Genomic DNA, 72,089 nt, shown 5'->3' with positions numbered 1-72,089 from the left:
CTGTGTACTCCCCCAGCCCCCCCTTATCCACTGAAGCACTGCCGGGTTCCCCCCTCCCCTATCTTGCCGGCTGCTGCAGGGGATCTGTCAAGATGGAGAGCGAAGAAGGGGCCGGTAAATGTGTCATTTACCAGCCCCTTCCTTTGTCTTAATGAATAGAACTAGTGATCCGTACTGATCACTGACTGTTCATTCATAACTGAAGCATAGTAAACTGTGTTTGCTATGCTTGCAATTTTGAATGAACAGGAAGTTCTGTACAGAGCTCTTCCTGCCCATTCATTCTGTGCTGCTGAGGCTGCAGAGGGGATTGAGATCTGTGTCCTATTTTCTCTGTCTCAAAGGTGGAACATCAGAGGTCTGTTTAGACTTCTGATATTTCACCAAAGCCCCCCAACGGGGTTCCTAAGAAATTGTAAAAAATAATATTGTTAAAAAATAATAAAATAAAATCACAAAAATTATAAACTACTGGCACTAGTTGCAGAAATACCAGGGTCACAAAAAGGTTGCATGTGTGACCATGCCCAGGAGTTCTGCCACCACGAGGGGGCCCTGGCTGGGGGTCAGGGGGTCCCTTCATGGTTTCTTGCACCGGGGCCATGAAGTTTCTAATCACGCCTCTGCTGCAGACCATCTGACAGGATGCTCAACTGGAAGTGGTGATCACACATACCTACTTTTCCTTTTACTGCAAAAACGCTAATAAAACGCTTACGCTCCTAAACGTTCCTAAAACGCTGCTAAGACGCTACTATAAAAAGCTAATACCAGTGTTTTTTATCCAGTGCTTTTTCCCATTGTTAATTTAGCTTTAAAAAAACGCTAGTGTGCATGGAGCCTTACCCTTTTTGTAGATATAAATGTATGTTAATCTTAATTATCAGCTCATGCTTCCTTATTGGCCAGTCTTTTAGGCAAAGCTGTCAATTGCTTACCCATCAGCAGCTTTGTGCTCACTTTAGTTGCCTGCGCCAGACCACAGCTGCAGTTGGTAAAAACGCAGCTCAACCAACTGTTTTTACTGCCCTCAGACTGCAAGTGTAGATGAGCCTTAAAGCAGAGTTCCACCCGAAAATGGAACTTCCGCTTTAAGTGATGGTGACCCCCTGGCATGTCATTCTTTTGGGGGGGGGGGTACCCAGTTTTTAAGGTGCACCAAGCTCCTACTTCCTTCCCACTTTTTGTAGCTGCTGACTTTTAAATAGGTGGAGCTCCGCTTTAAGAGCCTGGATAACATGAGGTGCTGTAAAATAGTTTTGGTTTAGGAAAGGATTTAGGTTTGCTTTCTGAATGTTTGTATGTATACATGAGTGTAGGTTGGTGTTTGTAATATGTCTTCTATTATCCTGAGTCTGGCATTGTAGCCCATCAGTTGGCAGCCTTTGTTCAAGTCCCAGCGTGCTTTGTCAGCTTGCAAGTGGCTTAATCGTTTCCCTCCCGCCCGCCCCGGCGTTCCTTTAACTAGTTAAGGACCGGAAGAATTTGCCCCCTTAATGACCAGGCCATTTTTTGCGATACGGCACTGAATCGCTTTAACTGACAATTGCGCGGTTGTGTGACACTGTACCCAAATAAAATTTATGTCCTTTTTTCCCCACAAAGAGAGCTTTCTTTTGGTAGTATTTGATCACCTCTGCAGTTTTTATTTTTTACAACAATTTTGAAAAAAAAAATTTTTTTTTTACTTTTTGCTATAATATATATCCAAAAAAAAAAATTCTTCATCAGTTTAGGCCGATATGTATTCTTTTACATATTTGTGGTAAAAAAAATAGCAATAGGCGTATATTGATTGGTTTGCGCAAAAGTTATCGCGTCGAAAAACTTTGGGATAGATTTCTTTTATTATTACTTTTACTAGTAATGGCAGCGATCTGTGATTTTTAGCAGGACTGCGACATTGCGGCAGACAAATCTGACCCCGAATGACACTTTTTAGGGAGCAATGACATTATTACATTGATTAGTGCTATAAAGATGCACTGATCAATGTAAAAAATGACACTGGCAGGGAAGGGGTTAACACTAGGGGGGCGATCAAAGGGTTAAGTGTGTTCCCTGGGTGTGTTCTAACTGTAGGGGGGATGGGCTCACTGGGACATGACAGAGATCACTGTTCCTGATCACTGGGAACAGTAGATCTCTGACATGTCCCCTGTCAGAATGGAGATCCACTTTGTTTTTTTTTTTTATTTGAAACAAAAGTTTTATTGATTTTTGTGCAAAAGCGTTATACAGGACAATTGTACAATACAATGTTAATAGTAAGGAGAGTCTTTCATCCCAATAGACAAAATATGAGAACTTGCATAGAAAAAGAAAGGTAAACCCTTTCTCGAACCCCCCCCCCCCCCCAAAAAAAAAGGATCCACCTTGTTTACAAAGGCAGATCCCCGTTCTGTCTCTGTACTAGGCGATCGCGGGCTGCAACTGCACCTGCGTGAGCCACCGTACAGCTACGACAATTCACCCAGGAGAGCCAACCTGTCGCCAACCTGCGCAGTCATGCGATGCTGTACCCACACAAAATTGATGTCCTTTTTTCACAAATAGAGCTTTCTTTTAGTGGTATTTGATCACCTCTGCAGTTTTATATTTTTTGCACTATAAACAAAAAAATATTTCTGAAAATATTTGTGCAAATTTTTTGCTATAATAATATCCCAATTTTTTTTTTTTAAATACAAATTTCTTCATTAGTTTAGGCCAAAATGTATTCTGCTACATATGTTTTGTAAAAAAAAAAAAAAAATTTGCAATAAGCGTATATTGATTGGTTTGCGCAAAAGTTATAGCGTCTACAAAATAGGGGATAGATTCATGCCATTTTTTTTTTTTTACTAAAAATGACGGTGATCAGTGATTTTTAGAGGGACTGCGACATTGCAGTGGACAGATCGGACAGTTTTGACACTTTTTTGGGACCAGTGACATTATAAAAATGCACTGATTACTGTATAAATGACGCTGTCAGGGAAGGGGTTAACACTAGGGGGCGATCAAGGGGTTATGTGTGTCCTAGGGAGGTGTTTCTAACTGTGGGGGGAGTGGACTGACTGGGAGTGCACGCGCCCGCTGTATCTATTACACAAAGCGCCGTACCGGTATGGCGATTCACGCAATAGAGCCTCCCTGCCGCAGTATAACTGCGGCGGCTGGCCAGCAAGTGGTTAGGGAGGTTGGCCCAGACACGTAAAGATTTCTCTCATTCAATCCATCTAGAGATTCCCCCATCTATGCTAAACAACCCAGTTCTTCTGAGACAGATCTGTATACAATTTACCAAATATGCCACAAGTGGCACCATTTGTTGCACAACCATGGGACAGATTTATATTGAGCATCTACGACCCCCCACTGGGTCTTTCTCAGTTTTTTTCTTGTTTTTTGTTTTTCTTGTTTTTTTACTGCTGTACTCTTAAGCCCCATACACACGATCGGACTTTCCGACGGGAAATGTTCGATGACAGGCTGTTGGCGGTAAATCTGACCGTTTGTACGCTCCATCGGACAATTATTGTCGGATTTTCCATCAACAAATGTTGGCTAGCAGGTTTTCAAATTTTCCGCGGACAAATGTGTGTTGTCGGATTTTCCGAGTGTGTGTACACAAATGCAAAGTACAAACACGCATGCTCGGAAGCAAGGATGAGACAGAAGCGGTCGGTCTTGTAAACTAGCGTTCGTAATGGAGAATTAACATTCGTGACGTGGCAAATTATGAAATCTCGAAATGCAGCCCACATTCTCTTCTTCTTTATTGAGATAATAATGAAGCTGCTTTGCTGGTGATACTGATGGAGTTATTACAAACAAATTTTCAAAGGCTTTTTTTTTTCTTGTGATATCAAGAATAATATTATTATGCCTTTTTTTTTTTTAATTTGGGCAAGTTATCACAACACCATTATCCTGTAGTTTTTAAGATCAAAGATACAACTATGTTGGTGTCCCTTGTCAATTTTACATTGTATTTTTTACACTTTAACTGCCTACTCCCAAAATGTCATTTGAAGTAAAACACTTAGCATTACACAAGTATTATTTTCCACAATTTTTTTATTGTGCATTAAAAAAATAAAACAAATACAATTAGACATGATATCTGCCAATAGAACTTAACCAAAAAGTGCATTCTGTGCATCCAAAAATATAGAAAATATACCAAATCAAATCATTATTATTCATCCAAAAAAATGTCAAAACAATAACTCCAGCGTCAATAATAAATAACACGTTATCTCCTCCGATTCCGCAACATGTCTGGTTGGCGAACGGAAACAAACTGCAAAGCACGAGCTGAAAAGTGCGAATTGAAAAGTGCAAAATGAAAAATGCGAAATGAAAAGCGCGAATCAACACTCAATAAACTTCTACTAACACGAAAGTAGCAGAAGGAGCCGTTTGTATGCAAGACAAGTTTGGGCCAATGCCCTTCGGACAAAATTCCACGGTTTTGTTGGCGTACAATCCGATTGTGTGTACGAGGCTTTATAGGAAAGGTATGCAAATCCAGGAGGAACACAGAAATGATATGCAGATTCATATCACACAACAAGTACAGTCAGAGCTGTGAAATTTAGCTTTTCCCGATACCTACTGGTTTTATGGGTTCTTATTATGCTGGTGAGCTGCTAATTGCACACATCCTGGCCCAGATCCCACAGCGGATTAGGTAGATATACGCAACACACCCATTGCAAATATGCGGCAACCGAGTCCAAATATAACTCATCATTAAATAAACCACAATAGATTTGTCAGCTTAGCTTTTCTCTTACATTTACATAATGAAGAGAAGGTAGCAGCTAGGGAGCCTGTAAGCTACAATTAGCACTAAAAAATTCAGTGTACTGTATGCATTGTCTAAGCTCTACAAAGTTTAAACTGTACTTTTCAGTGTTTGGCCAACTTGTAGTTCTCCCGCAGCCAACCTAGGCTGCTTTAGAGGGTACTACCCTACTGCTGCTAATGATAATATTACTAATAATAATTTATACAGCACCAAGATTTAAAGTGGTTGTAAACCTCAGACATGAAATATGAACAGAGCATATCCCTCTACACAGTGGCGGCTGGTGCTCCATTTTTTTGAGGGGGGTGGCAAACAAACCCCCCCCCCCCCCCAGTCCCAGTACTACTCACCCCTTGCACATGGCTGCTCTAAGTCTGAAGCCCGGGGCTGATATCGGCTCCACCATGACTCTTGACTCTTCGGGCTGGCTATGGGCTTCCTCATAAGACTGGCAGCAGAACCTCTCACCCCCCAGGGTCCCCGCCATGGCACTGCAGGCTGAAGCTCTTTGGATGTCCTCCTCTGTTCACTCTGGGGGGGGTTCCTGCCTGGTCCATACACCGAGATCCCTCCTGCCGGACCTGAGGCTCAGGGAAAGGATGGCTCTGGGAAAAGAATGGGATATAAGGCTGCCAGGCTCCCCGCACCTTCCTCCAATATGGTCGCTTCTCCTCTCGGCCAATCGGGTCTTATGACCCGCTTCCTGATTGCCCAGGAGAAGAAGCAGGAAGACTATAGGGAATATTAATTTGCTATTGTCACACAAATAGATGGGCTCACTGCGCCATGAGCCTACCCTTTTTTGAAGCCAATTAGAGCCTCTGGCTCTAATCATGTGCTTCAAAAAAAAACCCCATTGAAATCCATGCGCCCAGCGCCCTGCATGTAGATTAGTGGCCGGACGCATGAATTAGGGGGGCGGCGCCTCTAATGGACAGGTCGTCACTGCCTTTATGGTGTGTATTTGTCTCAATTAAGAGCACTAACTGTCACTTTTGTCTGCTGCTTTGCTCCTCATTATGAATGACTTCTGCAAAGTTTTCCTGACACCAAGAGAACAATGGTGACAGGGGAGGGACCTCCAGTTAATTGACAGATTCAGACAAGCTTTATAATTCAGCTCTTTGAACAGATGTAGAGAAGAAGGGGCTGCAGATAACAGGTACAACTTATGTAGGAGGGTTTGTTTAATCTCTGTGTATCACCTGAGGCCAGTCACTTCACTAAGTATATGTAACGCCGTGTACACACGGGCGGACTTTTCAGCATCAAACGTCTGACGGTCTTTCCGGTGGACTTTTGACGGAGTTACGACGGACTTTCAAACGACCGGACTTGCCTACACACTAAAGTCCGTTCAAAAGTCCGTTCCTTTGAACGTGATGACGTACGAAGGGACTAGAATAAGGAAGTTCATAGCCAGTAGCCAATAGCTGCCCTAGCGTCCTTTTTTGTCCGTCGGACTAGCATACAGACGAACTGATTTTTCGACCAGACTCGAGTCCGTCGGATAGATTTGAAACATGTTCCAAATCTAAAGTCCGTCAGATTTTCGACAGAAAAAGTCAGCTGAAGGTCCAATGAAGCCCACACACGGTCGGATTGTCTGACGGCTTTGCTCCGTTGGACCAGTCGAAAGGTCTACCTGTGTTTACACGGCATAAGGGTTTACAAGCACTTTAACTCAGCAAGGCACAACGTGAATAGGACATACAAGGGTTTAAAGCAGAGCTTCACCCAAAAGGGGAAGCTCCACTTATCTGCTTCCCCCCTTCACTGCCACATTTGGCACCTTTTGGGGGGGGAGCGGGTACCTGGTTTTGACAGGTACCCGCTCCCACTTCCAGCTGAGTTCACCCGCCTCCTTCCCTCCTCGCAACCAGCCCATTCACAGAACGCAGTGCGATTTGCGCATGTGCAGTAGGGAACCGGCTGTGGAGCTACAAGGCTTCACTGCCTGTTTCCCTTAGCCGAGATAGCGGCGCCAGCACCCAAGAGCTGATTCAAAAATCGGCTCGGGTGAGGACACCGCGGGATCCCTGGACAGGTAAGGGTCCTTATAGTAAAGGTCAGCAGCTACAGTATTTGTAGCTACTGACTTTTAATCTTTGGAGGGGGGGAACTCTGCTTTAAAGTAAATCTCTCACATTGAAATCTCTCTCACAAAGGGACAGGTTCTCCTGCTGGCCCTATGAACCTTTCTCTCTTCTGATACTTATCTTCCTTGCCAAAAAGGTATATTAACATCAAAGCTCCTAATCTTCATACTTGTTCAGGCAGAGTGATTTAGGCCTCGTTTAATCTTGCGGTTGAGGGACAGTAAAAACACACAGTTGAGCCTAATTTTTACCTCTCTCCCTAAGCTGCAAAGGCTGTGGTTGGGGGTATACATATGCCACAGCCATGATGCTTTGCACAGTGAGCACTACTGCCCACCAAACACGACCTATTCAGCTGAACTGGGCCGCAGGCCCGCAAACCATGTGTAATGCAATGGTGCAGGTTTTTGGTGTTTAAAAAAAAAGTGGCGAGCAGATGACATATCGTCTCCTCACTGCCTGTCAATGCCCTCTGAAGAGCGATCCATCATGGATTACTCTTCAGAGGGCACAGCAAGTGTAAAATGATCCCTAACAGTACTGAAGCCAATGGTCCTTTGATTATTCTAAGTATAGGTTCCCTTTACAACCTGACACACAAGATTTATAAATGCTCTCTTGCTGATTAATGGAGGTAATTAGATTCAGCCAGTGCATGACCTGTGTTTACTCAACTATAGAAATTGTGTGAGTCACATGTGTCAGGATATAAAGGGATGAAGGGTCAACGCTAAGCTTGCCCTTGCTGGAGCATCATAACGAGCTATCAGATCTGGGTGGGTTCAGGCTTCCTTATTTATGGCAAGCCTTATCACACTAATAGCTACAGTACCTCTTGTATGGATAATATTATAGGAAAATGGTCATTGAACAAAGCCTGCAATCTCTTGTGCAAGAAAATGAGCACAAAACTAGAGCCGTTTTCCTGGTTCTTTCAGCTGGTCCTCAGTGACATTCCTGGTGTATGCACAGTGCGATAGAGTTTATGCATGCGCGTGTAGGTGGGGAGCAGTGTGGTTGGGGGCAATAATTCACATAGTTGGGTGCAATAGAAGAATTGTATTGAAGTCATGCAATAACAGTTCACAACAAACCCGGTGGGAAGGCTACCCAGCCGGGTGCACTCACAGTTTCCAGCCACGTAGAAGAAGCAGATTACAGCCAGATTGACAGGGTCTGTTGAATGGGGAAAGAATGAGGTCTGACTATCTAGTGCCCAATCGGGAAGGTGTCTAGTAGAGATGCGACCCTACGCTTTCCCTCCGCATCAGGAACCTCTCCCTAATGCTGCTGCTGTCCCTAACTGATGGGGCACCTTTCCCTTTTCTGCCAACTCACAAAAATGCGCACCAAGCCTGGGAGCCAGGGCCTTAAATAGGCTCTGCCTGACCCAAGATGGCTGCTAGATTCACATGGGGTGGCAGCATCCAATTGGATCACTTCTCCAGTGACCCAGGAAGCCATAGAGGAACCATGTTCCTCCTGAATTCCTCTCCAGCTGCAGTACTGCTACAGAATAGCACCACCTGCAGGGGAGAAAATAGACTGCACCTGCCTACACTCACTTCAGCACCTGGGATATGTAATTTTAGTATCTCAGGAGGCCTATGGCCAGGGGTGGGCATCATTCTCACTGTGCATGGATGGGAACTGTTGAAAAAAGTACTTTACCCCTTCCCCCTAATAATAAGGCTTCAGGTTTTATAAGAGCACTGTGCACAGCATGGGTGCACACAATCTGTGGCCCTCCAGCTGTTGCGGAACTACAAATCCCATCATGCCTCTTCCTTTGGGAATCATGCTTGTAAAGCTGCACGATTAGGGCTAAAATGAGAATCAAGATTTTTTTGCTTTGAATAAAGATCACGATTCTCTCACGATTGTCGCGGCGTAACATCATGAAAATTGTAAATGGAGATGGGAGGGCATTATAGCGGTGCCAATAGATAAAGGTATAAAACAGTTACATAAAATAACAATATACTTTATTTACAGATATAGAAAAAAGACACAGACATTTGGTATATAGGTATACAAGGATATGAACCGTTGCGATACATGTATTTGATTTAAGAAAAATAGGAGAGAACAGGCCTGGGTATTAGAAGATCGCTATAATCCCCCCCCCCATCTCCATTTACAATTTACACCAATTAATTGGGAAGAGGTGCCGTGTCTTTTGAGGATTTCCCAGCCATACACCTATTTTGGCGTAACATCATCTTTCACATTACACAAAAAAACTGGGCTACTTTTACTGTTTCTTTTTTTTTTTAATTCATTAAAGTGTATTTTTTCCCAAAAATTTGCTTTTGAAAGACCACTGCGTAAATACAGTGTGACATAATATATTGCAACAGCTGCCATTTTATTCTCTAGGGCCTCTGCTAAAAAATATATGTATAATGTTTGGGGGTTCCAAGTAATTTTCTAGCAAAAAAATACTGATTTTTAACTTGTAAAACAACAAGTGGCAGAAAAAGGTTTAGTCTTTAGGTGGTTAATCTGACATCATTTACAGACCATGTTTCTCCCTATCTCCGATGTTGAGATAAACTTGGCAAGCTGCCTGGACTTTTATTTTTATTTATTTTATATATTTTTTGTCCGCTGTCAGAAGTGAGCAGAGAACTTTACACCTGTTACATAGAATCAGGAAATGCTGTTTTGAGATCGGGAGGGGGGTAGAATTGCGATTTAGATGCCTGGTGTACAGCAAGCTTTTATGAAACTTTCAGTAAGCTTTTGAAAAGCTTTCAGCAGGCTTGGAGCAACTTTCTACTTCTGCCTTTGAAGCACCCTTTACCTCCTGTTTGCAAATGTTATACAGAGATCTTAATGGGAGTGCAGATTGTCACTTTAAACAAGCTGCTAACAGGCTTCTGTAGGCTTTTAATAAGCTTCATAGTGCTGAAGCCAGCTAGCAGCTTGTTTAAAGTGACAATCAGCACTCTCATTAAAGTCCGTGTTCAACAATTACAAACTGGAGTTAAATGATACTTTAAAAGCTTCAACAAAGCTTGCTGAAAGCTTTGGAATTGCTTTGTAGAAGCTTGTTGTTCACACTGCTCTTATATAAGACGAAGCCTGTATGAAACAGGCCATAGAAAAAGGTGTCAACTTCCTATTACAGAGAAGCTTCCAACCTACATTTCATCTGCTTAGGGTCCCTGTCAGGACCAAGGACAGAGCACATCTCCTACTACCCAGAATCACAGAGTTCCTCTCTTGAGGGTAAGCACTGCAACAGCTAAAAAAATTGAAAATCCAACCGTTTGTACGCTCCATTAGACAATTGTTGTCAGACTTTCCGCCGACAAATGTTGGATGGCAGGATTATAAATTTTCCACGGACAACAGTCTGTTGTCGGATTTTCCTATTGTGTGTACGCAAGTGCATCACACAAAAGTCCAAAGTACAAAAACGCTTGCTCAGAATCAATGTTCACCAAACACGACATTAGCAGAAGGTGCCCAAAGGGTGGCGCGCAAGAGCTGAAATTCCACGTAGTATGTCACTACGTTCGTGTTTGTTGGCCGACAATTGTGTACCGTTTATACGCAAGACAACATCACGGTACACGCCCTTCGGACAAAAGTCTGGCGTTTTTTCTGAGGAAAATCTGATCGTGTGTACGTGGCTTAACTCCATCTTTTGCAACATGTTAGCGGGTAACATACCGTGTTTCCTCGAAAATAAGACCTACCCCGAAAATAAGACCTAGCGTTATTCTCCAGTAGAGCTGCAATATAAGCCCTACCCCGAAAATAAGCCCTAGTTAAAAATGCTTGTAGAATCCTATAATCCACTCTATTTCTGGAGCATATAATGTGCAATGTGTGTGTTTCTGTAATATATTAGTGCCAAATACCTTCGGTACAGCCCCCCCCCCCCCCTGCAGTGCAGAGCGGGTTAGAGAGCTCCAGCGAGTCACGAAAGTACCGAGCAGCGCTATAACGAAGGTATTTGGCACACTTTGTGAAACACACACATTGTACATTATATACTACTGTAATAGAGTAGATTATAGGATTTTGCAAGCATTTTAACTCGGTTCACTCTGGGTATTCCTGACCGGCAGGGAGAGAGAGGGGGAGAGAAGACATCACATTACATGGTAAGACCTACCCCGAAAATAAGCCCTACCGTGTCTTTTGTTGCCAAAACATGGTAGTACAATGTAAACCAGTTTTTCTCAATTCCAGTCCTCAAACCCTCCCCACCCCCTGAAAGCCCACCTTGTGACAGCATGCAGGGGATTCTTCTCACCAGCAGCAAAAAAAAAAAAAAAATGCAAATGTTTTTCCTGCAAAAATATGTGCATTTATTTTTATTTTTTTAAAGGTGGATTTAGCCTTTAAGCTGTATCTGTGCTATAATCAGTATGCCTCGGGGTAATAAAGGAATGATCTGCATGGCTCCATGAGGAGCCATGCCTGCTAAGCGCTTTCCTTTTGGTTCTTGGATCCTAAAATCTACTCTGCCTTTCTATGTCACCTTGATGTAAGGACATAAATAAAGACACACCACCACTCTCAGAGGACACGATGGGGGATGTGCTTCGAGGAATAGGAAGAAGGAGGATATATAGTGGGGGATGTGAGACCTCTTAGAAAGGAATAAGACTGAAAAGATAGAAAGGATAAATGGAAGGGAGGGGTATGCATCCTCTACCACAGACAAATGATGGATGAGAATTTTAATATGATTATAGGAACAGAAACCACACTACTTAAAAATGGAGAAATTCAAGTAACCACTCTAACCTCTGCCAGCTATCTGATAGGTTAGAAATCACATGTGACAAAGTAATGTCTTACATAGTATTTACAAGCTTTTATGAATACATACTGTATATACATTTAAAAAGTAGTGTAAATATCAATTCATAATGTAGTAAATGTAATTAAAGTAGATTTTACACATACAGCTGCGACCAAATGCGGACGTGTTTCTGCACATTTTTCGTACATTCCTATGAATTGCATATAGGCCAGTCCTTTCATTTCGATGGGCTTCCCTACACATGAGAAATGCGGAAAAGAAGACTCAACTGGGGTTGATTTACTAAAGGCAAAAAGACAGTGCACTTTGAAAATTGCAGTTTTGTTCTGCAAGAGCAGTTGCTCCAGAGCTTAGTAAATGAGCAGAAGCTCTGCTGACTTCCATCATCCAATCATGTGCAAGCAAAAATGCTTTTTTAAATTTTTTTTTTTAATTTTCCTTGCATATGATTGGGTATTCTTTTCAAAGTGAAGCTTTAACTCATTTACTAAGCTCTGGAGCAACTTTGCAAAGTGCACAGGCTATTCGCCTTTAGTAAATCGACCCCTCTGCCTCATTTCCAAAAAAACACTCTACGTCGAGCCACATGGTGTTGCGGCACCACGTGGTTTGGCGCCTGCATTTACAGATGTGGGGGGCACCAATAACAATTTTCTGTGCTTGTCAGGAACGTGTGTAATTTTGTGCGTGTTCCCTACATGTAGAGATGTGAACTCAGCCTTAAAGTGGTTGTAAAGGCTAAATGTTTTTTTACCTTCATGCATTCTATGCATGAATGTTACAACCTTCAGTGTGCAGCTCCCCCCTCAGCCCCTCCTAAAATTTACCCAAGCCCAATCCAGCAATGTGTACAAGAGCAGGGTCTCTCCCGGGTCTCTCTTTCCTCATTGGCTGAGCCATGGCAGTGGGAGTCAATAGCTCAAGCTGCTGTCAATCACAGCCAGTAAGCAGGGGACGGGGCTTGTGGACACACAGGGGTGGCTCAGGAGCAAGCACGCATGAGTGCCCCCCAGAGCCAGCAGGAGGGAGGAGCCAAAAGCGCCGGCAGGGACCTGAGAAGCAGAGAATCCATTGCACAGAGCAGGTAAGTGATTTTTAAAAAAATTTTTTTTTAAAGCTGAACTTTTAGTAACAGTTTAATGCTAAAGTTTTGTGTACCATGTAAGAGTCTCTCTGTTTTATGATACTGTTTCCCCCTTTCTTCCCCAGGCTGCAGATTCTTAGATTCATACAAACAAAACGCTAAATTCCAGTCTACCCAAATATTGTATAAATACCAAAGACATGGCTATTTTTACCAGAATCTTGGTGTCATTTGGTCATTTCTTTCAGGTCTGTGCCGTAATCCAGTACAAAATTATTCCATCACGCTATAGCCGCTGGCAATAATCGCATGCTAAAAATCTGATGGATCGACTTGGGTACAATCAGCCTGCCCATACATGTATCGAATATCGGCCGATCCCTGCTGAACCAGCCGAGATTCAAACCATCTATGGCCGTCTTTAGGCACTGTACACATGGGCCGAAAATCAATCGAAATCAGCCGGTAAGTAGAAACCGCCCGACATTCGGCCCGTGTGTACAGATCCTTGTTGGACAGAAGCTGATCTCACAACTGGCTTCTGTTGAACAAGCATTGGCATCCGAGCAGTGGATGGATGTAAATGCTGACTGGTGTGTTCTGGCAGGGGGTGGTGCCCCTGTCAGAACACAATAGCACAGTGGTGAGATCTCTGTACAGTGGAACCTTGGTTAACGAGTAACGCGGTTAACAAGTGTTTTGAAAAACGAGCAACTTTTTTTTTTTTTTAAATTCTGACTCGGTTTGCGAGTGTTGTCTCGCAAAACAAGCAGAATTCAAGCTAATGGGGTGTGCAGTACCGCATTTGGCCAGAGGTGTGGGGGTGCCGGTGACACTCAGGACGGTTCGACGCCGTTCGGAAATACTAGGAATCACTCGGAAATACTCCATTCCCGAGTGTTTCAGAGCCTTTCCGAGGGTTTCCAAGTTCAGCCGAGCTGTCCCCAAGTATTTTCGAGGCTCTACGGCGCCCCCCCCACCTCTTGCCACATGCGGTATTGCATGCAATAGAAGTCAATGGGAAACAAATTATATTAGTTTCCATTGACTTCTATGGGGAAACTCGCTTTGATATGCGATTGCTTTGGATTACAAGCATTCTTCTGGAATGGATTATACTCGTAATCCAAGGTTCCATTGTACAAACATTGAATAGTTAGTACAGTGAGTTAGTATTCCTCCGCTGGGCTGAACGGGAAAAAAAAATCTTACTGTGTGTACCAGGCATTAGACTGAGATCACATTTAGTTAAATGGGTATGGACCTAGAAGGAAACTTCACTTTTGAATAATATAAATTTAATCATGATTGGAATCTCATTTTGTTTGGAATTTTCCCTTGAAAAAGAATATAATGGAGGAATATACATAATCTAGCAGCACTAGGATTGTTGGTCACATGTTCTTCCTGTGCCTGCGTGGGTTTCCTCTGGGTGGGTTTCCTCTGGGTGGGTTTCCTCTGGGTGGGTTTCCTCCCACACTCCAAAGACATGCTGGTAGGTTAATAGGCTCCTGTCTAAATTGGCCCAGTATGTGTATGTATGAATGCGAGTTAGGGACCTTAGATTGTAAGCTGCTTGATGGTAGGAACTGATGTGAATGTACAATATACTGTATATGTAAAGTGCTATGTAAATTGACAGCATTATATAAATACCTGTAATAATAATAATCCTTTTTCAAAAAGGATTTCACCATTATAGTAAACAAGAACAAAAAAGTTAGGGGCAAAAAAGGGGCAAAAATAATAATAATTTTTTTTTAAATTGTTGCTTGAACAGAATTGCCTTGAACTATTTCAAACTCTTTTGAACTATGCTCCTGTATGTTTTTAAAGATAATTTTGTCACATTCTGTTCTTATCATATAACAGTGGTTTGAAATATTCCTTATCATTAGTTTCTTTAAAAGAAATACATGGGTGTAACATGTTATCTACAATTTACATCACATGTGCTCTATGGATAATGAGGTTCAGCAAGCTTTCTCTTATTATTTGTGTGGGAGGAGAAGCAGAATGGTAAAATCAATATCGTGACAAATGGACAAAGCTATTGAGGGATTAGCAGGTGAAAGGGGTCTTGAATTGCAAATTAACTGTAGTATGTTCTGTCACTGGATAACAGCTTGCAAGCTAATGCTATTGCCCTTTTTTTATAAGCAATGATAATCAATATCTATATTACGGTAACCCACAGCAATGGATTGTTTTAAAGTGTAAGTAAACCCTCCTATCGTTTTCAGCCAAGGAAGCTGCCATCCAGGGCTGGTGTAGGGATTTTTGACACCCTAGGCGAAACTTCATTTTGCCGCCCCTGACTTCACTCCCTTTGCCCTGCCCATGTAACCTATCAGACTATTGCACTGACCTACCTGACCCCTACACTGGCCTACCTACACTGACCTACCACTAACCTACCTGACCCCTACACTGACCTACCTGACCCCTACACTGACCTACCTGACCTTTATACTGACCTACCTGACACCGATATTGACCTACTTGACCCCTACACTAACCTACCTGACCATTACACTGACCTACCTGACCCCTACACGGAACTACCTGACCCCCTACACGGAACTACCTGACCATTACACTGACCTACCTGATTCCTAATACAATGTCAGTGTTCTTCACTCACTGGGGCCTTACATGCATCCAACGACTCTGCCAGTGCCAGGAACAAACCCTGCCTTGGTGCCTCCAGGCTTTAGCTGTCACCAGGCCCGGAGCACCCACTACTCCGATCCGATTAGGCTATAGCACACACTGCCACTGTACAGGACAGGCCGGGAGGGAGAGCGGCCTCTATGAATGGCAGTGACCTGGCAGGGGGCGGGGTCAGGGGTCTCACGTGACTTGGTATAGGAATCACGTATGGGCAGAGGCTGAGACTCAGAGAGGGAGAGCCAGACAGGTCACTGATCATAGGGCTGTGACACGCAGGGGATGTGTGCTTCCGTTCCAGTCCTCCAGTGCTGCTCTGCACCTTTGACACTACTTACTTACGGACAGGGTGGCTGCCGCCTGAGTTAGTTACATGCTGTAGACAGCAGACGGAGGCATCCACTGTATACAGTCGCCACCGCACGAAAAACCTACATAGCGTGGAGACCGTCAGAAGACGGAGAGTATGGAAACCAGTGGACCGGCGCCCTAGGCTGCAGTGCGCCCTAGGCGGCTGCCTAGTTTGCCTAGTGGTAGCACCGGCCCTGCTACCATCTTGGCCTCTGTTTAATCTACAACTGCCATGATGCTGCACATGTGATCAGTTATGACACCAGCCATTGGATGGTTTGACAGTTTGGTTGTGAGCACAACCAATGAGAGTGTTACATTTCCGACACGTGCCATAAATTAAACTGTTTTATGGATGGTTTACTTCCGCTTTTCATTAAAATTATGAAATCCAATCTGAACTCTTTGACCTTGCTCAAATTTTTTCTTGTTTGGCTCCAGGCACAAACATTTTCATTTAGCCACAAAGGATATAAGTCCACTTTGTGTGCACCAAATGTCTTTGCAAACTCCTGATATTACCTTGTAAAGTAGCAGTGACATTATCACTGTGCTGTACATAGCCTGTGCAGAGAGCAGAGCCTTGGGAGGGACCCAGCAGGCTCCCGCCCACTACAGTCTGCCTGCAGTGCTCATTATTTTGGGGGGGCGGCAAACAAACCTGCCCCCCCCCCCCCCACTCACACTAATGCCCTGCCCTGTACACACGGTCGGATTTTCCGATGGAAAATGTGTGATAGGACCTTGTTGTCGGAAATTCCAACTGTGTGTAGGCTCCATCACACATTTTCCATCGGAATTTCCGACACACAAAGTTTGAGAGCAGGCTATAAAATTTTCCGACAACAAAATCCGTTGTCGGAAATTCCGATCGTGTGTACACAAATCCGACGCACAAAGTGCCATGCATGCTCAGAATAAATTAAGAGACGAAAGCTATTGGCTACTGCCCCGTTTATAGTCCCGACGTACGTGTTTTACGTCACCGCGTTCAGAACGATCGGATTTTCCAACAACTCTGTGTGACCATGTGTATGCAAGACAAGTTTGAGCCAACTTCCGTCTGAAAAAATCCATGGATTTTGTTGTCGGAATGTCCGATCAATGTCCGACCGTGTGTACAGGGCATAAGGCTCCCCTCACTCACACTAAGTCCTAAGGCTCCCGGCCAATTGGGTCTCAGGACCTGCTTCCTAATTAGCCTGGGAGGAAAAGCAGAAAGACATTAGCGAATATTAATTCTCTATAAGTCACACAACTGGGTGGGCTCAGGGTGCAGTGCTCTGCTCCACGAGCCAACCCTATTTTTTAAGCCAATTAGAGCCTCTGGCTCTAATCACATGTTTCAAAAAAAAAAAAACCTCCATTGAAATCGATGTGTCCGGTGCCCTGCATGTGTGACCGTTTCTTATCTCCGTGGGACTCTTTTGGTGAGAGATGTGAGCTGAGTTACTGGCTCTGCACACATACTAGGGCCATTTTGAGACATCAAACTCTCTCTGTTGGGCTTTTCGTTTATTTTATATTATGGAGAGTGTAACATGAAGAGATGGAAGACACAAAGGTAAGTGGGAACACCCAAAACTCCCAGGACAGGAACAGTCAGGAATTATTGCAGAAGGATCTCGCTGTTGTGATACCCAATATGTGTAAAAAGCTAGTGGCTTACTCTATGTTGGTCCACCTATAATGAAAATATAACTTTACGACAGACTGATCCTTTACCTGTGCTGTATCCATGAACTAAAATCTAAATTGCCAACACCGCCTATGCAATATCTGAAAATTCAGGTCAAGCTGATAGCTAGATTGCTTGAAATGATTGCTGAAATGGGAAAGCAGAAGCAGAGCTGGGCTATTAGATACAAATCAAACTTACAACATTGTATGCTTTGTTGTTGGGAGGGCAAGGTATCTATAGTGGTTCTGTACATACAGTATTTCCTTTCTAATTATAGCTAGAGCTGAAAAATTAAGAAGAAAACATTTTATTATAGTTAATAAAATATAAAATATTGCATAGCAATATTTTATATTCTCCACTTGAGTCAGTAGGTGGAGCTTTGGCTACTTTTGTAACAATCCACCTTGGTCTTTGCCATTTTTTGGTTGTTACTCAGCACCACAACTCATGTCTCTGCAGTGCACACCTGCCTTAATCCGGAGTACCTAAGTAGACTGCTGATATTCATCCCTTGTCTGATCAACATGTGTATCATGCCTTGATTCAAATCTTTCTGATTGTTCATGTCCTGGATCATATCATGATTTTTTTTTTGTATTTAGCTTGTTAGTGCTTATCCTGGTCATAGGCCTGTTACCTCTGCTATTGTCAGTCTATGTTCTTTCCACCTTTCTGGAACCTGGACTGTTTTAGAATCAGTTTGTCTGTTCCTGATATATGCATCAGCCTGTTGACTCTTATTCTGTATTCTAGAAGAGAAAGGTCTGGTACTGCCCGTGACAAACCTCCACCCCTATACAATACAACAAAGCAAAAATAGCCAATGGGACTTTGAGTGAGGCGAGCACGGGGGCCAACTAAAGTAGGAAATAAACATGGTTACAAAATTTATTGAAACCATGAGTAAATACATGGACATAAATGCCAAGCTATTGAGGTAGCATAATGACAAATTGCTTAAAAATATTCACGTGTTGTTGTATTTAATATAAAGAGTTATACAATCATCTCAAACTTGACACATTTCGTGAGCCGCTGCTTGCTTCTTCAGGAGTAGATCTTTGTATGCAATATATCTAAAAAATAAAGTATCAATTAAAAGTATATATCACAAAAAATACATTTTTGCAAATAGAAGCCATAAAAGAGCCCCATACGAACAAACAGCTAGGTTCCAAAAAATGATCTCTCAGGTGGCCACAGGATACGTCCAGCCCAGGAGCTGAAGGGATGGACAGAAAACCACCAGGGGAACATGTGGGGGGCAGGTATGGCTCAGGGATGAAAAGGTGTTTCCATTGATGTACCTCAATGTTCAGGATAGACAACTGCAATGTAGGTATATATATGAATCTAAGTATTCTCATAAAATACTGCTATAGCAGACTGTAAATAGGAATGGATAAATCTACATATTATGCAGAGCAATCCCTCAATACTGTGGACATAAATAGAAGGGGAGTGCTGTGAGTTGCATGGAAAGGTACTTGAATTTAGAGAAGGAATGAAAAAGTGATACCAATAGGAAAACCTGTGGCATAGAAAAAAACAATAAAACATTACCTAAAGTGCAAAGTGTAAAAATGTGCATGGGAGTATCCCAGCAAATGGCATATATAATGCTTACAGTAAGTATGTTCTCCATGTGTGAGATAGACAGGCAGTGTGAAAAGAGGGGAGCCCCATGTCAACCTTCCCACTTAAATCCAGCGGCGTCATGGCATGGCTTTGTCCCTCTCAGTCGGCTAGGAGACGTTCGTGCAGGCATGCACTTCTCCTTTCCAGGTAGTGAGCGCCGTTCGCGCTCACACAATCAGCCACCTCACATGGCGTTAGGGATGTAGCCTGTGGCACCTGCTGAGGGATTTAGGTGGGAGGGTTGACATGGGGTTCCCCTCTTTGCACACTGCCTTTCCATTTTACACATGGAGGACATACTTACTGGTAAGCACTATATATCCCATTTGCTGGGATACTCCCATGCACATTTTTACACTTTGCACTTTAGGTAGGGTTTTATGTTTTTTTTCTATGCCATAGTTTTCCTATTGGTATCACTTTTTCATTCCTTCTCTGCATTCAAGCACCTTTCCTTGCAACTCATAGCACTCCCATTCTATTTATTTTATATATATATATATATATATATATATATATATATATATATATATATATATATATATATATATATATATATATTATATATATATACCTACATTGCAGTTGTCTATCCTGAGCATTGAGGTACATCAATGGACACGCCTTTTCATCCTTGAGCCATACCTGCCCCCCACGTGTTCCCTGGTGGTTTGCTGTCGGCTTCATCCCTTCAGCTCCCAGGCCAGATGTATCCTGTGGCCCCCTCCTGAAAGATCACTTTTTGGCACCTTGGCGTAGCCGATTCGTAAGTATGGGGCTCTTTTAGGGCCTCTATTTGCAAAAAGATATTTTTTGTCATATATACGTTCAATTGATACTTTTTTTTTTAGATATATTGCATACAAAGATCTACTCCTAAAGAAGCGAGCAGTGGCTCGCGAAACGTGTCGAGATTTAGATGCTTGTATAACTCTTTATAATAAATACAACACATGTGAATGTTTTTAAGCAATTTGTCATTATGCTACCTCAATAGCTTGACTTTTATGTCCATGTATTTACTCATGGTTTCAATAAACTATGTAACCATGTTTATTTCTACATTTTTTGGCCACTGTGCTCACGTCATTCCCATGGGCTATTTTTTCTTTGTCTTATTCTGTATTCTGTTTGCTCTGACTATCTGTCTGGGGATCAAAATTTGGCTGATTTAACAGTAACTGGCTGAATTTTGATCTGTATATGGGCAGGCTGGTTGTGCTGAAGTCAATCCAGTACCAGCCTGTCTGTTTTTCTTTTTTGCCCGATTACTGCTAGGGGCTATAACCACCAGCGGTGATCATTGTATTCTGCCAGTAGGGAAGGCTCTCTGCCAGCAGAAAACAACAGTGCTGTGGGAGGGATTCCTGATTGTGTTGATGGGGCAATCAAGTAATTTTCTTTCCTTCAACCCGTGTTTGAAGGAAAGAAAGTTGCATAATATATAGCCTGCCATAGGCCCCTATATCTGCCTGTTAGCTGATAACACAGTGGTTCTGCTGAACTCCGTGACAGCTTTTAACTTTTCCTCATTCTTTTTGTTTCTTTTGAAAAGAACTCAATAGCTCATGCTGACATTTATTGAGCTTTTTCAACAAGAGGATTTTTATACACACGTGGATCACTCATCACAGTGACTTTTCCTTTATTGGTTGGCTCCACTTGCAGTCTCATTCAAACTACACTTTAATGCAAGCACTATCTGTTTGCTGACTCTCTAGCTAACCCATAGGGAGCAAGCGCTCAAGATATTTTTTAGTATCTCAAGCATGCTACTAAAATTGCTAATTATAATCGCTAAGTGTAACAAAATAACAGATAGAACAAATGGCTCTTTATGGTGTTAGATGCAAAAGTAGTATGCTGCAGCAACTAATTGTCCACACCTAGTGTATTGTGCAATTATGGACAATAGTTTTATATTGTTTGTTTGTTACATTGGTGGAGCAATTAGTGCTCTTACTGATTACTGATTGCGATTTTTAAAATGATTTGTGTGCTGCTGAACATGGTGCTCTAGGAATCCTTTATTTTGTAACAGATTAATTTTCCAAGATAAATAATATAAATTAAAAAAAAAATATGAAACAAGTTCAAAAACATATAGCCAAACCAAAATATGTATAAAAAAAGAAAAGAAAATGAAATTGTCCCAGGATCATTATGGCTTTCCTTCTTAAAATAGCATGCAAAGGTTGCAAGCCAGTGGTAAACTCTGGAGGCCAAGCAGGAGGAGCTTGGGGAACACAACCCTATCTTTTATATTTTAACCATAAAATAGGTATTATACTGAGTTTATGTTTGATAAAAGTGATTTTAGTGCATTTTTTTCTGAAAATATGTGTTTGATAATAGGTATAAATATTGTGCGACATAAAAAATACGCCTGCCACCGTTTGATTCTACAGGGTTTCTGTTTCAGAAAATACTGTATATACTTGTTTTAAGGGTTTCAAGTTGTTTATTTTTACTCGCTGTCAGCTTTTTTCTATCTGTTTGTAAAAATGTAATATAATTAGACTCATGAGGGGCCATTTTTGGCACAAGAACAGATCCAGGTTAGTTAAAAGGAGTTTCTGTAACTCTGATGAGCCATTTAAAATCCACTGCACCCTTCAAATTTACCAGAGTCATCTTCATAATAAATTCCCAATTGACTCCAAAGCATTCTGCCAAAATACAGAAGTTCCACTGAATTCTCCTGCTTTCTGACAAAATTTAGGGCAGGGGTAGGCAACCTTAAAGAGTTAAAGATCTACCTGAACAACATGGCAGAAGTCAAAGATCACCAGGCACAGTGTCGCCTCCTCACACCTGATTTAAACCTCTAATTGCTGCACTACCATGTCGCAAACACGTGTATTGCATGGCAATTATGGGTTTAAATCTGGTGGTGAGAAGGCAACATATTGCCTCCTCACCACCTATCAACACACACTCAGATCACTTTTCAGAGGAGCAACATTTGTGCTGCAATTGTGAATGGGCCCTTAGTTGCATTCAGCAGCGGCACCCTTAGGGCTTGTTCACAGGTAAAGTTGAGGGTGGTAAAACAGCAGGATATAATAGAAGCTGCAGGAAAGCAAAGCTGCAGGTACACTGCACTGCACCCATGGTGTGGGTAAATTGCAGCACATCAGTGTGAAAGGAGCCCTATACTATTATTCCCAGTGTATTGCTTCACACTGACCTGAAGATCTCTTCTTTCCTGCTGCTGGCACCACTCTGGAGGCTGCTAGCTGGGATAAGAGGTGGAGTGCAGTTGGTATCACTCCGCATGGGACAAGAGCCAGCACTACAGAGGAGGCTTCAGCTTATACAGCTCTTGCTCCCTACTACAGCTCCAACTTTACAAGTAGAAACGTGCAATTTGTTTCGTAACGAATCGAAATTCGGCCAAATTTTGCATCTTTCGGACATTCGAATGCATCCGAATGTCCGAATAAAAAAATATTGAATTTCAACTAATGAGAAAGAAATTATAGCGAATATAACAAATGAATTCGACATGATTTGGTAATTTGTTAAAGATCTAATGAAACAAAAGGTCAACTCAAAGTAAATCTTACAGTCCAATCAGCTGATTAATTTTGTGCTGGAGGTTGGGTTACTGGCAAAGTGCATTCCTGAGAACTGAGTGAGAAGGGTGTTGTATTGTATTTGAGCAGAGGAGAAGAGATATTGTCATTGTGTGTGTTAATAGATTCAATAAACAAATGACTTTCCAAACTACGAATCATTATCATGAATATATATATACATACATAAATATCGAATTTCAACTAATACGAAAGAAATTATAGCGGATGAATATCGACACTTTACAGAAATAACAAATTATCTGAAAACTAATTAACGTAACATAACGAATATAACAGAACTAAATTATGTATTTTACGAATGACAACGAACCCAAACTAAACAAAATTTTCCGTTGTGCACAACTCTATTTATAAGTAGTCCCTCTGCATTGCACCCTGTTTAAAGCTTTAGATTTGCAAGTCAGCAAGCCCAGACCGAGATCTACTAGCCACCTTACCGCGATCTACAGGTTGCTGACCCCCGATTTAGGCGATGTAAAAAATAAAAATAAAAGTCATTTTGTTTGACTTTCCTGGCTATACAGAAAAGCAAATTACTTACTAGTAAATAGCTCAAAACAGTATTCTGGTTTGTCTTCTAAAAAGTAAACCTGTTGGTGCTTTATAACGAAAGAACACCTTTGGGATGAATTAGAGCGGAGACTGCAAGCCAGGCCTTCTCCAATATATATGGGCACAAACATAGCAAATAAAGAGCCCAGACTTGAAACTGATTGAACATCTCTGGAGAGATCTGAAAATGGCTGTGCAACGATGCTCTTCATACAACCTGATGGAGCTTGAGAGGTCCTGCAAAGAAGAATGCGAGAAACTGCCCAAAAATAGGTGTGCCAAGCTTGTAGCATCATACTCAAAAAAAGACTTGAGGCTGTAATTGGTGCCAAAGGTGTTTCAACAAAGTATTGCGCAAAGGCTGTGAATACTTACAATATCTAACAAAGTGAGTACACCCCTCACATCTTTGTAAATATTTTAATATATCTTTTCATGTGACAACACTAAAGAAATGACACAATGTAAAGTAGTGGGTGTACAGCTTGTATAACAGTGTAAATTTGCTGTCCCCTCAAAATAACTCAACACACAGCTATTAAAGTGTTACTAAACCCAGTAATATGAAAAAAGTTAATCCGCCCCCCCCCCCCCCCCCCCCCCCCAGTGCCCACAGCTTATAAGCCATCCTTTTACATTTAAATACTGCCACTATATACCTTTTTGGATGATCTGTATATCACAGTTTCATGATAAACTGAGTTTCTCCAGTGCTGACAGTTCAGGAAGGAGGAGATTTCCACTGCAGCCTGTATACACGCCCACATGTGTGATGTCAATATCATGTGACCTGGCTAGCTCTGATCAACAAGTAAATGTTCTCTCCAGCATAAAAGACACAACTGAGCATGTTACCCTGCCTGTGTTAGCTGGCCTTCCCCAGATAGACAGTGCAGGGAGGGAAGGATCTGTGCATGATGGATAAAGGAGCCTTTTTACACAATGTAGAGGATTAACCTCTAAAGTTCCACAGTGAGTATAACAAGCATGCTATGCTGCATATACAGACTGATTTTACTGTTGTGGGTTTAGTAACACTTTAATGTCTAAACCGCTGGCAACAAAAGTGAGTAGACCCCTAAGTGAAAATGTCCAAATTTGGAACCCAATTAGCCATTTTCCCTCCCTGTTGTGATGTGACCCGTTAGAAGGTCTCAGGTGTGAATGGGGAGAAGGTGTGTTAAATTTGGTGTTATCGCTGTCACACTCTCATACTGGTCACTGGAAGTTCAACATGGCGCCTCATGGTAAAGAACTCTCCGGGGCTATAAAAAAAGAATTGTTGCTCTACATAAAAATGATCTAGGCTATAAGAAGATTATCAAGACCCTGAAACTGAGCTGCAGCATGGTGGCCAAGACCATACAGCGTTTTAACAGGACAGGTTCCACGCAGAACAGGCCTCGCCATGGTCAACAAAAGAAGTTGAGTTCACATGCTCAGCATCATATCCAGAGGTTGTCTTTGGAAAATAGACGTATAAGTGCTGCCAGCATTGCTGCAGAGGTTGAAGGGGTAGGGGGTCAGCCTGTCAGTGATCAGACCATACGCCACACACTTCATCAAATTGGTCTGCATGGCTGTCGTCCCAGAAGGAAGCCTCTTCTAAAGATGATGCACAAAAAAGCCTGCAAACAGTTTGCTGAGGACAAGCAGACTAAGGCCATGGATTACTGGAACCATGTTCTGTGGTCTGATGAGACCAAGATAAACGTTTTTGGTTCTGATGGTGTCAAGCGTGTGTGGCGGCAACCAGGTGAGGAATACAAGGACAAGTGTGTCTTGCCTACAGTCAAGCATGCTGGTGGGAGTGTCATGGTCTGGGGCTGCATGAGTGCTGCCGGCACTGGGGAGCTACAGTTCATAGAGGGAACCATGAATGCCAACATGTACTGTGACATACTGAAGCAGAGCATGATCCCCTCCCTTCGGAGACTGGGCCGCAAGGCAGTATTCCAACATGATAATGACCCCAAACACACCTCCAAGACAACCACTGCCTTGCTAAAGAAGCTGAGGGTAAAGGTGATGGACTGGCCAAGCATGTCTCCAGAATTAAAACTTATTGAGTATCTGTGGGGCATCCTCAAACGAAAGGTGGAGGAGCGCAAGGTCTCTAACATCCACCAACTCTGTGATGCTATCATGGAGGAGTGGAAGAGGACTCCAGTGGCAACCTGTGAAGCTCTGGTGAACGCCATGCCCCAGAGGGTTAAGGTAGTGCTCAAAAATAATGGTGGCCACACAAAATATTGACACTTTGGGCTCAATCTCCACTTAGGGGTGTATTCACTTTTGTTGCCAGTGGTTTAAACATTAATGGCTGTGTGTTGAGTTATTTTGAGGGGCCAGCAAATTTCCACTGTTATACAAGCTGTACACTCACTACTTTACATTGTAGCAAAGTGTCATTTCTTCAGTGTTGTCACATGAAAAGATATAATAAAATATTTACAAAAATGTGAGGGGCGTACTCAATTCTGTGAGATACTGTGTGTACATGTGATTTTTTTTTTTAAATTTCCAAAGATTTCAAACAAACTTCTTTCACGTTGTCATTATGGGGTATTGTTTGTAGAACTCTGAGGAAAATATTGAATTTAATCCATTTTGGAATAAGGCTGTAACATAACAAAATGTGGAAAAAGTGAAGCACTGTGAGCACTTTCTGGATGCACTGTACACCCATGATGCTGGGAGATGAGAAGGAGCAAGCCCGGGATATATACATTTGTGATACTAATGCCGCGTACACATGAGCGGACTTTACGGCAGACTTTGTCCGGCGTACTTTACGATGGACTTTCCAAATGAACGGACTTGCCTACACACAATCAACCAAAGTCCGACGGATTCGTACGTGATGACGTACGACCGGACTAAAACAAGGAAGTGCATAGCCAATAGCTGCCCTAGCGTCGGTTTTTGTCCGTCGGACTAGCATACAGACGAGCGGACTTTTCGACCGGACTCGAGTCCGTCGGACAGATTTGAAACATGTTTAATTTCTAGGTCCGTCAAACTTTTGAGAAAAAAAGTCCGCTGGAGCCCACACACGATCAAATTGCCCGAGGGACTCCGGTTCGCTGGACCAAGTATGCCGTAAAGTCCGGTCGTGTGTACGCGGCATTAGTGACAGAAAACTAACACTGAAAGGAAACCTGTACTGAGAGAATATAAAGGCTGCTACTGATGACCTACCCTTCTAAGAACACTAGTTGCAGGGCTGCTATGCCTTACAAAGCAACAAGTATGCAGATGATCACACCTCACTATTACTCTCTAATCTACAAGTTTTCTGAGTACAGTACATGTTTAAAAATTTCTAAATCAGCATATTGTATGAAAAGGGCAGAGACCTCTTAAATTACACAATGGTATTAGAGAACAGTGTGAACCTTATCACCGCTCTCCCTCTAGTGGTCTTTTCCAATATATCAGCTTTGGCAATACTTGGTATGCATACATTTTATGAACACTCTGTAATGTAATGAATTGTAGAGTGATATTGTAAGCTATGATATCCCTTCACAATAGGAAAAAGGCGTTGCGATGTCTTTACAAAAAATAATAATAAGTGCATAAAATGTATGGGAAAAAGTGTTATTGGACTGTTTCCAGAACCAGATAAATGTCTCCAAATCCCTGGTGATGAATAAAATGAGAATAGGAGGGAGACGATGCTTCCACTAAGAGAATGGGATCTTTAATGGAAACGTCAACGTCTGTTACCAAGGTAAACACGCAGATAGTAAAGTTTAGTTTAAGAAAGTATTGAATTTATTATCGAATAGCATAAAAAATCACGTAATCATCATTGTATATAGACCATAAGTGATACTTGATACAAGAAATAACAACAAGATGCTTGGATATGCAGAAGTTCCGACATGTTTCGCAGATTCCTGTTTCTTCAAATGCACCGCATGCATCTATAATTTCATCTGGGTTACATAAAACATATCATTAATAACGTAATTTAAGAATCATAGATAATAATCACTTGGTTGCTTAAATGTGCGTGCTTACCCAATTTGAGGCTACAGATGCCTTCATGGACAATCGTGGCATTATTCCATGCACAGGATCCGGCCGTAGAGGCCAGCCAACTACAGCAACTTCCCGGTGGAAGTCAGATCTACCAAGGTTGGATAGGGGGGGTATCGGATCGCGTAATTACCAGGGAATCGGATAGTACCAATAATCTGAGGATTTTAATTTGTATAATATTGCCATTAGGCGATTCAAATTAACTAGTAAGTAGCTAACGTAAACAAATAAAGAAACAGCATATCATAAGATATGTGCTACAAGCTCAGATACTTATGAAGTGGAACATATTAATCAATCTTTGGAAAGAATTCTATACATAGCCCTAAACGAGCCACACTAGATAAAAAGAGGAGAGGGGGGGACCTGGTAAGTCTATACATAATGTAAAGCATGTAAGAATGGAGGGAGGAAAAAGGACTGGAAAATCTCTTTTAAATGGATGTATAGTGCATATACATACCATAACAATAAACATAATAATTAGGTAGGGGTTGCAGCTATAATAATTGTTAGGAGAAAAAGGGGTAGATAGTAATGCATAACTGCAGTCACATGTGAAACAGCAAATATGTTATATATTCGGTACAATTATTGCCCATATTCATCAATTAGTTGTAGGTATGCAGCTCTCTAATACCAAGTAACTAAGGTACCATAGCCCTAACTGGGGGGGGGGGGGGGGAGAGCTTAACGATATACTTGCTGTGACTACAGTCATACCAAGATAACAACAAACAATATGAAAAGATGAGAGGGGGTGATTACCTGTCCGACGCCATCAATACCCTTAATATTCAAAAGTCCCAGTGGGTGTAGGATTATCCACCATGCACTGCGCTGGGTAACAATCTAAGGCATGTGTCGGCAAAAACGCCGTCACTGCCATCTTAAGTATGCTCAATCCCGCCGGAAACAAAGGGTCAAAAAATGACCCCTGACATCACTTCCGGTGCGGGGCCCCTGAGTGTATGCCTGCGCCGTGAGACCGATGGTACGGCCATTAATGCGCAGGCACATGTGATCGAACGCAGTGAGCGTGCAAAGGGAATGAGGGGGAAGAAGAAAGATATCCCTCCTCTCCACCAGGGGCACCCGAATACCGCCACTAAATACCAACAGCCATAGAAGGCTAGTAAACCGAGTCCAGAGCACGGAATGCCACACTGTCCAGCACAGCATCCAAAGTCCCAAATGTAGATGGGCAATTTGTTTGGTATAAACATTAGTTTTATCATATAGAGATTTATCAAAAACATTTTAAAAACAAAAGAACATACATATATAAGTAAACACGTTCTTCTTTGTGCATAGAATACAAAGTGTCAACCCGCAAAAAAAAAATAATAATAATACAAATAATAAAAGGGGGGGGGGGGTAAAAAGGGGGAAGGTAAAGAAAAATTAAAAAAAGTAATTGATAAAAAATGATGAAATAATCAGAAAATAATGATTATACTCTGAACTAACTAATCAGATACAGTACACATAAAAGTATACCATATATAAAGACAACAATAATCTAATTAAATCAGCATCAGAGTGCGGGTACTGGTTACACATCAGTTGTTATGTCATATAGTAAGTATTTCCCACAGAGTAAGCATATCTGTTAATCTCATGTTATATTTAATTCATGTTATTTAAACAGTTTATGCCAGGGGAAACATGACCATGCAGAGTAATAATATACTCTATATAATTAACAAAATTATAAATCCCCAATATACAGGCCTATAGTTACAAGGAGGGTTTGAACGATAAGACTGTATTCAACCCAGGTGGGTAGGTGGCTATTTGATTAAAGATCCATCTAGCCTCTTGCTGGAGAATCCTTTTATTGAAATCTCCTCCCCTCTCTGATTCTGAGATCACCTCCAATGCAAAGAATGAGATGTATGCTGGGTCATAACTATGATTTAATCCCACATGTTTGCATATTGGGGTATATAATAGTCCCGCGTCTAAATAATGAAGATGGTCCTGTATACGTTTGACGAATGGGCGTTTAGTCTTCCCAATGTAAAATGCGCCGCATAGGCACTTTGCGAGGTAGACATTACCAATGGTACAGCAGTCTGCATACGTTTTAGATTTAAGGTAGCCTCCTCTTGGTAAGGGGCAACCTGTACCCTCCCTAATCCGTGGACATTGATTGCAGTGGCCACATTTAAAGTCCACTTTCCACCAACCGCTCCAAGGAGGGGAGCGGCAGGTGCAAAGTGACTGTGCACGAGACTATCTCTTATTGAGCGGGATCTTCTATAGGTAATCTCTGGTCTACCTGCCACATATTTTGACATGACCGGGTCCTCTGATAAAAAATGGCAATTGTTCTCTACCAGTTTGCGAAATATATCCTGGTGTGCACTAAAAGCTGTAACAAGTTTTGTCGTGGAGTTAATCTCATGTGTCTTAGTTTTGAAAATTAGTGACTCACGTGTATTCACTTTGGCCCTTTGATAGTTTTTTTGAGGCCTTTTTTACTATATCCCCTGATGATAAGTCGTGCATATAATGCTTTAGCCTCCCGATCAAAGTCCTCCTCCCTGGCGCAATTACGGCGCAGTCTTAAATACTTGCTGAATGGTATGCTTCGTGCCAGGGAGCGAGGGTGGGCACTAGAGTAGTGCAGGATTGTATTTCCTGCTGTTTCTTTCCTATACAGGTTACTGTATATTGATCCATCACTGTTCAAAAAGAGACGCAAGTCTAAAAAGGGAATACTCGTTGCATCTGACTGAATCGTAAATTTAAGATTAAACTGATTCTGGGATATGTATAACATAAACTCAGAGAGTTCTCTCAGAACCTGTCCAGGCGAGCAACACATCATCGATATACCTCCGCCACATCCTGTGGCGGAGGTATATCGCAGCACCCATCATCTGAGAACAGGGCTCGCTCCCATCCTCCCAGGTACAGGTTGGCGTACATGATGTCCCCATCGCTACCCCCCTGTACCTGGAGGTAGGTGGAGCCGTTAAACAAGAAAATGTTGGCAGTAAGGATATGTTCCAATAGTGTGGTAACAAAATGACACAACTTCCAGTTGTTTCTATCTTGTTCTCTCAGGAAATCAGACACAATCTGCACACCTTTTTTGTGAGGAATACTGGAGTATAAAGCCTCAATATCTATTGCCGCTAAGATCTAAGATGGTCCCTAGAGGTACTGTAAGTCCCTCAATTACTTTTAGAAGTTCTAATGTGTCCTTCAAATATGAGGGTAGTCCCATTACATGCGGGCGCAACTGGCTGTCAACATATTTACTGTCAGTCTCTGAATGGCTTCCAATTGGTTTTACTACGATTTGGTCGTTTTGGATAATGTTGTTAAGGGCTAAATGTTGAGCTTGTGATAAGTTGTCTTCAATTTGTCGTGGGAATGAGAAATTTTCGATTTGTTTCCAAGTCTGCTTGAGAAATGCCCAGACAGGTCTGCAGATTTGGAGCAGTTGGTGGAAAGGGGACTCTGCGATCAATGTCCATGAATTAGGGTGGGTACAGGCTGCCCCTTACCAAGAGGAGGCTACCGTAAATCTAAAACGTATGCAGATTGCTGTACCATTGGTATTGTCTACCTCGCAACGTGCCTATGCGGGAAGACTGAACGCCCATTTGCCAAACGTATACAGGACCATCTTTATTATTTAGACATGGGACTATTATATACCCCAATATGCAAACATGTGGGATTAAATCATAGTTATGACCCAGCATACATCTCATTCTTTGCATTGGAGGTGATCTCAGAATCAGAGAGGGGAGGAGATTTAGATAAAAAGATTCCCCAGCAAGAAGCTAGATGGATCTTTAATCAAAGAGCCACCTACCCACCTGGGTTGAATACAGCCTTATCGTTCAAACCCTTCTTGTAACTATAGACCTGTATATATAGGGGATTTATAATTTTGTTTTTACCATGCAGAGTAATAATATACTCTATATAGTTATGTTTCCCCTGGCGTAAATTGTTTAAATAACATGAACTAAATATAACATGAGATTAACAGGTATGCTTGCTCTGTGGGAAATACTTACTGTATGACATAACAACTGATGTGTAACCAGTACCCGCACTCTGATCCTGATTTAATTCGATTATTGATGTTTATATCTTTATATATGGTATACTTTTATGTGTACTGTATCTGATTAGTTAGTTCAGAGTATAATCATTATTTTCTGATTATTTCATCATTTTTTATCAATTACTTTTTTTTTTTTTTCTTTACCTTCCCCCTTTTTACCCCCCCCCCCCTTTTATTATTTGTATTGATTGTTGTTTTTCCGGTTGACACTTTGTATTCTACGCACAAAGAAGAACGGGTTTACTTATATATATATATATATATATATATATGTTCTTTTGTTTTTGGTACATCTCTATATGATAAAATTAATGTTTATACCAAACAAACTGCCCATCTACATTTGGGACTTTGGATGCTGTGCTGGACAGTGTGGCATTCCGTGCTCTGGACTCGGTTTACTAGCCTTCTATGACTGTTGGTATTTAGTGGCGGTATTCAGGTGCCCCTGGTGGAGAGGAGGGATATCTTTCCTCTTCCCCCCTCATTCCCTTTGCACGCTCACTGCGTGCGATCATGGGCACCTGCACATTAATGGCCGTACCATCAGTCTCATGGCACAGGCGTACACTCAGGGGGCCCTGCACCGGAAGTGATGTCAGGGGTAATTTTTTGAACCCTTTGCTTCCAGCAGGATCGCGCATACTTAAGATGGCAGTGACGGCGTGTTCGCCAACACATGCCTTAAATTGTTACCCAGCGCAGTGCATGATGGATAATCCTACACCCACCTGGACTTTTGAATATTAAGGGTATTGACGGTGTCGGACAGGTAATCACCCCCTCTCATCTTTTCATATTGTTATCTTAGTATGACTGTAGTCACAGCAAGTATATCGTTGAGCTTGCCCCCCCCCCCCCCCCCAATTAGGGCTATGGTACCTTAGTTACTTGGTATTATAGAGCTGCATACCTGCAACTAATTGATGAATATGGGCAATAACATAATAACATCTTTGCTGTTTCACATGTGACTGCAGTTATGCATTACTATCTACCCTTTTTCTCCTAACAATTATTATAGCTGCAACCCCTAATTATTATGTTTTCCAGTCCTTTTTCCTCCCTCCATTCTTACATGCTTTACATTATGTATAGACTTACCAGGTCCCCCCTCTCCTCTTTTTATCTAGTGTGGCTCGTTTAGGGCTATGTATAGAATTCTTTCCAAAGATTGATTAATATGTTCCCTTTCATAAGTATCTGAGCTTGTAGCACATATCTTATGATATGCTGTTTCTTTATTTGTTTACGTTAGCTACTTACTAGTTAATTTGAATTGCCTAATGGCAATATTATACAAATTTAAATCCTCAGATTATTGGTACTATCCGATTCCCTGGTAATTACGCGATCCGATACCCCCACTATCCAACCTTGGTGGATCTGACTTCCACCGGGAAGTTGCTGTAGTTGGCTGGCCTCTACGGCCAGATCCGTGGATGGAATAATGCCACGATTGTCCATGAAGGCATCTGTAGCCTCAAATTGGGTAAGCACGCACATTTAAGCAACCAAGTGATTATTATCTATGATTCTTAAATTACGTTATTAATTATATGTTTTATGTAACCCAGATGAAATTATAGATGCATGTGGTGCCTTTGAAGAAGCAAAAATCTGCGAAACATGTCGGCCCTTCTGCATATCCAAGCATCTTGTTATTTCTTGTATCAAGTATCACTTATGGTCTATATACAATGATGATTATGTAATTTTTTTTTATGCTATTATGCGATAATAAATTCAATACTTTCTTAAACTAAACTTTACTATCTGCGTGTTTACCTTGGTAACAGACGTTGATGCCTCCATTAAAGATCCCATTCTCTTAGAGGAAGCATCGTCTCCCTCCTATTCTCAAGTGCATAAAATGTATCAAACGAATATAATTCATATAATCATGAAGTGCAAAAGGTGCTTTAAAGCCAATAAATCAAAAAAAGTTCATGTAATTAACCGCAATTTAGTTAATGCGATCATGAAGAGAATAGAGTGGAAAGTGCTGCAAACAATATGATCATATATAGTCCCGATAACCAATTAATGAAAAGGTGGTGTTCCCCTCATGTATTCATATGAACATCTGTGCTGTGACTGGTCACCAACGATGTGCTCCACTCCCAAAGGTGAGAATTAGCTCCTTACCTGAAAGATCAGACCCTTGCAGGCCACAAAAGCGCCTTATTGACTCCCTTTTCTCTCTCCTTAGTAAAACATCATATGGCCCAGTGTTGATCTTACAGGTGTAAATGGAGCATAGTGCACTCAAAAAGAGGGAAGGCAAAACCTCATTGCGCAATATCCAGTATAAAAGCAGTTTATTCAAAAAGACTTATACTCACAAAGACAGCAAAGATACAGGCATTAGATGTACACAGGGTCTGGCGCCCCAGTGGGTGTGCTGACGTCAACGCTATTTCCTCCGCCTGACGTGCGTTTCGTCGTATGAGACATCATCACTAGGGCAACTAGATCCCTTCACAATGCATGTGGCAATTAACCAGAAAAAAACAAATTGTTCTGGTCTCTGTATCCGACAGTGATGAGCTGTCAGTCAGCATCTCATGTTGACATTATCATCAGGATTGGCCTGCCTTTTGTATTGTCTCTTACGTCTGATATGTATAAATCTGTAAAAGTTTATTTTTAGAAAAAGCTAACATTTTACTTTAGGAAATTGGTTCTCTGGACTCCTTCAAGGTGTTACAGTATTGGGTGCTAGAACTTGGTCTGCCTTAGGGGAGTCGAGGTCAGCAGAACCAGCCAATTGATGGCTTTGCCTGAACACTGGACCTCCTCAAATCTAGATCATGACATTACTGTCCTATCATGTAATTAGCTTTTCATATGTAGCACCCTCTAGTGTGAGTGTAGGCAAATGTATGTTTTGATTCATAGTTAAAGCGGAGCTCCACCCAAAAGGGAAAGCTTCGCTTGTCTGCCTCCTCCCCTTCTCCAGTGCCACATTTGGTAGTGGCACCTTTTTGGGGGGGTACCTGGTTTTGGGTACTCGCGTCCACTTCCTGCTGGGTTTGCCGCGGTGAACTCAGCCAGAAGTTTGGCCCTCGCCGCAGCCGGCCCATTGAGAAAGCGCAGCGTGACTCATAGGAAAGATGGCAGCGCCAGCACCTGAGAATCAGCTTGGGTAACGACACAGCGGGATCCCTGGACAGGTAAGTGCCCTAATAGTAAAAGTCAGCAGCTATAGTAGTTGTAGATGCTGACTTTTAATTTTTTGGTGGGGGGGGCTGGAGTTCCTCTTTAACTTGTGAGTCTTAATTGGGTCATGGGTTTACTCAAGGTCAGGCTGGATGACTCACAGAGGCAGGTCTCTGGTGCCTCCCCCTGGTTCTGGAAGTTTGGAGACATTTTTAAAAGCTGGAGGGTGGAAGCCAGGAGGGTTGATCTGCATACTTAGGGGAGCTTGGCCAATCCCCAGGCAGCGGGCCTGGCATGGTGGCTGAGCCAGTCCCTAAATATGGATTAGTCATGCCAGCAAGGGGAGTTGGGTGAAAGATGTAGTGCTGATGAGACTGGCCTTGGAGGGGAGCCCCTGGTCGGGGGGGCTCTGCTTCGGGCTGGCTTAAACAAATGTATAAGAAATAAGATAACTCTTCATCTGTACATGCTTCTGTATATTATTAAATTTCTTATGCATTTTGTTTTACTATATACGGTTGTTGGCGTGCTCATCATCATTATATTATATTTTATCTTTAGTGGCGCCCTAAGAAGTTTCCTTAAGTCTTCTGAGAAAGCCGTTGTTTGGCCAAACATGTAAAGCTGGAAAATCCTGCACATGCATTCAGGCCACATGGATATTCTGTGATGATCCAGAAACACCGCCATCCTCTCTGGGCCAAAGCTTATTTAAAATGGTCTGTTGCAAAGAGGAAACTGTTCTGTGGTCAGACAAATCTAAATTTTACATCCTTTTTGGCAACCATGGGCATCACGACTAAAGAGGAGAGGTACCTTACTGCTAGTTATTAGCATTCAGTTCAAAAGCCTGCATCTCTAAAGGTATGGGGGTGCATTAGTGCGAATGGAATGGGCAGCTTGCATATCTGCAAAAGCACCATCAATGCTGAAAGAAAAAAAAACAGGTCTTAGAGCAGCACATGCTCCCATCCAGACAACATCATTTTCAGGGAAGGCCTTGGATATTTCAGCAGGACCATGCTAAATCGCATACTGCGTCTATGACAACAGTATGGCTTTGTAGTAGGAGAGTCCAGGTGCATAACTAGCCTGCCTGCAGTCCAGACCTTTCACCAGTTGCAAATATTTGGCACATCCTAAAACAAAAAAATACGACAAAGAAGACCCAGAACTGTTGAGCAGTTAGAATCCTAAATCAGGCAAGAATAGGACAAAATTCCTTTCCCAAAACTCCAGCAACTGATCGCCTCAGTTCCCAGACGTTTACAGAGCTTTGGTAAAAAGAAGAGGGAATGCTACACCGTGGTAAACATGACCCTGTCCCAACTTTTTTGAGATGTGTTTCAAGTGTGTCCTCTTGCGAGAACAGCTTCCCTGACAGCTTATGCTCTTCACCAATCTGCTTCAGCCTTGAAATATAGGCAGGCCCTCAACCTCCTCTTGTACAATGCAGGACCCCTGTTCCTGCATTGCAATATGATGGTGTTGGCTGCCTTGTGGTGAGTAAGAGTGGTTTTGGAGGACTGGTCATCCATCCTACAATTGACAGGAAAGAAGTCTGCGGAAGCAAGAAATAAGGTTTCATGCCCAGTGTGGATGAGGTCTTCTGCTTTACAAACCCACTGGACTAAACAAGCATTTTTGGGGGGCACACAACATTTATTTTTAAAGACTGACCAAAGTTCAGCTTTAAAACTAAGGTTTACTTGAAGCTTGACTTTTCAGACCTCTAGGGTAGTGGTTCTCAACCTCAGTCCTCAAGTACCCCAACAGGCCATGTTTTGGGAATTTCTCTTAGATAAAATAGCTGTTCAAAATACCAAGCCATTGACTCTGATTTAAAGCACCTGTGCAAGATAAAGCAAAACCTGCAAACATAGCCTGTTGGGGGTACTTGAGGGCAGAGGTTGAGAACCACTGCTCTAGGGTAAGCACCACCAAATACCAAGCCCTTTCCCATTGAGAGTGCCTCAGTGACTACTAAGGATGAGCTCCGGCGAGTTCGCATGCTGCACGTGCCGAGCCCGCCAGGCAATGCGCTGCGCTAATCACAGGCAGTGAGACATTTCCCGATCTCTGCAGCCACTTCTTGTGATTAGCGATGTGCAGTGCCGAGTTCCTGGTGGGCTCGGCCCGTGCAGCATGCGAACACGCCGGAGCTCATCCTTAGTGACTAGTAAGGGCAATCCTACTGGACCAGGGAATGGCACCAACAACTATATAGTGTAAGGTCCTGGCAGCATGAATATAAATTGAATGGATTGTTTAGGCAAGCCCTCACACTACATACATGTTGGTAAAAAAAAAGAAAGATATGCATGCATAGATTCAGACCTCCAGTCAGGTCCTATTTTTTTTTTAAAGTGAAACTAGTTTCAGAAAGGTACACAGGAGAGGGTTTTATGGCAGCCATGGTTATAATAGGCATCTTATGGTGTTTGCTGTTAGGCAGGACTTTTAAGCTTCTAAGTCTAAAATGTCCGACAGCTTGTTTTAACTATAATAATGCTTTTATGAGACATCAAAAAAAAAAGTTATACTAGTGGAATCCTATACCCTAGCTTCCTGAACCGCACAGCTGTAAAGATAGGACACATAATTCAAGCTGACAGCAGCAGATCTGTTCCCTGCGCCACACCTGCTGCCCCTTGACTCTTCACAACATCCCCTTTATATATTTCCTATTCATCCCCCCTTTTCCAGCCCCACCAGACAGCTGTATGATCCTTGACAACTGGCCATAAGTACAGATTGTAACACCACATGCTCAGCTATTCAGTGAACACAACCGGTATGTGCTGCAGGACTGGGTACGCAATGGTTGAATTTCTGCAGGAAAAATTACTTCAACAAGAAAGTGGAACCGTGGGCAAAATAAGAAATGACCTATATGATTCAGTCTGTCATTGACAATAACATCTGGTCAGATGCAAGGCTTTGATTAATGATAGTTTTTGGCCAAATTCCCAGCCTACACACTATAAAGGCTGCTCTTCCAGCAGCCCTATGTCAGTGTGTTGGCATTTAAAAAGAATGAAGGACAGCTGACTGCCGGTTTTGGGGAGTGACAGTTTGCTACTACAGATCTATATAGTGCTGCTATATACAGTATTCAATTCTGTTTTGCCACCGATAAGTTGCAGTGAAATGTGGGGCTAGGGAGAGTGGAGTGTAAGCCCACCTGCATACATGGCGATTTGTTGAGACCCAACAGTCCTTTTACTTTTTTTTTTTGTGCATGTCAGCTGCTGATTTTTTTTTTACTTTGAGGGGATATGCCAGTTTTTTCTTGTTTACACTCATGTCCTTTTTACGTTTATAAAAAAAAAAGGGAGGGCTATTTTTCTTTTAGTGTTGGCTCTGGATTTTTTTTTTAGTTATTTAAACACAAATAAAAAAAGCTCAAGAACCAAAAATGTAATTTTATTAGGGTCTTTCAAATTTGTTTACGGGATCAAGAGCAGCTGTATGAAGATGCCCTTGTATATAAAGGAGCTTTGCATACTATCATGGTGCATTTTAGTCCTCTAAAGCAGTGTTTCTCAACCTTTTTTCAGTCAAGACACCCTTTAAAATTATGCACAATTTCAAGGCACTCCTTAAGAAATCTGCACAATCTCAAGGCATCCCACTCTAAAATGTAATTATTATTTTTAGGTAACGCAGCAGCATTTTTGAAAAAGTGTTTTCATTTTGTGGTGCTCAGATACTGTGTGGTTCTACTTTAACTGAAAAACAAAACAAAAAAAAAAAACAAACACTTTCTTTACACATTGCTCCCCACCAAATCCTTTACTGGGAAACCCAATGATTCCCCCAGACTGGATATGCTCATACTTCCTTATCAGAACCTGGGGTGCTTTGTCTCCTATCACTAGCATGGAGTTTGCATGTTCTCCCTGTGGCAGCGTGGGCTTCCTCCAAGTTCTCCAGTTTACTCCCAAGACACGCCGGTAGGTTAATTGGATCCTGTCTAAACAGGCCGTAGTGCATAAAAGTGAGTTAGGGAACTTAGATTGTAAGCTCCTTGAGAACAGGGACTGATGTGAATATACAATATATATGTAAAGGACTGTATAAATACAATTTGCTTTCAAAACAGTTTTCACTACATCGAGTTGACTTTGTTCAAAGCCTTGGGCTGTAGCTTCTTGGAGGATGAAGTAGAAAAAGCATCCATTCTAACACAAGACCAGTGTAGCGTCCGCAGCCTAGGAAGCGTTATAAAATCTTAACATGCTGGTAGCAATGCCCTCTGCCCTCTAGGATCTTCCCCTCCACTTTGAAAGCCTGCTAGTGATGTGGAAGAGAGAGAGACGCACCATTCTGCAGCTGTGGTGGATATGCCCTTCAATATATGACTTTTAATCGCATGTTGTTCATGCATAGGACACGGTCATGGGCACACTATTGCTGGCATTTCCCCACAATCAACCTGATTTCTATATTGACTGACCCCATCTCTGCAGCTAAAGGCCTGCTTTGCTTTTTTTTCCCCTCCTGGCTACCAGGAACATCATTTCAACACTTTGAAATGTAACCTCCATGCCAATGAGAAAAGAGTGAATCTGAACCGCCTCCCCAACCCAAATATCCAACACCCTTCCTCGGCCATTGTCAAATACCCCTTCTTTTCCGCTGCTTGACTTTTTTACTCCCTAATATTCCTCTATTCTTCCTTCCCCATGACTACACACTGGTAACAGTAAACCTTACAAAAAAAAGTAAATAAAAAAATGTGACTTATTAAGAGCCCCTGCGTACTGGGGCGGGGGGCGGCGTCGGCGGTAAAACACCGCTATTATTAGCGGCGTTTTACCATCGGTATGCGGCCGCTAGCGGGGCGGTTTTACCCCCCGCTAGCGGCCGAGAAAGGGTTAAATACCACCGCAAAGCGCCTCTGCAGAGGCGCATTGCCGGCGGTATAGCCGCGCCGTCCCATTGATTTCAATGGGCAGGAGCGGTAAAGGAGCGGTATACACACCGCTCCTTCACCGCTCCGAAGATGCTGCTGACAGGACTTTTTTTACCGTCCTGCCAGCGCATCGCTCCAGTGTGCAAGCCCTCGGGGCTTTCACACTGGGATGACAGCAGCGGCACTTTCGGGGCGGTTTGCAGGCGCTATTATTAGCGCAATAGCGCCTGCAAACCGCCCCAGTGTGCAAGGGCTCTAAACAAACCCATTGACAATATTCTCAGACATACTCAAACATTAATTATTTATATGGTCCTGGTGGCTTAAATTGCAATAGCAAAGGCATGGAAGAGTCCAGTGATAGATTTATCTTTTATGAAACATAAACTGATGCTTAGGCTGCTTTTAGGAAAGTTTTTCACAGCCTAAAAACGCCTCTATACACAGCATTAAGCCTAGTCCAGCGTTTCTCTGTCAAAAATCAATGGATCCCTATGGGAGCCCATTGAGGTGAATAGAAGTCGCACCAGAAGTCGAATCAAGATGATCCGACTTGTGTGTTAAGAATCTTGAAGGGGAACTCTGCCAAAATATTGCACGAGGTCCCCCCCCCAAGATCCATACCAGACCCTTCCCCTTGCTCGTCCCCCCCTCCCCTTTCCTGACCTGCATGCTCAGATAAGGGTATGGATCTTGGGGGGGGGGACCTCATGCCAAATTTTGGCGTGGTTCCCCTTCAAGATTCATAGCACACAAGTCGGATCATCTTGATGCGACTTCTATTCAAAGCAATGAGCTCCCATAGGGAACCATTGATTTTTGAATAGAGACAGAGAAGCGCGGCTAAACGCGAATTGATGCCAATGCAAACCGCAGATAAAATTGCGTTTTTAACACCGCTTTTTTTCCTGGCGTCGGTACTAGCTTTACAGCTCGTTTTTTTTAAAACGCCCGTGGGCATAAGGCCTTAAAGTGATTCTAAAGGCAGAAGGTTTTTTATCTTATGCATTAAAGTGGAGTTCCACCCGATTTTACTACTTTACATTAACAGCATCTACACACTTCAATGGTTCTAAAATGGAATTTTTTTTTTTTTTAATCCTAAGAGTTACCTTGTTAGGAGGCTTTTCAGTGGCCTTTCCGGTCTCTGCCACCCGTGGGTATGGCCATCATATCCGGCGGCGCACTGTCTCCTGGGAGCTCTGTGTTTCCCTTATTCCCAGGAGTCAGTGCGGATGGCCGCCGCTCATTCGGGCACTTCTGATGCCAACGTGGAAGTTTACGGCCGTACATACTGAGCATGTGAGGGAACATGCAGTGCATGCTGGTAGCTCAGCATCACCGTATCCAGGAACTTTATGGTTGTGGGCTTCACATGCCCACAAGCAAGATAAAAACTGCCAGCAAGACATTTTAAAACTACGTTTTTCATGAGAAACCGGACACCAGGGGATATATTTGACAAAACAAGTGAGTGTTACATTGAAATTATATAAACTTGAGAATTGTTTAAAAAAGTAAAAAAATTCCAATTGTCCTTGGAACTCCGCTTTAAGATAAAAAAAACCTTCATTGTGCAGTAGCCCCCCCAATATTTACCTGAACCCCATCGATATGTACGAGTGCCTCGGCCGTCCAGGACTCTCGCTCCTGATTGGCTGAGACACAGCAGCTACGCCTATGGCTCCCGCTGCTGTCAAAGTCATTAAGCCAATGAAGAGAGAGAGAAGGGGTGGGGCCGAACCGCAGCTCTGTGTGTTTGAAGGACACACAGAGCTGCGGCTTAGCTCAGTTGCCCCTATAGAAGGCTGCTTGCTGTGGGGGCACTCGACAGGCCAGAGTGGCCAGGAGAACCAGCAAGGGACCCGAGAAGAGGAGGATGCGGGCTGCTCTGTGCAAAACCACTGCACAGAGCAGGTAAGTAGAACACGTTTGTTTTTTTCTTTAAAAATAAGAGACTTTAGTATCACTTTAATGAAAAAATGGTTAACGTACTGAAGGATGCACATACAAAGTCTGAGAGGGTGTGGAATCCTTGGATAATTTCCATACAATCTTCTCCCTGAAAACAGAAGTTGAGGTGGCAGTAGAGATAAACACCCAGGAAAGTAATCTCCTCCTCTTTCTCTCTCCTTCCCCCTTCCTACTCTTTCTTTGACTGTTACTCAGGGAAACCCACTTTATTGCACCCAATTACTACAGTTGTCAGAGGACATATATGCAATTTGTATTTCCATGACGTGCAAAGGCTTGATCTTTTTCCCTTTGCCTAATATCATGGAATTCAACCACCCTCCCTCCTAGATTGTAAGCTCTAACGAGCAGGGCCCTCTGATTCCTCCTGTATTGAATTGAATTGTATTGTACTTGTACTGTCTGCCCTAATGTTGTAAAGCGCTGCGTAAACTGTCGGCGCTATATAAATCCTGTATAATAATACTTCTTTAATGTCACATACTGCATAGAATTTAATATAATTTTGCATAATTCTCCCTTGGATACAGTATTATGTACTATGGATTGTATACTGCTAGAGAGAACAAATTATTGGAAAAATGTTCTTTTGTTCATAATATGCTTATATGCCTTTGGGTACTTTTTATAGCTACTCTAAGGCTGTGTTCACACTAGAGCGAATTGGAAGCAGGTTTCTCCATATCCATTTCACATGACAGGAAACTGTGACCGGCTCTCAATGGAGCCAGTTCACATATCTCTGTGGCAGCCAGAGTGGATTTCAGAGGGGTCCTGTGCATCTTTTGCTCCATTTCAGGTCCGAATTCAGTAAAAGGTCAGGCCTGATTCCTCCCTGAAATGGAGAGCAGGGATGCACCAGACCCCTGCTGTGTGCCACATCCGCTCTAAGTGTGAATCTAGTCTTAATGTTTTGTAACGTTTGTTTTATGGAAAAAAAAAGTTTAATGTTCATAGCATCCACATGAGATCCTCCATTAGTTTTGGGGGGGGGGGGGGGGTTGTTAAAGCTAACTGCCCATTCTTACATTAAAGTTTTGGAAACCATCATTGGGTAGCTGTTCCCATTTCTAGTCACAATTCCATTGCTAACCAATTACATTATCACCATTCAGCTTCACAAAAGGATGGTAAAAGCTGCATTATCCCTAGACTTGGCTCTATTCTTCAGAATCTTCAAGCTGCCAAGAGCTTATAGTGAAGATTGCCAATAGGTGTGTAAAACAAAATAAAAAAGGAAACAAGCTTGTTTTCTTTTGTAACTTTCACTCGCTGTAAGAGGATAACAGCCACAAACACATACAGGAAAAAAAAAAAAAAGTCTCAAGTCTCTTAAAGTAGGTGTTGATAAAAGTAAACCAAATAAGGTCACAAATTTTGTATAGAACAATAAAACCAGAAAATGGTTATAAATAAAATGCAGTCTAATTTGCAAATTTATATTCTGAGACACATCGCATACACTCTAGTGTATTCATAAGGCATTAGAGACTGAAAACTTCAAGCATACAAACCTTAGGCCCCTGCTCACACTAGTGCAATTTGTGTGCATCTGCCATGCTCAACAATGGAAATCACATTCTCTATGGTGCATGTTCAGATCAATGCCACATGGTGCAGTACAATTTTTAAAAAGGTGCATTTGCCGCTTTTGGTGATTACCTGGTGTAATTTTTGGCCTCACAGGATGTCAACAGTAGTGGGTGAAAACATACGTATGCATTTCAGTACAGTTTTGTAATAAATTTCTTTCTCTGAACAACAATGATGTTATTGCAGACGCACGATTTTGGGGCAGCACTAGTGTGAACTTAAGCATATTATGTAAAAACAACCGCTTAAAAATCTTAAAAAAAAAAAAAAATTTTGGTTCAGTCCTAAAGAGGGGGAAAAAAAAAAAGAAAAAAAAAAAAAAAAAACATACCTCACACACCACTTTCTGTATTCACTACAGAACCCTCACATTCAGGACATACCTTTTAACTAACCAATTAGTATGTGCAACTGACATAACCATTCAACCATGTATAAATTAATTTGAAAAATAACTTTTAAGAACGACCCTGCTATAAAAATAGTATCCAATTTTCTCAAAATATACAGCATCTCTCATCGCATTCCAAGTATCTGCCGGCTTTTTAGCTGATAGTTCTTCTCCAGCTCACACAGGGCCTGGGCACGCACATTGGCAGCTTGCAGCCGCTGCTTTAACTCTGTACACTTGTCCTGGGTGTTGAGAGGTTTGCCCCCACTACGGTTCTCTTTACTTTCCGTGCCAAAGTGGGCATTTTTCTTACTTCTTATGGAAGATACAAGATCTGGAAAAGCAAGGAAGACATGATGCAGTTTAAATATATACAGGTCAATAAAACAAAAATTAGACATCAGGTTACCTCATGCAGTTCAGATTTTGCATTTATGAATACTTTTTTTTTGTTTTGGTTTATGTACAGTCAAATGTTTTGCTTGAGTTGTGGAAAGTTTAGAACCACTGGCAAAATTTTCCATTGTTGTCCTGGTGACTATTGGCAACAAAGACTTAAACTGATGGAAAATCCAAAATGTAACAGTTGTCAACAGAAGGTTGAAGTTTTAAAAGGGGAATACCCTTCACTTTGTGGAGATTCCCTTTAAGTTTCTATAGCATCACTAGGACAGAGCGTGAAAGGAAATCTTCCCAAGATGATACGAAGTTTAACCAGTCCCCCATTCCATCCAAAACAGTTTTTTCTATACATACACTTTATTAATTGAATGGGGGGGGGGGGGGGGGCAGCACCTGGAGTCCTGTGTGTCTTCTGGTCTGTTTCAGGTCCGAATTCGGACCAAAATTAGACCTAAAATATGGTGAACAGGGACGAACCGGACCAATGATATGAGCCACTCAGTACGGCAGTGTGAACTCAATCTTTAGAGAGAATAAATGAAAGTAACTTTAACCTGTTCCTAAATGATAAATATGAAAAGAGTTTGTTTTTTTTTTTTTTTTACTAGCTACTGCAGTTCAAACCCCCCCCCCCCCCCCCCCGATGTGTGGCCACTCTTGATCTGTAAAAAGACCCACCAAGCGATAGTTTGCAACCCATTCAAAATTGAAGTCTGACACCTTTCGCCTTTTCAGTCAGAGTCAAGGCTCTCTCCCCTTTTCTCCTCACACTCCTTGGTCAGTTTCTAGTGGTTTAGTGCATGACTGCAATAGAAGCCAAGACTCCCAACTGAAGTGACAAAGAAAAGCAAGTGACACGTTGTCTTTGAAAGGACACAGTAGCATCTATATCACCAGGCATTTATAGTCAGATTATCCATCTATTATCCTAACCCCTTAAATGTCAGCCAACAAGCTAGATAGGTGGTGGAATTGTAAACATTTACATTGTCCATATGCAAATATGATGTTTTGAATAAACAAGCCTGGAACACTTACAATTTAGAAATTGAAAAATTCTTTCAACTGAAGCCCAGTGTTAAAATTTCTTCAAAAAGCAAACAAATGAAAATTTTTTTTTTACTGCTATGATGGTGTGCAGATGGTTAAGAACATCGGTCTCTTTTTTTTTTTCTTAGTGCAATCAGTAACCAAATGTCAGGATAACACCAAGCCATAAAAACCCACCACTACATTAACAGTGTTCCTGGTTGGCATGCCAACTACTACTTGAACCCAAAGCAAGAAAGCAAAACAAAAAAAGTCTATTCTCCCTACTTGTTCTGGATTAGTAAATTAGTGCCGACGTCAGAGAGGGGAAAAAAAAAAAGAAAGAAAGAAGGGGTATGTGTTAATGGCAGCCTTCATATGAGGAAAGGTTTCCTTCTATTCTAGGCCAGCGGCATCCATATGCCGATATGCATTGCAAGCTATATCGGCTGCCGAAAATATGGTTATCGGTGTTATGCTGATAGAAGGGGGGGGGGGTTGGTGGAATGGGAAGGAAAGCAAATAGCATGCCTTGTCCCATTGACTTCAATGCAAAAATGGCAGCCACATTGATTGAATAAAAAAAATAAAATAAATAAATAAAAATAAACTGTCCATTTCAGGTTTCAGCCAAGTGCATCCTGAATTCTCAGTTTTAGTGCAGAAAAGCCATGGTTTAATGCAAGACAGAACGGCTATAACTTTGTTAATCACTTTAGCCCAGCTCAAATGTCATAAAATAAACCAAATAAAAGTAATTTATTAATATACACAATCTGAACCATTAAATAAAAAAAAAAAAGTACATGATATAACGTTATAAAAACATTGTTACTACAACTAGTAGTTCTGCCAATCTAATAAAGCTTCCAGAGGCTTCCTGTTGGCTCTCGTACCTATCCCATTTTCGATAGCGGCTCCATAGATACGCTGCTCTTTCAGCAAGTTAAAGTTCTTCATCAAGTTTTCAGCCCTGTAGAGATGGCAAGAGTAGCATCAAAATTCATTACACTGCTGTCATGTCTATCAATTTTTTGGCAACCTGCATTTACATTTTGGAGATTTCCCTTCACTTGTTGCGCTGTAGGCATAACAGGAAACATTAGCATGGCAGCCAGAAAACCTTTCCCTGCCAGTTGAAAATGTATCAGATTTCCCCCCCCCCCCCCAAAAAAAAAAAAAAAAAAAAAAAAAAATCTATTATTGCTTTTAAAAATTAGAAAAAAAAAAAAATTAACAAATTAATAAATATAATGATAAAAATGATAGTGGGCATAAGGGCATAAGGGCATAATCTTAACCTCAGCAGTGATGTGGCTACACCTAACCACAATGCCTGCTCCCAGCATTACAGACAACATACTCTACGCTAGGATATAACAAACATACAGCACCTTACTGGTTCCATTTCAAGCTACCTTACTAAATCTACACAAAGTTTAGATTTTACAAATTTTAGCACATAAACCTACCTTGAAAGTTTATCTTCTGCTAGCCTCTCCCGTACACACAACTCTCTTTCTCGTTCTGAAAGAAATTAAGATTATGAGAGAGCCATTTTGATTAGATAGCATAGAAAGGGTATGCCAACTATATGCTTACACATTATATGTGCTTATATACCCAACATTAGATTTCTTATGCAATTTCTCCAATTGTGCTTCTGTCAAATGGTGAGTGTTTAAAAAGGTTTTTCAGAGTATCCAAGATGGACTGGAAGTTGGGGGTCACTGTATTGCAAAATGATTGACTGGCAGCTCATTCCAGGGCAGATCCAGTATCCATCTTCACCTCTGTTAGAGAGGGACTACCAAAATATTACTGGCTGCCAAGGTTGATCAGTAAAGTGAAAAAAGGAAGAGAGGCTGTAGGGGCATGGCAAAGCTGACAAAAATGTGAAAACTGAAGAGAAGAAAAATGCAATTTGTAGGAAATAAAAAACCAATATGGTGCAGTGAAGAGCGTTAGGAAATTCCATTCAGGTTTATAGCTAGGAGCAGAGTCAGACAATCCTTCCCACCCCAGAAGCAATGGCTGAGGCACAAAATCCACATTGAAAAACTTACAGCAATTAAAATGTTTTTTTATTTTATATTTAATTTTAGGTAAGGATTTACACACCAAATAAAATTAGTGGCGTTTGTAAGTGATCAGACCTTTGACAAAGAAGGAACATGTGGAAAATTTCAAGGGGTATGAATATTTTTGCAAGGCACTGTCTGTACAGCTCACACTGTAAAACTGACAGCAAGTCCCTCAGGTTCACACAACTTGAGGGCGGCTGTCCAGGACTTCTCAAAACTTCATTTCACACAACTTAAGGGTGTAAGGAGACAAACAGATAAAACCAATAAGTTTTATTTTTCAGGAACCATGAACTTACGCTCAAGCCGGTCCTCTCTCTCCTTCAAAGCCTTTTCTCGTGCCAGCAATTGCTGTTCCTTTAGTCTGAGCTCAGACAATGTGGGGTCTGGATGGTGCGCCTGCTCCTGTTCTGCAGATTTCCTGACTCTCCTTTCTGATATTCTGTTTTGTTCTTCCGCCACAATGGGTGATACCAGAGGTGTCTGCAGAACCTCTTCAATGGAAGGTCTTAAATAGTCCTGACAAACCAAATCACCATGTGAAACTTCTAAAAGCTGTCTCTAAGAGCATATGAAAATTATTTTAAGAACTAAAGCAAGCATCAACAAATAAGCTGGTACAAATTAAAGATTCTGCAAGTCTTTAACCACTTGCCGACCTGCTTATGTCAATATACGTCGGCAAAGTGGCACTGGTGCGCAAAAATGACTTACCCGTACGTCACTGTCATCGGAAGCATGCCCACGGACTCTATGTTCACTCATTTTTTGCTTACAGCAAAAAAAAAAAAAAAAAAAAAAAACGTAGAGTTGATCAAATGCCACCAAAAGGAAGTTCTACTTGTGGGAAAAAAAAAAAAAAAACGTCAATTTTGTTTGGGTACAACGTCGCACAATTGTCAGTTAAAGCGACGCAGTGCCGTATCACAAAAAAGGGCTTGGTCAGGAAGGGGGTAAAACCTTTCCGGGGCTGAAGTGGTTAAAATAAGCAAGTGAGTGCCAGGCTGGTCACATCACATTAATGCTACAGTAAAATACAAAAATATATGTAACAATTTTCAGATATAGCATAGGGCTGGACGCTCTACTATATGGCTTTGTTATAAAGGTAAATCAGCACCAGATCTGCCTAATTTTAGCTACTCTCTACAGAGCATTTGCAGTACAGACTATGTATCCATGTATATCATGGTGCTCCTTTTTAGCAATATTAAAATGAGTAAACTGCTACTTGGGTACTTCTGCCAGGTTACAACTTTGTCATTCCCTCACCTAACTGTATGACAGTGATAGATCAATACACCAGACAAGAGGCTCTAGAAGAGAATATACATGCAGGAACCTACTAGTGCACGCAAGCTGCAGTTGTGATGATATAATATACCCGATATACTAATACCAGAGGGTTATATAACAAAAGCCAACATCCTTTTAACCACTTGCCTACTGGACACTTTTAGCCCCTACTTCCCAGGCGAATTTTCAGCTTTCAGCACTGTCACACTTTGAATGACAATTGCGCGGTCATGAAACACTATACCCAAATGAAATTCTTATTCTTTCCACACAAATAGAGTTTTCTTTTGGTTTTATTTAATCAGCACTGGTAGAGCTGCACGATTCTGGAAAAAACAAAAAATGGGCCAACTTTACGGTTTAGTTTTTTTAAATTCATGGAAGTGTATTTTTTCCCAAAAAATTGCATTTGAAAGACTGCTGCGCAAATAAATACAGTGCGACATAAAATTATGCAACGATCGCCATTTTATTCTTTAGGTTCTCCGATTATCTATATATACACACACACACACACACACACAATGTTTGAGGGTCCCAAGTCATTTTCTAGCACAAAATACAGATTTTTTTTACTTTAAGCAACAAGGGTCAGAAAAAGGTTTAGTCTTTAAGGCTTCATGTACACGGAACAATTTTACAACCGCTCCCGAACAATTTAACTTGACAGATAGTAATCCGTTTAGAAGAGTTTTTTTTTTTTTTTTTTTTTTTAACAGCCAAAAATGAAAAAAAGCCTGTAAACGAAAACGTGGCTAAATGCGAGTTACCGCGTTTGGCACTTGAAATGCCTCTAAACTCAGCGTCTGAACCCATTTTTTTTGCGTTAAAAAAAGCCTCTAGACTCAACTGCCTAGAAACGACTATAAACGACCCTGGGTACATGTACTGATAAGATAACAGAGGAGAGTTCAGGAGAAGTTGAAAAAAATGCCCAACTGCTCCTAAGGTGTGGGCATTTTTCTGCTTTTTACATTGGTGACCTTTTGACCTGTACAAAATCGCAGTACTTTCTGCCTGAAAACACTACGCTCAGGTGTAAATCGGGCCTAAACGTTCGTTTAGCAGCAGCAGTGTACATGAGGCCTTAGTGGTTAAACGGCCCTCATTTACAGACACTGAAGTTCATCCCTTTGATCTAAAAAGAACTAAATATTACAATGTTTCCTATTATCTCACTGAGCAAGGTTGATAAACATTTGCTGGATGTTGGATGTTTTTCTTTTTTGATAGCTGTAAGTGAGCAGAGAACGGCTCTGCACTTATTACATGAATGAATTGTGGAAATGCCGGATTAAGATCGTGGGGGGTGGGGGTGGTGTTGAATCAAGATCGCGTTTTTTTTTTACGATTAATCATGCAACTCTAACCACTGGGTTTATTTAAAAAAAAAAACGAAAAAAGACCAAACATTTTAAAAAGGAGAAACCCCCACCCCCCACATTTTTAATAGTTTTTGTTACATAGTTTTTCAAACATGTAATTTTTCTTCTTCACTGATGTGTGCTGATGAGGCTGCACTAATAATCAGGACACCGATAATCAGTGCTTTCGTCATTTAACACTTCCTCCCAGTCTGAATATAGATATCAGATATTCCAACCGCTCACAAGCACAAAACAAGACGATACTTGTTTAGTTGCTGAACATGGACTCTTTATTAGAACCAAAATTACAAGTCCAATATACAGTAAAAGAAGAGGTCCCCCCTCCTGCTCATATTACTCTAACAATACATCTGTAACCAGAAACAGAATTAACATAAGCAAATTAACTAATCCCTTAAAGCAGCCGATGTGACTCCTTGCCCTCCTGAGCATTGTTATGATTAATCAGGATTTCACTACAGGTCAGACTTGTGGTCTCACAATAGCAGGAGCTAATTACAATTAACAATACAAACAGTGACCCCCCCCCCCCTCCTCAGCCTAGTAGGCAACAAACTATAGTAGTAGACTGTCCGGCTCCTACCCAGTTCTAGAGGCCAATGTGATCAGCTCTCTAAACTAACATGTTGAGTTCAGAATCAAACAAACCAAGAATAGTCTTTTCATATATCCTGGGAGATATTGTGGATAAATATTCTTGTCCCATTTTAAGCAATCCAAGACATACCCTCCCAGTCACCATTTCCAATATGGCATACACAGGGTTCCCAGAATCTGTGTCCTGGGGGACAAGGACCCGAATCCAAAGTAACACCACCTCAAGGGTCCCCAGGCATACAGCTCACAAAGTGCACCGTTCCCCCAAATGCCAGGGCCCATAATCGGTAGGCAAGAGGCTAGCATTCAGTCCCCTCCAAAAGCCACTGTCCCGGGTGAGTCTGTCACAATGTCCCTTTAACACAAGCCGGTTATCGGCTCTTTTCTCCTTTCCTCACACTGTCAGCGTGAGGAAAGAAAAGCGGATAACCGGCTTGTGTTTACATCCATGATCAGCTGTCATTGGACACAGCTGATCACATGGTAAAGAGCCGCTGTGATCGGCCCTTTACCCCAACCTCAAATCACAGAGCGCCCCGTCCAACGCGATCATGGGAGGACATCATATAATGGCCTCCAAGCAAAGTAAGCCTGCGCTGTTGGCATCTTTTGGCTAGAACGCAGGTTCAAAGTGGTAAAAAAAAAAAAAAGTGCATTTAGAATAAAATGCTAACAGTTGGGAGTACAGGGTAATTCTAAAGTTGTGATCACCTCCAAATTACATGTCTGAAGATCTGGGCAGATACTGGTTTCATTCTGCTCTAAAGTACTGGTTGTACTGAACTTCTGACACTTTACTAATCTTGCAGTTTATTTCATTAAAAAATGAGCACCACTTCCTATTGAGCTGAAGGCCCAATTGCACCATCAATCCCATGGTGTTACTATATTTGTCTTCATCCTGTGGTTTGTGGTTTCCTGCAAAACTTGACAGAACTCACCTTCAGGTTTAACATCTGTGTAATAATTTGGTTCAGTTCTTCTGAATAGCGGTAAGGAATTCGTCGAAACTTCCCTATTTTGATCTTTTCTGCCAACTCTTTCTGATTATAAGCTGTAAACGGTGGCCTAAGGGGGCAATAAAAAAGGCAGGTTACATTAAGATAAACCTGTCTGCCATTTGAAACTTTCAACGCAAAAGCTTTGTTCTGCCAGAAAATCGTTATATGTTCAGTCCATAGTAACCGATACCCAATGCCACTCCTTGGCAGTACACAGATTTAAAATGTTAAGAATTGTCAGGTTAACAAAGTAAAGAGGTGATCATTGTGTATTCAGAAACTAATACTAATCAAGGAAGCACTGTATAAGTGTACAGCATAAATCTAAGCTTCTCCCAAGTATTACTTACGAAAGAGCACACAGTTCATAGAGAAGACAGCCCAATGACCATATATCAGACTTCTCATTGTAAGACATCCTATTCATCTGCTCCTAGAAAAAAAATAAAAAAAGAAGAGGATACACTTCAATAAATTAAAATTTCACACAGCATGGAGGTAAAGCTTAAAAACAGAACTTCAGCCAAAATGGGGAAGTTCTGCTTTTCTACCTCCTCCCCCACTTCTGGACACTTTTTGGGGAGTGGCTATCTAGTTTTGAAAGGTACCCGATCACCACTTCGAGCAGATGTTTTCCCCTCCACCCCTTTAGGACACATCAAGGGTCCCTGGAGGCTGTGGGAAGCAGGCTGTAAAGCCACATGGGGTAAACATGCCAGTGACGAGAGAGAAAGAGAAAAAAGAAAGAGAAAAAAGAAAGAAAAAAGAAAGAGAAAAAAGAAAGAGAAAAAAGAAAGAGAAAAAAGAAAGAGAAAAAGAAAGAGAAAAAGAAAGAGAGCGCGAGAGAGAGCGAGAGAGAGCGCGAGAGCGAGAGCGAGAGAGAAAGAGAGAGAGAGAGAAAGAGAAAGAAAGAGAGAAAACCAATTAGCTTCTAGGTTTTAGCCCCCATTCACAATAGTGTGACCTGTCGTGTGATTGCGTCACATGAAGCCCCACCTTATTTTTGGCTATGGAGCCATTCATATCGGTGCAACTCAGACTTGCACAGATTTTGAGAAGGTTCTTCAACTATTTTTGGCGCTTTCATGTGCAACTTGCTTGACATCTGTGCATTAAGTTGCACAAATGTCAGCAAGCCACACATGAAATTGCGCTGAAGTAGCAAGATTTCAAAGCCACATTTGGTGTGAAATCGGGACTTATTGTCAAAGCTTAATTGAACAAGCTGAAGTAAGACTTATGTATTTGTAGCCAACTATAAACTGCTAGGGAGCAGCGAGTGTGGTCTGCTTGAGCACAAAATTTACCGACTAAAGTGTCAGACATGAATAGATCTGCAAACTCAAGGATGGAGAGAAGAGATATTGTTGATGTATCACATGATTAATAGACCAGGAGGTCTGGGCTGCCTCATCACTTTTGAATTTTGAATTCCACCTTGTGGGTGGCCCCACCAGCACCCTTCTACCCGACATCCCTCGTTTTAGAAATCAAAAAAGCCGGGTGGTATATGGCGGCCGAACAGCGGCTGTATCCAAATAAAGGGCATGGTTCATGTATTTCGACAGCAACCTGAGTGTCTAAAAACAAAATATAAAATGTCTAATCTTATTTTCTAAAAAAACAACATTACAGAATGTTATTCCATTGAGTGTCTAATTGCCTGTAAGATTCAGGAAGGATTTTCCCCCCTTTTGCCAGAGCAAATGAGACCTAGCTTTAGAATGTTTTTGCATTCCTTGAATGTGTACATATGTCTATGCAACATATGGAATTTTTCGTTTCCGGCACAAGACAAGTTACGACTGGTGCTGTGAAGGTCATGATAAGAATACAAGGCAAGAAATACTCACAGGCGACATGTAGTAAGGAGTACCAACAAAAGTTTTAGCAAAACTGGTATCATGGTGCAATATTCGAGCTAACCCAAAGTCTCCAAGTTTAACATTCCTCTTGGCATCTAGAAATATGTTGGCTGGTTTCAGGTCTCTATGTAGAACAGTGTGACCCCCGTCACTCCTTTTATGGCAGTCTTTTAAGGCCAAGGCAAGTTGAACAAAAACACATAATATAAAGTCTTCTTCTAGGTACTGCCTGTAATATAAAAGACAGCATAAAATTAGAGCAGTTAACACAAGTGTGAATTCATAGAATAGAATTTAGGATTGTAAAACCATACAGTTTAAAAAGAGAAGTATGAACTTAAAATTGGGGACCCAAAAAAACAAAACAAAAACAAAACACTGAATTTAGATGTTATGGGTCTTATTGCCCAGATTAAAGCCCAACTCTAGCTTTGCCATCAGATTAGTTTGTTTTGGCCATGCTGGCCCAAATAAATCATTTCCACTTCTAAGAAACACAGCTGCTCTCAGCGCTACATAAACTAGATGTTGCACCAGTTATATATTGTATAAAGCCCGGCAGCAGTATGGGGGCTTCCCATGCCCTGAACAAAATCGAGTCAGGTCAAGTGCTGCTCAGCCATTCACAAAAAGCCTTCCTTTGACTGAGGTGGACAGATGTCACGATCTCCACCTCAGCCAATAGAAGCCTTGTATTCAAACTTAAAAATTCAAGGCTTCCTAGGAATGGCTGAGCAATGCTCGCCCTAACTTGATTTCTTTCTGGGGAAAGAGACAGGAGCTCCCCGTGACTCTGCGCTATATGTAGCTGACGTTACATACAGTTTATGCAGTGCTGACAAAGGGCACATTTCTTAGTGATTGAAATAGTTTGTTTGGGCCAGCTTGTCCCCAAAGAAGTATTTAAAGTAGGTAACAAAGCTTGAGTTAGGCTTTGAAGACCAACTTTGGGCTCAGTGCCCACTCCTCACTAACCCCTTCCTAGAGGAGTCCTACGCATTTTATTTTAGTTACAGTAGCTCTTTTTCAGATGCCTTCAAAACAGATTTTTTTTTTTTTTTTTTTTACTGGCTGAAGCTTGATGGTTTTATCCTACCACTTCTACAGTCTGATAAATTGCATACAGTTAATACATGCAAGGATACTAGTCAGTATATGACAGCTATAGGGGCGGGGACATAGTATATAGCAGAATGAACAGCACTCCTGTGATACACAGCCAAACGAGCTTTGGCTGTACGTCTCCTTTAAGCTCTGTACTCAAACAGTCAATGTCATAGATGAAGTTAAACATACCTCTCCTTCGTGCATTTGGCAATAAGGCTGGCTAGGTCTCCTCCTTCACAATACTCCATCACAATGTAAAGAGTTGTATTAGTCCGATCAATTATACGGTCGTAGTAACGAACAATATTTGGATGTTTTAATTCCCGTAACAAGTTGACTTCCGAGACCAGCATCTGCTTCTCGGTCTCACTCATTGTGCCATAGTCAAGCTCTTTCCATACCAATACCTGCAGAGGGGGAAAAAAAAAAAAGGAATACAAAGTGGGCCTATTAATAAAGCAGTGTTGACTTGTTAGTTTGGCTTCTGTTGAAAAGACCGGAGTAGACATGGACCAAAATTTGCCCAGTCCCCCCTGAACCAGCCGAATTTCAGTATAAGTGTACCGGACTTAAAGGAGCTGGGACAAGCCATATACCATTGCTGGGAGTACAATGGTCAACTTTTATTAAAGCAGTTCAACTCCCCCCCCCCCCAAAAAAAAAAAAAAAAAAAAAAAAAAAAAAAAAAAAACACATACTCACACGCACAGAAAATTCAGCATTGTACTACTGCAATCTACTGCTTGGGTGCCCAATTAAAACATTTCCACTAACCCCGCTTGGGGAGGGAGTGTTAAAACGAAACAAACTGCCTTTTGGAAGTTACATCCAACTTTCATCCTAAAGTAGAAGTCATGTTGCCCTGCCTCCTGCTGGGCTTTTGCCAAGAAACTGCTTATGCAGGTAAGGGGCGCCTGTAGATAAACTGCCAAGATCCAATTCATGTATTGGCAGGCTGATCGGATCTACTTGGGTAGAACCAGCATGTCAAACTTCTAGCATGTGATTGTCAGCAGCTATAGCCGCTAGCAATAATCACTGCGCTCTCCCAGAAGGGACAGCTCCCCGCTCCCCCTTGCCGTGAGAACACAATAGCTCTGCAGGAGGGATGCCCCTATCAACACTTACTGTGTTGATGGGGAAATCAAGCAATTTTTTTTCCTGCAATCCCTGGTTGCGGTTAAGAAAAAACTACATCTATGGCCTGCCTAACCCTTTCCACAATTGTGTGCATCATGTAATGTGGTATTTGGGCACTAGGGGTCTCCATAGGACATCTGATGTTGTACCATACATGAGCTAACTTGTTCATTCAAGGCTAGAAGACTTGGGGCGGTCCTTACAAATCATGGAGGTCATACAAAAAAACTAGATGGAATTGTTTTTGTTGTGAGCTATATTTGAATGAAACTGAAGATTTTGTAATCCAAGTTATATTATTAACCTTACTTTCATGTAATAAGCTAAACAAATCTTCTATAAAACTCAGTTTGGTAAAAATTTTGGAAATTGTTCTTGTGTTCATTGAGATATTGATGATTAAAATCTTACTTTTCAAAAGGAGTGTACTCATTTATGCTGAGCACTGTACAATGTTTCCTCTCCCCACCCTCCCTGTGACAGTGGGCGAGGAATCCTCTTCCTGCATCCACTGTCATAATTAAAAAAAAAAAAAAAAAAAAAAAAAAGGAAAAACAAAAAAAAAAAAAAACAATGCAGCCGTGCATCCACACAGACACATCACTCTTTCAGGGTTCTGTGAATGAACAAAGTCTACTATCAGCCTCCACAGCTGACACTTGTAGTTCTCAATGATGCACTGGTGAGCAGGAGCCTGACATTGCACCCGCGATCTGCTGATCCCAAGTGCAATGCCATACAGGCTGCAGTGTAAAAAAATAAAAAATTAAAAACGCAGTTATTTTAGCTGCAAAAGATGTGAATTTATTATTTTTGTAAATAAGGTGAACGTCGCCTTTAAGGGCCCAACATAAAAAAAGCCCTCCCTTTTAGTGGGGCTGTGCCTATACTTGCAAGGGTTAACTGCTTGTTTATGTCTAGTGGGCAGAGAAGCAGTTTTACTTACCCAATCCTCCAGTCTGCAAATGGCGCTACCCAATGATCCAGTGGTGGGCCGTTTCTTGAAGGGATCTGGTTCCTTCATCGATCTTGATGATGTAAGGAGGGCAGTAAACTGCCAAAGCATGCAGGAGAAGAGGCTGCAGGGACCACTCTAGAGGTGCGTAAAACTGAGTAAAACTGCTGTACCAAGTACACTAGACAGCAACGAGCAGACTGAAGTCCACTCTGCTGACGTCACAGAAGTCAGTCCAGGCACCACGTCATCACGACAGTGGAAGTCGGGATCTGCCGGGTGCCTGGACTGACACCCCTCTCAGCGAGCCGCTGAGAGTCTGAGCCTGCCACTCCCCACCCCTCCACAGCTCAGCGCTCCAGTGAGCGAGGAGGAAGCAGAGTGGAGAGCTGCTAATTGACAGTCAGCAGCTCTCTGCTCGGGGACCTGTCAGAACCGAGCGATCGGCAATGTTCGATCGCTCGGTTCTCAGTGCAGAGGCGTCAGGGGACCGATGCTGCATCCACATAGGCAAGTATAAATCAGGAGGGGAAAAAAAAACCCAAACCCATACTTCTCTTTTAAGTCCAATTCACTAAAACATGCGATATTAACCACCAGGGTTTCACTCTATTTTTTGACAAATAGCTGGTTGCTAAGGAGTGGGCTGGGAAGCCGGCTGCAGTGTCCTTAATGGATGAATCATCAGCTGTCAGCAGGTTTCCCACTGACAGCTGAATAAAGTGAACCACACAAAACACACAGCGTGGGGTATGGATGGGATGGCTGGGTATGGCTGAGTGTGGATGGGATGGATGAGTATTGGTGAGTATGGATGGATGGATGAGTGTTGCTGAGTATGGATGGCTGAACATGGATGGATGGATGGAGGAGCATTGCTGAGTATGGATGGCTGAACATGGATGGATGGATGGAGGAGCATTGCTGAGTATGGATGGATGAGTATTGCCGAGTATGGATGGCTGAACATGGATGGATGGAGGAGCATTGCTGAGTATGGATGGCTGAACATGGATGGATGGATGGAGGAGCATTGCTGAGTATGGATGGATGAGTATTGCTGAGTATGGATGGCTGAGCATGGATGGATGGATGAGTATTGCTGAGGATGGATGAGTATGGATGGATGAGTATTGCCGGTATGGGCACTACACATCCAGCCCACAGCGCTGCAGCACTTAATCTCTCCCCTCTCTGTACCGATCTGTACAGAGAGGGGAGAGAGGAACTGGACGTGACGCTGGTTTGTTTACAAGTGATCACTCCGTCTTTTGACGGAGCGATCACGTGGTAAACGGCCGCCATCAGTGGCCATTTACTGTGATGCCCCGGCGGTCACGGATATTCCAGGGGGCGCGTGGGAGCAAGATTCTGGGAGGACGTCCATAGACACCCTCCCAGAATAAGCCGACCATGCTGTAACCGTCTTTTGGCTATGGCCCAGTCCGCATGTGGTTAAATACCACAAATAAAAAAAAGAAAAAAAAAAAAAAAAAAGTGAATTTTTTTTTTTTTTTTACAAAGACAGAAAATATAAAAATTTAATTTGGGTACAGTGTTGCATGACTGCGCAATTGTCATTCAAAAGCGTGACAGCTCTGAAAGCTAAAAATTGGCCTGGGCAGGAAGAAGGTAAAAGTGCCCAGTATGCAAGTGGTTAAAACATTAACCACTTGCCTTTTACCCCCTCCCTGCCAGGCCAATTTTCAGCGCCGTCACACTTTAGCCCAGGTTCACATGGACTGAGAATGAAATCATGTGAGTTCAGCTGAACTCACAATTTCATTCCCGCATGTCAGCCCCGACTTTGGGGGCGATTTCAGAGACATCTGTGTGGGTTTCTGCACAGATGTCAATGGAAATCGCACCCCGAAAATCGCCAAAAGTAGTACGGAAACTACTTTTGGGAATCGCAAATGCCATTGCCGCTGATTTGGCATGCAATTTGACATGTCAAATTGCATCAATGTGAAACAGGGCTGAATGACAATTGCGCAGTCATGCAACGCTGTACCCTAATGACATTTTTTAATATATATATATATATATATATATATATATATATATATATATATATATATATATATATATATATATATATATATATAGTTTTTTTTTTTTTTAAATCTTTCTTTTTTTACACAGCTAGACCTTTCTTTTAGTGGTATTTAATTAACACAGGTTTTTTTTTTTTGCTAAACAAAATGACAAAAGACAAATATTTTGAAAAAAAAAAATGATTATGTTTCTTAGTTTCTGTTATGTTGTAAATAAGTAATTTTTCTCCTTCACCGATAATGAGGACACTGGATGATTAGTGCTCAGATTATCAGTTTAGATGTCCCCTGTGTGGATTGTCGCTTATCAGCCCTCCTGGTGAGCTGTCAGTGTGAGGAGAGGAATGCTGATTACTGGCAAATCCTGTTTACACTGTGATTGGACACAGCTGATCACGCGGCAAAGAGCTGCTGTGATTGGCTCTTTACCCCGTTCTGTGAAAAGCCGTGTCGGGAAGATCACTGCCGATGCGTGCCGCAGGGGGCGCCCAGGAATCGCAATCACGGGAGGACGTCATATGCCCCAATCCTGGCAATGTGCCACCGCGCTGTAGCCCAACCCAAAACATAATATCTCTGGTAATGCGTTTGGTACACCTCAAAACTTGTTGTGTTCCTCAAATTATTCTGAAATTTGTCAGATCAGACCAGACCACCGTCTTCTATTGCTCTGTGGTCCAGTTCTGAGTCTCACCTGCCCATTGTAGGCACTGTTGGCTGTGGACACGAGTCAGCATGGACACCCTGACCGATCTGCAGCCACACAGCCCCATACACAACAAACTCCAATGCTCTGTGTGTTCTGACACCTATCCATCAGAACCGGCATTGACCTATTCAGTAATTGGAGCTCCAGTATCTCTTCTATTGGATCAGACTACACAGGGAAGCCTCCCCATCACTGACCCTTGCCCACCCATGACCCCATCACCGGTTTTCCTTCCTTGGACCACTTTTGGTGGCTCCTGACCACTGCAGACTGGGAACATCCCACAAGAAGTGCAGTTTTGCAGATGCTCTGACCCAGACATCTAATTATTACAATCTGCTCCTTGTCAAAGTCACTCAAATCCTTACACTTGCCTGTTTTTTTCTGCTTTTAACACATCGACTTCTGGGACAACATGTTCACTTGCAGGCCCAATCTATCCCACCCACTTTTATATGGCATTGTAATGAGGCAATCCATGTTATCTCCACCTGTCAGTGGTCGTAATGTTCTGTCTGGTAGATGAACAGCCAGCCTCACCCAATCCATAACATTGTCTCCCCCTGACAGACAGCAGTCACAGCGCCCCCTAGTGTCCACCGCAGCTCAGCACCAATACACGTACAGTATTGGGAACCCAAACGGACACTCCGGTCTATTCCCACACGGACAGCCCTCCCCGCTACCCCCGCTCACCTTCCCGTCCGCTTTCCTGCGGATTTTCTGGCACTTTCCATACGACCCGGAGCCTATTGTGTACAGCAAGTCATAGTCCTCCACCCGAGACGGCATCTTTCCGCCCGCCGCGTTAACTCTTCACACAGAAGGCCTCCGCTCCCCCCCGGTTCTATACAGCCCGCCGGTAATCCTTCCACCGCCGCAGAACCTCTCTCTCGCCACAACACACCGTTTGAACGGCGTGCTCTCTGCGTCCTGACTGCTGATTCGCTACAGGCCTCACGCTGCTCGTCACCTTATTGGTTAAGGTTCCTATTCCTGCCGCTCGCTGATTGGCCGCTGGGGAAAAGGCACGACGCGACGACGCAGCAGTTGTTGTTAACGTGAACTGGTGGAAGAGGGCGTGGCTGAACACTGGTATCCTAGGTAACCGACGCGGCGGGAAGGGGGAGCGCGAGCCTTCAAACGGATTCTTTGCGACAGCGGGTCACATGACGCAGCCTGCTCGTCGCTTGGCAACAGCGGTTTCCGGAAGTGATGTACTACTTACTTGACCTGTGAGGGAGGATTCTCCTCAGTGTGGATGTCATGGGCGGAGAAATCCTTATTACTTCTGATATGTAAACCTGTGTGAGAGTCTGAGGGGCGAGTGCGGGGAGTATTACTGAGTCTCATTCTCCTGCCTTAGTTCCAGTCTAAAATATAGAATATTGTATAAGTGTGAGCAGTTTTCCTGGGCGGAGGTTCCCTGGAGCTCTGTGAGGTACAACAGGCGAGAATTGAAGCGCTTGTAGTCCAGACCAGCCTTCTTCTGACATTTGTTTACAAATAAAAATCCATATTTTTTTTTTACTAGAAAACCCCCAAACATTTATGTATATATATATATTTTGGCAGAGATCCTAGCCACTTTAACACAGGGCACTTCCTTCTCCCCCCACCTTCCTGCCCAGGACAATTTTCAGTTGTCACATTTTGAATAACAATTGCGCGGTCATACAACACTGTACACAAACTACATTTTTATCATTTTCTTCCCACAAATAGAGCTTTTATTTTGGTGGTATTTGATCACCTCTGCAGTCTTTAGCAAGAAATAAACTAAAAAAAGACCAACATTTTTGAAAAAAAAAAAAAAGTTTTTCTTCATTTCTGTTATAAAATTTAGTTTTCTCCTTCACTGACGGGCACTGATATATAGAATTAATGGCACTGGATAGGCAGTGCTGATGAGGAGCTACTGATTGGCATCTGAGGGGCACAGCAGAAAGGCATTACTGATTGGCACATTTATGGGCACTGACAGGCGTTACTGATGGGGTACCTCTCATGGGGGCTGCGCTGATAATCAATGTGCTGATTATCAGCGCAGACACCCCCCCACCTCTCTCTTTTTGACAAGATGAGGCACCAATTGTCTCTCCCTGTCAGCACGAACCGAGGAAAGCCGTTTACCGGCACTTCCTGGTTCACGCTGTGATTGGTCACAGCTGATCACCTGGTGACGAGGCTCCTTACCATGATCGGAGATGCGGTGCAGAGTGACACGCAGCACCAACGATCGCCCCACCGGCATGTTATTCTACCGGACGTCATATGACGCCCAGTCAGGATAACAGAACCACTGCCCGGCCATCATTCTTCTCTAGGCCGGGCGGGAAGTGGCTAGAGAATAAAATGGCAGGCGTTACAATATTTATGTCACACTGTATTTGCGCAGCAGTGTTTCAAGCACAATTTGGACAAAAATACACTTAAACAAACAAACAAAAACAAAAAACACAACAGTAAAGTTAGCCCAATTTTTTTGTATAATGTGAAAGATGATGTTACGCCGAGTAAATAGATACCCAACATGTCACACTTTAAAATTGTGCACACTCGTGGAATGACGACAAACTACGGTACTTAAAAAACTCCATAGGCGATGTTTTAAAAATGTTTTCAGGTTACCTATTTAGAGTTACAGAGGAGGTCTGATGCTAGAATTATTATTCTCACTCTAACGATCATGGTGCTATCTCACATGTGTGGTTTGAACACCGTTTACATATGTGGGCGCGACTTACGTATGTGTTTGCTTCTGCACATGAGCACAGAGGGATGGGGCGCTTTAAAATTTAATCTTTTACATTTTATTTTTACACTGTTCCTTTTTTTTTTAATCACTTTTAGGCTCCTTTCACACAGGTGCCTCCGTTTGTCAGACTCTGCTTGCTTACCGGAAGATCGCTCCGCTGATCCCCACTGAGCAGACAGACGAAGTCCATCTCCGCTCACTGGGCAGAGCAGAGATGGACAGTCCCCGCTCTCCTCTATGGGGAAATTGGGTGAAAACAGACCACCTGTCAGTTTTCATCCAATCTGCTAGAAAATAGATGGATGGAAAATAGGACCACCATTCATCTGGATTTTGCGGATCAGATAGCGGCAGATTTCAGCAGACATGTCACCACTGACATTCGTCACTCCATAGGGGAGACTGGAGGGTCTGATCAGGTCCGCCTGAAAAACTAACAGGCGGACCTAATCAGACAGCCCGTGTAAAAGGGCCCTTATTCCTATTACAAGGAATTTACACATCCCTTGTAAAAGAAATAAGCACGACAGGTCCTCTTTATTGAGAGATCTGGGGTCAAAAAAAACTCAGATCTCTCATTTACACTTAAAAGAAAGTGTTTTTTTGACACTGACCAAAAAAAAAAATCGTCATCTCTAAGCCTGAGATTCAGAAGTGACATCAGAGGTCACTTCAGTCCTCCAAAGGCTTAGAGCCGAGTGGGGGATATCTTGCCCTCACTCGACTTCCTGCTTAACCATCGGCTTGATCAGATCGGTTCTGGGCTTATCAATGGCCCCGGTAAGCTCAGAAATGACCAGGAAGCAGCGGGAGAGGGCAGGGAACACCTCTCCCTCCGCCTCTAAAGTGATCCTGCGGTGAATTGTATGGCTGAATTCACATCACATTCAGACCAAACTCGTGCAGGACCTTTTTTTGGTCCACACCAGAATCAGATTGCATGGTTGTTCACACCCATGCAATCCGATTCCTGTATGAATTGACAATTTACACTGCGATATGCGAACTGATCTTGGGGTGTCATTAACTTTGTATTGACACGCCCAGTGGTTCGCATATGGCAGTGTGAACTGCCTGCAAGTTAGGTGTGATGCGGGGAAACCGCAGTGGATTTGAAGGGTTCCCGCATCGCACCAATGTGAACCAAGCCTTACAGGTCATACGTTTATAGTTAACTGCAGCCCTAGATTGCAGTTAATCCATGGACCTAGAATTATTGCTCTCACCCCGACGTTCTCAACGTGTGGCACAATGAAAGTGGAACTATACCCAGCTTGGATGTGATGTCCTGGCTCTCCCTGGCGGCATCTTCGATCATCCGCTTTCAGTGGTTGGACAGGGATGGCATCACTCTCGTAAATGCATGCGGCTACCCCTTGATGAAGTCAGAACGGACAAAACACGTAGGGGCTGAGCCTGACACTGGGAGTGAGTAGGTGGCATTAAAACACACAGTCCCACTGCAATGAAAGAACTTGCATTGAGATAATGCAAAGATGGTTCACAACACTCCAACAGCGTTTAGAGAGCAGGATTCAGCCAAACTGAGAGCACCTGTTGAGAGGGGCAGAATGGAGCCTGACCTTCTTGTACCCAATCAGGAAAATGTTCAGGGAAATTGCGAGCCCTATGCCTTACCTTCTCATCAGGAACATTTCCCTGCTGCTAGTTCTGTCCCTACTCTACCCACTTGCAAAACGCGTGCCAAACCTGGGAGCCAGGGCTTTTTAAAAAAAAAAAGGCTCTGCCTGACCCAAGATGGCTGCTAGAGCCACATGGGGTGGCAGCATCCAAGGGGATAGTTTTCCCAGTAACCCAGGAAACCATAAGGAACCATGTTCCTTTCGTCTTCCTCTCCAACTGCGGTGCGGCTATGGAAGGGCAGAATCTGCACTGTAGACAGTAGACACCTGACTACATATGGGATTGCAATTTAGCTGTTATTACCTGAATTAGGCAGACAAGCTTCTTCTTTGTGAAAGCGTCTGGTTTAGTTTCACATCATTAGCAGGGCCTGACTTCATAACCAAGCTTCACCAACTGCCATTACCCAATTCATTGACAGTCTCATGTGCACAAGTCTCATGCACTCTGCAGCTGAGAAAATCAATATATTGTTCCTATAGTTCTATAAGAACTGCCAGTGTTACCTACCCATCTCCACTGACTAAATGCTAATGGTTGGTCAAGAAGAACATTGGGAATGCACGATCCACTGTTGGGGTCTAGATGCTTGTCTGCCATTGAGGCTTACAACACCAGTCAGACAACTGAACTGGGTATTCAGTATGTTAACAACTAAGACAATTTGCATGAGAAGGATTTCATTAGCATAAAAAAGATCATTGTCTGCTAATGTAATTCCCCCAACAGGATGAAAGTTGTTTACAATAGTGACCAAGCTTTGTGTACAAGTGTGTGTGTGTGTGTGTGTGTGTGTGTGTGTGTGTGTGTGTGTGTGTGTGTGTGTGTGTGTGTGTGTGGGGGGGAGCAGATAGCCCCCTACCAATATTATCAGAGAGCTATCTGCCCATCCTTCATTTGTTAAAGCATCAGGACCCGTTGAGATACTCAGCCCACGTTAACAATGCCACACACTGTTATGGCAGTAATACACAATAAGAAAATCGGGCGCAAATTTCCATTCTGCGAACGATCAGCCGAGTTTCTACTCGTTGATGCCCAGCAAGTAATCAATAATACCAGATATCGATATCGTGAATGAAAAAGACCAATTGAAAAAATGGAAAAATTGTGTTGTATCATTTGCAAATGAACGATAGTCTATTTTTTGGTATGAAGGTCGTTCGTAAAACATCTCTTGAACATTATCACGCATGAGCGGAACTAGTAGATGACCCCACTTGTACGTGAGACATCAACACTACGTATGAAATCGATTGCTCTTTTAAAGTTTTAATTTGATTGGTCAATGTTGGCGACAATTTCGACCAATAAACGCTGTTTCGTTGGTCGTAGGTCGAGCAATTGGTCGATTTTCTAATTTTCTAACTGTGTACTCCTACTATTAAAGCAGGACTTCAGCACTTGCAGGGTGTATTGGCTTTTGTCCTATGGTGCAGGTATGCCCAGCCTACTTACACATCAAGACCCAATTACCCTCTAGTGTGAGTGCCTTCAACAATGAAGTGTCCATGCCCCCGCCGTCGCTCCCAGTCTGTTGACATCCTGTGCTAGAGTGTACGCTGTACTGCAAACACAGCACACAACATTAAAAAAAATGCTAGGAACAAGAGGAAGACATTTTTTGGCAGAAGAAACTTTGCATGCCAAAACGAAGCAGATTATTTTTTTTAGCCCCTGTTCACACCTATGCGAATTAGATGCGCATCCAATTCGCAGGACATTTTAAAATACATTCATATGAATGCATCTGGTTCACATGTGTGTGTTGCATTCGCACTGCGCATTGCACAAAAAACGTGTGCGTTTTCTGGGCATTGCGGTGCGAATTACAAGCCCATTATCTTCTATGGGAACGCATCTGATTCGCAGATGCACTGCGTTTTGAACATGGATTTTCTCCTTCTGACTACACCTCCCCCCCCCCCCCCCCCCCTCCCTGCTCACTGATCGGCAGCTAAAACACAAAGGAACCTCTGAACAACTGATTTTTATCTTCCCAGTAAAACTTGAGCTTCAATTCACACCGCACATGTGTGAAAACAGGCTTAAGGGCATTTTTAATTCTGGTTAGTTTTTTTGCCTATTTTGTGATATCTTTTCCTGTTTTTAATTTTTTTTCCATTAAAATAATACTAAAAGGTCTTTTTTTTTTATTTTAAATAACAAACATTATGGAAGAGCCTTGGGGCCATCATATTTTTTTTTTACTGAATTCTGTTTGAAAGTCAGAATTTTTTTTTTTTTTTTTTTTTTAAATTCCTTTATTTTATTTTCAAGAAAACGTGTTACAGTTTGAGGTACATATTGTCAAGTTCTATAACATTTAATGGATAACATAAAACAGTGGTAGGAAGAAGATTTTAACAGGAACTGTCGTCGACTAGAGATGTAACACATAAACAATCCTCTCGTTTACACAATCTGTATGGTGAAGGCGGAGCCTGTGTGCATGGGAGGGTCTAATGTAATGATTATCTTAGTGTCCATTTGCAAGCATTTCCCTGAGACATGCCTTGTGTAAACAGGTAACTCGTGTAATTATCCTTTATCGATAGGTAAAAGGGTGAACTAAAATAACAAAAAGAGAAACTCTCCACTGATCGGGGGTGGAGATATTCCTTGTCGACCAGTAAAATCCGGCAAAGGGCAACTAACATAAAGTAATGTAGACCATGATATTCATTATATCTGATCAGATCTTCCCTAAGCCGGAAGAGTATAGGGGATTGTGTGAGGACTGGGAAGGGTGGGGGGGGGGGGGGGAGGGAAGAGGTAAAAAAGCGGGAGACAATAGGGGAGGAGGGGTAAGGATAATAGAGAGGAGAGATGGAGAGGGAGGTGAAGAAGGTAAGGAAGGGGGTAAAGAGAGGTAAAGAGGGGAGGGTGGTGGTGCCACCCTCCAGCCAGGCGGGGCCCTCATAACGGGGGGTGTCCACGCTAAGACATCTCCCGGAGGTAAGCCTCGGAGTAGATGAAGTGTTGCCAAGGGCGCCAGGTCTCCCGAAAGGCTTCCTCCCTGTCATGCAGCGTGGCCGTAAGATCTTCCATGTCGCGCAGTTCGTTAACCCTGGCATACCACTGGATCTTAGTTGGTGGGGTTTCCGATCTCCAAAATAGAGGGATACAGGCCTTGGCCGCATTAAGTAGTTGTATAGTGAGTGAGGCTTTATATTTCTTAATTGGTCTGCTAGATAGGTGCAGCAAACAGGCCCCGGGATCGCCCCCCAGTGCGACGCCCGTTAAACGTTCGATCGTGTCTGTCACCTCTTTCCAAAAAGGTTTAATCTTGGGACAGTCCCAGAAAATGTGCAACATCGTTCCTTCTCCTGTTCCACAGCGCCAACATATACTTGGTACCTGCGGGAGGAACCTGTGGAGAGTGGATGGTACCTTGTACCATCTGGTCACAATCTTGTAGCATGTCTCTTGGACCCTTGTGGCTAGAGAAGATTTTTGGGCAAAATGTAAGATCTTTTCCCTTTGTGCTTCATTAAAATGCACTCCTAATTCTATCTCCCATTTAGTGAGGAAGGGGGGCACAAAGCCTTCAGTCGGGGCAATCAGGGAGAGGTAGATCGAGGACAGTGAGTGGCGTACGGGCTCTCTGCGGTGGCAGACACGTTTCAATTCCGTGAGTGGGCGTGGGGGACCTAAAGTCTGAGCACTTCGGCGTAAAAAATTACGCAGTTGGAGACCACTCAGGAAATCCAATGGCGTGTCCAGGTCCTCAATTCCCGCGGCCGACCGGAGCCGGCCACCGGCATCTAGGAAGTCGTGGAGGTGTGGCCATCTATCTCCCTCCGATAGGGCTCTATAGATCGGGCCCTGGCAGCCCGGCAAGAAATCAGGGTTGCCCAGTATCGGCACCATAGGGGAAGGAATAGGTGATATCAGGGTTTTACGAAAGGTTTCTCTGGCCACTCTTAATGTGTTTCCCAGAGTCGGGTGTTCGGCGATGATCTTCGGGATCGGAGTGGAAAGCCACGGCCAACTCCTAGCCGTACCATCGGAGTCCTCTATCTCCATATGGACCCATTGTTTGGCTTCTGAGTGGCAATACCAGTCTATCAGTCTGGTAAGATGTGTTGCCCTGTAGTAGGCTTTTACGTCTGGTAGTCCCACCCCACCCCTACGTTTTGTCATATAGAGTAGTTGTAATTTGATGCGAGGCTGCCCGCGCGACCAGACAAAATCTCGGAAAAGTGCGTCGAGTCGCTTGAAGAAGGAGGGCGGGAGATGTATGGGGAGGGCCTGCAGGAGATAGAGTATCCTCGGGAGAGCTGTCATCTTGATGGCATTACAGCGTCCAAACCACGTTAGAGTGAGGGAGTGCCAATGTTGTAGGTCTGTTTTAAGTCTGTGTAGAAGAGTGGCAAAGTTTGCTTGGTAAAGGTGGGCGGGGTCCGCGGTGATGGCCACTCCTAGGTACGGAATGGTATCGGTTGCCCAGTGGAACTTGTAGTTCAGGCGCAATTGTCGGATATTTTGTGAGCTCAGTGTGGAAAGTCAGAATTTTGACATGAGGCCAATTGTCTGCAACAAAACTATTAGTCCAGATAAGTACCGTATTTATTGGCGTATAACACACACTTTTTCTCCCTTAAAATCAGGGGAAAATCGTGTGTGCGTGTTATATGCCGAACAGCTGCCTCGGAGGGGAAGGAGGGAACGAGCGCCGCTGAAATAGACAGAGCCGAATCTCCTGTGTACTCGGCCCTGCTCGCAGTCATGCCCAGTCCCGCCTCCTAGCATTGACATCCTGCCATTGGACCGGTGTTATGTCCATCATAAGAGCCGGGCCAAGAGCCAAACCGAGTACACAGGAGATCCGGCTCTGTTTATTTTGGCAATAACAAGGCTGCAGATGGGCACTGATCATGCTGCAAAGAGGGACAAGACTGCAAATGGGTACTGATCAGGCTGCAATGATGGGCACTGACCCTTATTTTGCTTCAAAATTCTTTATTTAAAATGTACGTTTTTTTTCCTGAAACTTCCCTCTTAAAATTAAGGTGTGTGTTATACGCCAATAAATACGGTAATTATGATGATTGATCCGTTTATGACCATAGACACACACTGTCCTGCTGCCTTCTAGCTCTTTAGAACTCCCTCATGTGGGGGGCAACAGTGTAATGTTTTCAATAAGTTGGGGTGCAGAATTGTGCTGGTCATTGTTTTGAATTCTATGGAAGTGAAAAGCACACCAAGCTAAAGTGAAGTCAGAAATTCTGACTTTGATTTAGCATGGCCCAAACTTGTAATCTCAGAATTTTGACTTTGAAACTCACATTTCTGTAAAAAAACCCACATAAATAAAACACGTTATACTTACCTGCTCTGTGTATTGATTTTGCACAGAGCGGTCCCAAACCTCTTCTCAGGTCCCCACTGGTGCTTCCTAACTCCTGCCCCTTGCTGAGTGCCCCCATAGCAAGACGCCTGCTATGGGGGAACTTATGCGTGCCCACTCCCGAGCCCTGCTCTGTGTGTCCATAAAACCCACAGAGTGTGGTTTAGCCCCACCCCCTCCTCCTTGGCTGCGATTGACAGTAGTGGGAGCCAATTGTGCGTTCATAGATGGCTCTGCTCCCTCCTCACAGGTTTTGGCTCCTGTGAGGGGAGAGAAAGAGAAAAAACTGCTGCAGACAGGCACAGAATTGGATCAAGATTGGGCTCAGGTAAGTGATTAAAGTGAGCTGGGGGAGCAGCTTTTGAAAGGTTTATGCAGAAGACGCATTAGGGTTAAAAAACCCTTTTTCACTTAGAAGCACTTTAAATCAAATATGTTGCTGCATATGTACCTGTAAATGCCAAAAATGTGTATTCTGTTTAATAATTATTTGCTGTGTTTAGAGGGCAAGTTTACCTTTGGGGACCTGTTACATGTTCCACAACATGTAACATCGTGTTCCCACTCCTGCAGCCTCTTGCTGATCTAGCCCCCATCCCTATGATAGCAGGCCCGGGATCTTCTAGTACCCGCTGTCACATTTTGAAAAGCACACAGCTGTGAAGAGCTCCACCCACATGACCGCATCATTCATTCACATTTCCCTGTGAATGAGTGAACTACAAGTACCGATAGCCTTTGCTAATGAGCGCTCCAGGTAGTTCATTGACTCTTCCTGTCATTGTGTAACTGCCTGCCCCTACGAGGTACAAGCAGACAGATACACTGACAGTCTGCAGTAGCCTCAGATGGCACCCGTGATCTGCCCATCGCCTGTGCAATGCTTCACAGGCGCCTAAAAAAAAATCATAAAATGCACAATTTTTACCTGCAAAAAAAAACATGCATAATGGATTTTTTTTAGAAAGGTGAACTTATCCTTTAAAGTGGAAATACAGGCAAAATAAAGTACTGTCTGGCACTAGCAGCTTACAGTGGTCATCTTCTATTCATAAGGTTTAAAACTTTTTTTTTTGGAAAAAATAAATGTTGCTGTAACTGCTTTTGAAGTGTTAGCTGGAGTTGTTCTTTAATTAGTTTTGTTTCTTACGTAAAGTCTGTTTAAAACTACATGGCCAACTAAGATTATCCTGTCAACAGGGTAACAATTTTTACTGCCAAACACACAGCATTGTCACCTGGGTAGTGGAAGTGAGAAAATAATGGATCTAATGGCAGGATCAACAGGAAATAAAAACAACATATGTATATGAATGTCTGTCACTGTATTATAATTTTATTTTGCTCATATTTTTAATTTGAATAACATCCGCCACTTTCTATTTCAGGTTGACATCGATAAATCAATTAATCTATGGTGTTGTCACCCTTTCCTGAAAACAATGGCACTTTCTGCCATAGCCAGTAAAGTTATATTGTGATGTTACATTGCTGTTGCTGGAGCGAGCAGTTCAAGTAGAACAAACATGAGCAATATAGAAAAGGAAAAACTGTAGTTTTTCTTTTTTTTTTTTTTTTTTTTTTTAAGCAAAAAAAAATTTTTTAAAAATGGCAGCATTCTTGTACCTACAACGCTCTACAAAACAAAGTATTTCTTGGTGAGGGTTTACTTCTTTAATACACAGTTCTGAAAAGCAAGGACGGCAGCTGCTGTAGTTCAGAGTTCTTAAAATGTCCTGTAGATGGCAGCATTGACTACTGTTCATTTTGTGAAACTCATTTATTATCATTTGAGCTCATGAGCTTTGACCATGTCTGACAGTAATATTGTCATGTGTGTTTTTTTCAAACTATTTTAATGTAACAATTTTAAAACAGTTTTGGAATGACTAGCTTTACAGGTCTAGACGTTTCCAGAGTGCCTAGTGAAAATTACAGATGGTGCCTAAGGCCCCATTCACACTTGCAATTAGGGCTACAGTGTAAATTCCGTCCACAAGAATCAGAGAATTCCTGCTGTCAGAATGATAGGTGCAGCTGTCCGTGGCTGTTCAGATGTAATCAGACATCCACTGATTCCCTTTGGTTAGGGATAGATGGTCATGTCTGGACGCAGACAGACTTGCATCCATGAATGAACATTTGTCCCCAACCACAGCTAAGTGGATGTGCCAACAGCCACAGACAGCTGCGTCTGCCATTAGCCTGTCATTGCTTTGTACAGGCCGAGCGGCTGTTGGCAAACACCCGGCTTTCTGGTCACAGGACGCCTGTGATTCTAGCAGCCAGGATTCACACTATAGCCCTAATCACAAATGTGAATGGAGCCTAAAGTGGGGTACACACACTATAAGAAAATCTGGCAAACGTTTGTCCGATTATTCACAGCAAATCAGAACCGATGAAAGAAAATTTGTATGAAAATTCTTATGGATATTCTTGTACGACAAAGGCTTTTTTGTTGTTTATTGTTTCTGATCATGCGCAGTCTTTCTTTTCTGATTTTTCTTGTACGAAAATTGGACGAATACAGTACACATTAAAAACGAAAATCGTTCGTTCTGTTCCCATATGAGAAAAATTTAGAAATTTGTCATACAAAAATTGTGTATCGGCTGTCGAACGTTGTGTACACACTAGGGCTGTTACTGATTAAAATTTTTGTGTTCGATTAATCGTTTTTTTTTTTTAAATCGGTTAATCTACTAATTTCGATTAATTATAACGCACATACAGATCCAACTACTTTTAGCTGATTTAGCACCGTTATTATGGCAATGGCTGAAGCCGGACATAGCAGGGCATGTCTAGGACGTCACACGTTATAAACTCAGCCTCACCGTGCCCATAATCTCAGACTTACCACGCCAATAATCGCAGCCTCACCGTTCCCATAATGCAGTCTCACCATGCCCGTAATCGCAGCCTCACTGTAGTCAGTGCCTGTGCCTGGATTACACAGTCTGCGGGCATCTCCCGCTGTGTGTCTTGGAGCGGAGTGTGAAAACTTTGGCCGCGCTGTGAGAAAAGTCCCGCCCTCCTCCTAGATCAGCTCGTGTGATAGACGCAGTGTTCTGTCTATCACACGAGCTGATCTAGGAGGAAGGCGGGACTTTTCTCACAGCGCGGCCAAAGTTTTCACACTCAGCTCCGAGACACACAGCGGGAGATGCCTGCATACTGTGTAAGACATATAGTGGAGGAGGAGGAGGAGGGAGCAGAGCGCTGCAGCCACAGCTTGGCCCAAAGCGGCCCC

At 42.6% G+C, this 72,089-nt stretch overlaps 1 protein-coding gene and 1 long non-coding RNA gene across 3 annotated transcripts; one reads left to right on the top strand and one right to left on the bottom strand.

Annotated features, from left to right (window-relative positions):
• Positions 1-31,875: 31,875 nt before the first annotated feature.
• Positions 31,876-33,174, top strand: LOC141141608 (uncharacterized). The gene is made up of 3 exons (XR_012244158.1): positions 31,876-32,179; positions 32,725-32,899; positions 32,985-33,174. It is a non-coding gene; the product is annotated as an uncharacterized lncRNA (long non-coding RNA).
• Positions 33,175-43,336: 10,162 nt separating this feature from the next.
• On the bottom strand, positions 43,337-60,078 carry NEK2 (NIMA related kinase 2). Of its 2 annotated transcripts, none has more exons than XM_073628414.1 (9): positions 59,772-60,078; positions 54,404-54,621; positions 53,096-53,336; positions 51,593-51,675; positions 51,183-51,309; positions 47,260-47,479; positions 46,349-46,403; positions 45,773-45,849; positions 43,337-43,779 (listed from the first exon to the last, which is right to left on the bottom strand). In XM_073628414.1, exons 1-9 carry the CDS (start codon positions 59,865-59,867, stop codon positions 43,571-43,573), a joined length of 1,326 nt encoding a protein of 441 aa, XP_073484515.1. In that variant the 5' UTR covers positions 59,868-60,078; the 3' UTR covers positions 43,337-43,570. The 2 variants fall into 2 exon arrangements, with proteins under 2 accessions (XP_073484515.1, XP_073484514.1); XM_073628413.1 differs by lacking the exon at positions 59,772-60,078 and adding an exon at positions 56,301-56,426.
• Between the last annotated feature and the right edge of the window lie 12,011 nt (positions 60,079-72,089).

Source organism: Aquarana catesbeiana, linkage group LG04 (genome assembly GCF_042186555.1).
Source record: "Aquarana catesbeiana isolate 2022-GZ linkage group LG04, ASM4218655v1, whole genome shotgun sequence".
Classification (NCBI taxonomy): domain Eukaryota; kingdom Metazoa; phylum Chordata; class Amphibia; order Anura; family Ranidae; genus Aquarana; species Aquarana catesbeiana.
Note: the sequence above shows the minus strand (reverse complement) of the source record. Positions and strands in the feature narration are given on the sequence as shown.

Bases quoted from the DNA above. Each gene is read 5' to 3' on its own strand.
- NEK2 (XM_073628413.1), bottom strand. From the start codon at position 56,420: ATGCTTTGGCAGTTTACTGCCCTCCTTACATCATCAAGATCGATGAAG. The intron at 47,480-51,182 runs GTGAGTTCTGTC...TTGGTTTGTCAG, and splicing joins CACAGATGTTAAACCTGAAG to GACTATTTAAGACCTTCCAT. The intron at 46,404-47,259 runs GTAAGTTCATGG...AATTTCTTTCAG, and splicing joins GAGAGAGGACCGGCTTGAGC to AACGAGAAAGAGAGTTGTGT.